Here is a 72,089-nt window from a genome sequence, read left to right as displayed (position 1 = left end):
ACTGGCTTACTCGGCTTCTGTTGCATTTCTGTTTTGCTCGGCATTGTCTGTGACTCGACACTTAAATATCACTCGGCACGTGTATCATGCTCAGCACTTGAAGTCACTCGACACTTGATCTTCACTCGGCACTTGAAGGCTGCTCGACACCTGAAGATCACTCAGGACCTGTTAGATTTTCTGACTCAGCTCATGTTGTGGCTCGAATCCAATGTAGAGAGTGGTTAAGTGTGTTGGCACTCAAATGTCAAAACCATTCTGAGACTAACAATTTATACCTCATTTTTTGTACCCCATCTTTGTGCACATACCCCAAGATTCCAAACTTGTGCACTCCTATTTGCAGTTGTATTGGCTATAATCTAAAAATCTCCTTCAAGGTGTAATCAATCTACATGAAGTTTTATCACCCAATCTGTTGTAAGAAATGTCGATTGTACCTCAATATTATTGTTTCTTTGTATAAACAACTTTGTGGTCTCAATTACCAACATGTTTCCCTCAACATCATAGGCAATGCATCTAGTGAATGAGGGATCCAAGTTCCCTAATGATACCTTATCAACATTAATCTAAAATGAACTTGAATCTAGTTTACTCCATTGAATCATGTCCTTGACCCTAGAAGAAGGATGAACCTTGAAAGACCCATTAACATGTAGTAGATATAATAATAGTACCGTCAAGTTGAACCTTCACTTTTGAAGTCTTGGGAGAGGGATGTAATCTCATTTTCTTTGGTATATATGGATGAATGAATCATGTTTTGTATTTACTATAATGGTGAATAAGATTGTTGTGTTCTTACTTTCCTTGTAAAGGAGGAGGGGAATATAAGTTATTACTTAATTCTTTATAGTTCCCTTAAAAGATATTGAAGAGGCTTCATTCACTCCTCATTTATTCCTTTCAATCTCTCTTAAGTCTTTTTGTGTTGTTTCATTTGGTATAATTAATCAATCATATTTTTTTATTCACAAATATCTTCAATATGGTTTTCTTTACCTTTATATTTGAACAAAATATTTCTCTAAGAGTTTTAATATAATTTTCAAGTGTGAATGGTTTGAATTAAAGATAGCTATATACACATTTCTCTTTGTTTTCAAACGTTATTCTCCATTAATATATTATAAACATTAATGTTATTAAAAAGGATGGGATTAGTGGTCACTAGTCTAACCATGTAAACTAGTAAGCATTTATAATACCATCAAATTCATTGGAGAATGATCAATTGGACCCAAGTATAGTCCCTTAGGAGTTGGGCATTGTAATTGATGATTCTATTTTTGAGTAACATGATTAGATATAATAAAGATAATAAATGGTGCAAGAGCTAGGTAGAGTGATAGGAAATTGACGTTAATTGACATAAATAAAAAATTACATAACAAAAAGACAACCTAGAACCACATATCTAAAATGAAGATGAAAAAATTGCCTATCGTTGAAATATGAGGTTGAAAGTGTCATTCTATGGAACCAAGTGCCAAAGATCTAAGGTAGCATTTGTCAACTAGGAACTATGGAATTTGGATCATGATGCATAACAGATTATTCTCAAAAAATTTAGTGAAAAAATGTCATCTTGTTGAGTGAAACATTTTAGACTAGGGATTTCAACCTATTTAAAAATCTAGAATTGACCATCTCAATTTACTTTGTATGAACCTACAACTCTCTACCATTGTATCTAGAACCTACATATCTAAAGAGGTAAAAGGTATTGTGTTTTATCGAGGTTTGCGCAAGTCAAACCCTGAGTAGGGATTAACCTCTTGTAAAATAATGGTGATTAGAAAATAGAGCTTGTAAGGAGTAAGATAAAGCTAAATTAAAAATTACATATTAAATTGAAATGTTACTACCTCAAGATTAATAATGTTGGTAATGTAATGCTCTTTAGATACAAGGGTTGATACAAAAAGATGATATGACAAACATGTAATGATCCCATCTTTTAGCTCTCACGTTCTCCAAAGTCTAAGTGGAGGATAAGAAGAAATTAAATTAATTTCTTATAAATTCATTCAATTAAAAATTAAAAGGTGACTTTGTATTTAATTAATTTAATTATTATTTACAAGGGAGTAGTTTCTAGGGTATGTATTAATTATTGGAAGGACGGAAGCCTCTCGTGATTTAATTAATTATTCCTAGGGAGGAATTTTTGGGGTATGCATTAATTATTGGAAGGAGAAGCTTCTAGCTCTTGCAATTAATTAATGTTTAGTTCCTTCCAAAAGGATGAAGAAAAGGATAAATAGGGCTGAAAGTTTCATTGTTGATCATCGGATGATGCTGACTTGCATTTGATAAGAGCTTGGATGTGTGAATCACACTCCCTTCTTTTGGCAATAGAGGACATTCATTCTCTGTTGTAACATTCTAGACATCATTCCCTTAGGGTTTGGCCTTTGGAATACATCTCTTTGTAATTGATTGCAGCATTTTCAGCATTAATATAATTTCAGCCTTGGTTCAACTTTTGGGCATTCTTGGGTGTCCATTATAGTTTGTAATGATCCCATCTTTTAGCTCTCACGTTCTCCAAAGTCTAAGTGGAGGATAAGAAGAAATTAAATTAAATTCTTATAAAGTCATTCAATTAAAAATTAAAAGGTGACTTTGTATTTAATTAATTTAATTATTATTTACAAGGGAGTAGTTTCTAGGGTATGTATTAATTATTGAAAGGACGAAAGCCTCTCGTGATTTAATTAATTATTGCCAGAGAGGAATTTTTGGGGTATGCATTAATTATTGGAAGGAGAAGCTTATAGCTCTTGCAATTAATTAATGTTTAGTTCCTTCCAGAAGGATGAAGAAAAGGATAAGTAGGGCTAAAAGTTTCATTGCTGATCATCGGATGATGATGACTTGCATTTGATAAGAGCTTGGATGTGTGAATCACACTCCCTTCTTTTGGCAATAGAGTACATTCATTCTCTGTTGTAACATTCTAGATGTCATTCCCTTAGGGTTTGGCCTTTGGAATACATCTCTTTGTAATTCATTGCAGCATTTTCAGCTTTTGGGCATTCTTGGGTGTCCATTACAGTGGTATCAGAGCTATTACTCCTACCATCCTGTGGAGTTCTTTTAGGGAATTTGGAACAATGAGATAAAGGGAAAAGAGTTTGACAAAATGTATACCAGTCCAGATCAAGAAAGTGTAATGTTCAAGATACTAAATACATTACAGGAGGGGCAACGGATGCAACAGGAGCATAATAGGCAAATGGATATGATGTTGCAGCTTATGGCTAGACAGATGGGCATCAATATTGACAATCTATATGTTGTTCCAGTGTAGAAAGAAGTTATTTCCTCGGGTGGGATTGAGACACATATAGAGCCACCTAGCTATGATGCTAGTGATATGGAGTCCATTGATGTGGGATTAGAAGAATGCAAGGATACTATCATATCAGCAGCCACTTCTATGTCAGTTAAACCATCCAACGAGGAGTTTGGCAGTATGCATGCGGTTGTAGATGTGTGCTCTAATGATAGTACACTTGTGATTGCTAATGAGGTGAGCAATATAGTGACAGAGTCTTATTATACTATCGATCAACAAAGTGTTAATGTTCACTCTTGGGATAGTACTATGTTCAACATGGATGCAACATTGTCTTATGACAATCTGATGTTTGAGGCTGATGTTGATCATTCACCTGAGTGGAGTTGGGCTCATTTTTCACCATCTACGAAGATTCAGTTTTGTGTTGCAGCAGTTGGGAGGAAGAGGTTTCTAGATCTTCTATGGAGCCACCTTCTGGTGACATCCAGACTTATACTTCATCAACACAAGTTTTGGGAGCTAACTTGTAGGACATGTGGTTGGTCTTAATGATGTTCATTTGCAATTTTTTTAATGTCTATATGGATATCACATATTACTTCAATTGGGATCCAGGTGGAGGTTGGAGTTCATTATGTTACTTAATTGCTTGAGGACAAGCAATTTCAAGGAGGGCGGATTTGTAATGATCCCATCTTTTAGCTCTCATGTTCTCCAAAGTCTAAGTGGAGGATAAGAAGAAATTAAATTAATTTCTTATAAAATCATTCAATTAAAAATTAAAAGGTGACTTTGTATTTAATTAATTTAATTATTATTTACAAGGGAGTAGTTTCTAGGGTATGTATTAAGTATTGGAAGGATGGAAGCCTCTCGTGATTTAATTAATTATTGCCAAGGAGGAATTTCTAGGGTATGCATTAATTATTGGAAGGAGAAGCTTCTAGCTCTTGCAATTAATTAATGTTTAGTTCCTTCCAAAAGGATGAAGAAAAGGATAAATAGGGCTGAAAGTTTCATTGTTGATCATCGGATGATGATGACTTGCATTTGATAAGAGCTTGGATGTGTGAATCACTCCCTTCTTTTGGCAATAGTGGACGTTCATTCTCTGTTGTAACATTCTAGATGTCATTCCCTTAGGGTTTGGCCTTTGGAATACATATCTTTGTAATTGATTGCAACATTTTCAGCATTAATATAATTTCAGCCTTGGTTCAGCTTTTGGGCATTCTTGGGTGTCCATTACAAAACATGTAAGTTTTTGTATCTTATTGCTCTGTAATCTCATATTTGAAGATGCTCAATAATGTTTTCCATGGAATTATCTCAATAATACTTAATTGAAAATTAATTAGAGATGATTCCTTTATAAAGGCATTACATGATATTTCCTATTTTTGGTTAACTTCCAATGGTTCTGTTTTATTTTTATTTTGGGTCTTTTAGGAGGGATTTTGGTGCTAGGTGTCCTAGTCCACCTAGAAAAGGGTGAACTCAAGACAAATACATAAGATCTCGTCACCAAATAACACCTAGAAAAGGGTGAACTCAGGACAAATACATAAGATCTTGTCACCAAATAAGTATATAACCACAACTTGGTGGTGACAAGGTCCAAGATAGTTTGAAAATGATATATGAAAGGGGATACTAAAACAAGGGTCCAAAAATGAGTGAATTTATAAAAGGTTACAATCTATGACATTACAATACCATAGTGGATAACACCTTTAGTTGCTATGACCAAGTGATTTTTTAGGAATTGTGTGTTGTGTACATTGCATAAATTTTATAATGTTTAATTCATTTTTAAAGTGTGTGGTGCATCATTAGAAATTAGAATTCTTGTGGCCACTTTATGTGTTGTATGCAACATTGAAAATTGTGTTTAATGTGCAGTCTCATATGGTATTTGTGTTTTGTTTAATAGTCTTTTTCTCCATAACTACTTCATACCCTCCACAAGATAGCCTTGTTTTTCTATGTAAAGTAGAATACCACATAACACCACAAATCAAGTAACATCAAGTGAGAAGAGGCCCAACAAAATAGATCAAAATAATTGAAACTAAAATATGAATTGTAGAAAACTAACACATATAAATGTCAATTTAGAGAACCTTCAATTACATATCTTCCCCATCTTTAAGAGATTTGTTCCTTCAAGTTTGAAATAACTAAATATCATCACCAATATTGAGAGAATGACTATCAACAATCATGTCAATAAGGTAATCTCTTGGGATTGTTTGACACAATTTTGGGGCTTTATCAAAATTTTCAACCCTAGTCTTCCTAGAGGAGTTCAATTCTTATTCCAACATTCATCTAGGCCAATAAAACTATACAAAAGCTTTCAAAATTTTGTTCCTTCTAGTTCAAAATAACTAGACAACACTATCATTGATATGAGGGAATGGGATTGTCACTAAACATATCAACAAGGTAATCTCTTAATATTGCTTGACACAATTTTGGGACATTGCCAAAATTTTCAACCATAATCTTTCTGGAGTTAGGAGTTCAATGCTTATTCCAACATTTAGCTTATTCCCGTCATCCCATCCACACTTCACACCATCACTCCAAATCTAAGTTAGGCATTTTTACCAAAACAATTAACACATCCATGGAAGATATTTTATGATTGTCACCATCTTTCTACAATTCAAAATTTTCTTCAACCCAAGTATAGTTATATAAAATTCAACATGTACCTTTTGATGTTTACATATAACCTTATTTATTGAACCTCATAGCATATCCTCGTCAAATTTTGATTGTACCTCCCTCTTCAAATCATTTCTCTTTTCCTCAAATAAAAATTATTTCTTTCCTAATTAGAATTCCATTTTTCTATTCAATCTCAAACATAGCTTTGCTAAAGGAAACAAAGATAGTGCTTTAAATGCTTCTTCCTCTCTTCATGATTTTAAGATCCTTTTCCTTATGTAGAACATCCTATGTAATGTCTATACCTCAATGGATTGCATTTCAAACATATTGCCAAGGCGTACCTAACAACAAATGACATACATCCATCAATACACATCATAGAACACTTCATCCTATATTGACTTATCTTCAAAACAATAAGACAGTTTATCCACAAGCACATTGATTTTTTTAAGCCAAGAAATCTTGTAAGGATTAGCTTCTGGAATGTCAACAAGAAATAACTTATCAACAATTTCTATATTGACCAAATTTTGAAGAAAGCGAAGATCGTTGATCACCTTTCTCACCTTGTCCTTGCATTTAAACATTTTGTTCAAAAGACATTCTGAAGGCTCATTTTGAACTTGAATAGTTGTGTCTGAGTAGCGAGTAATAAAAACACAAAAAAATTGTTGGAGCCATGAATAACAAAGGAATTGCTTCCAAACTGCTCAATTTGGCGAATGTCATGGATTTTATGTGGTCATTGCAGCGCATGAGATATTTTCTCCTTTTTGAAATTGTATCAGACGAGTTCATAAACAATGTTTAGAGCTTCTATTTGAACGCAGGTGGGAGATAACTGGAAAATATTGTGAAATTTGGCTCTTAAAATGTGATATTTACATTTCCTAGAATTTTCTTAAAGAAAACCATTTTTGGGCATATTCTGCATTTGGCTCATCTTGGCTCAATTTACTTCCAATTTGGTTGTAACTGATTTATTAATTTTATGCATTCTGTATGCAACCTTGGCAATTTGAAATAGGGCATCGTAATTCATTGAGGGCTCCAAATCTGGGTCCAAAATAAACCTTGTTTGGGCCAATTTGATCAGCGAAATGGCCCAGTCCACTGTATTATCATTTTCCCCTTTGTATTTCATGTTGATTGCCATCTGAAAAAATTGTCTCTAATCCTCAACAACTCATAACACTGGGGGTCTTCAGATGAGAGGATTTGATGGCAGGATTCCACTAAAGCGAAAGCCCTCTTTTCTCCTTATTATTCAAAATTAATCACACTAATAGAAAATGGGGAAATAAAATATGATGCAATCAACATGCCTACTCCCAAAGACATATTGCTACCTATTTCTGAGAGCCAGGTCGCTCCATTACTTTGCTTGCATGTCCTCAAGCTATTTGTCATAGCTTCATCCCACACAAACCAATGAAACAACCACCTCTCAAATAGGAGAAAGCGCCTCAAAACTTTTTCTTAGTGTTTAGACTTTTTTTAACCCTCTTTCACCCTTTCCTCTGTGGAAGATGAGTTTGTTAGCATCTTTGTTACAACAGTTATTAATGGGCAATACCCAATAAATTTGTTATGAAATATCACAATGACAAGAAGCTAATAAATTTCAAACTGGACAAATCAACAAATAAAAACATAAAAATAAATTATTGAACTTTTTTTTACTTTGTATCATATTTTTGTTTTTTTTCTTGTAAATGTTTGGTGACGTAATTGACACCTTTTATTAAGTTGTAAGCTTGGGTCATAACCAAATTCATATTATGACTAGTATATCTATATGATTTTTATTTTAAGCTTGGGTCATAACCAAATCCATATTATGTTAGCACATGTTCTATTATGTCAAGTTCATCGTTTTAAATTTTATGCACTGCAAAAATTGAAGCTCTTTAAATACTTCTCTTGTATCTCCTACTTCCACTCCCCTTCGTTTCTTCTCCCATTAGAGTAGAGGTCACTCCATCCTGGTCCTATGGGCAGGTGGGAATAGTATTCGCGTAAGGACATGACTGGTTCATGTGACCTGGTATTTTTTGTATTCACCTTAGGTCCTTGCAAGAGTTCCTTAATGTGGCAAGAAGATTGGGAAAGTTAAAGCATTCAAGTCATTCTATGCAATTTCTTGTTGTTTGCAGATGTTTTGTATGCTTAAAATGATTTATCAGTTATTCTTTGCATTTTCTATATACTATTTTTCGTGTTCAGAATATTCTTAAGTATTTAAGATTATAGGAATATATTGATTCATTATGTATTTTAGCATTTTATTACTGCCTTGCCTTTTGCATAATCTATATTTTCTCCTTCTTTATATTTGTATGTTTTAAAAAGTTAAACAAGTGTCATATAGTGGCTTAATACTTATCGTTAGTATTAGTATAAATTTAGTTTTCATTTAATAAATTTATTCTAGTATATAGAATATTTAAATTAATAAAAATATTGTATAGTATTTTTAGAATAATAATATATTTAATAATATTATTAAAAGATTGTATAATATAAGTATATATTATATTTTTAATTAAATGAGAAAAATTAATTTGTACAATATTATGAATCTTAAAAAGTATAAAAGTATCACATTAATTAAAATATAACTCTTAAGAACTATCACGTTTTACAATCCAATCTAACCCATATAAGAGTTCAAATGATTCATCTAATCAAATCATAGAAAAGCATTTTATAGAAATTATTAAGTTAAAAATCATGCATATGCACAATATATTGATTTTATAATTAAGTTTTAAAATGATAAATTTAAACTATTTGAAAGAGAACTTTTAATCACACATGAAATGAAAAAAGTATCACAATAAAAATTTTGAATCATGTCATCCAGGCAAGAATGGCGACCTTCGAGACAGAAGCTAGGGTTTGGTGGAGATGCCCTAACGGCGCCCTACTCACGAAGAGATGGCAGAGTCAAAGGGAATAGGTTGTTTTAGTCAAGGGCACAAGGGAAGACTGGGTTTGATGGCAGGGTGTATGGTGGCTCAAAGGCAATCTTTTAACATCCCACGGGCTACACATGATAATGATAGGATGCCTTCACGGTGGAGTGGTAAACAATGGGGTTGGGTTTTTCATAGTGATCAAAGGCCTAAGAAGAAGTGGAATGAGGCTTCTCAGCATTTTAACAAAGATCTTTCAATACCTCATCACTTTGATTTTGAGCAAACTGAATGAAAGTTTTGGCGACTGAAACATGTGCAACAAGAGAACACGGCAACAACGGGTATGTCGTCTGATGCCCTAAACAAAAATATATGTAGGGTTTCCACTCTCACAGTGTAAAATCCTTCCTGGAGTGAATCTATTAAATGTATTCAATGTAGGGCTTTGTTTATGAAGTGATTAGGACCTTGGCCTTCTATAAGGAAAATCCAAAAATGGTTGAATGCTAACTGGGGTGAAAATATTATGCTTAAGCCTTTAGCTAATGATTTTTTCTTGGTGATTTGTCCTACACCTGATGATAAGAGGGTCATCTTAAATGGAGGCTCATATAGATTGGATGGGAAAGGTTTCTATGTTTGTGGCTAGTGGCCAACTTTTAACCTGGAGATTGAAAAGGTGAAGGAAGTTTTGATCTAGGTTAACCTAAAAAATTTACCATGGGAATACAAGGACGAGGAAACCCTGCATATGATTGGGAATAATTTAGGGGTTTTCATTAAATTGAAAGAATTGTTGGAAAAGAATCATATGTATCAGTAGTCTAGGATTCTAGTTAAGATGCAGGACTGTTATTCTATGCTTGACCAAATAGCTATTCAAACTCTAGAAGGGGAATTTGTAGTCATCATTGATGCTGATTGTGCTGACCATGTTATTCTTTAGGAGAATATTGGTAAAGGGAAAGGACAAGTGGAGAATTTTTGTTTGGATTTGACGAAGTATATTGAGAGGTAGAAGGAAAATATTCCCCCACGGTCTATTTCTTTTGAGGAGGAAATAATCTACAAAGCTGAAACAAAAGTGGATTTTAATGATGGCTTGGAGAGTGGTTCTAGTGATGGAGGTCGCAGTCTAGGTGCAGATTTAAGTTGTTGGAATGCTACCCAGTCTATACAGGCTATGACAGAGACCTCTTACTCCCAGTTGTATAATATCCAGGGGGGCCTAAAGATTGTTTCTACCCCTCAAGGTTAGAATTTGTATGTCTCGTATACCTTTGACAAGAATGTTGGTGAGGGTGGAAAACAAGTTTTGGATGAGAGAGAGTTAGTGCCACAGAGGGAGGAGCGTGTCAATGAGGTGGTGGGGGAGGTTTCAACACCAGTGGGCAAGGATTGGGTGAAAGATGAAATCTTTAAAGATATACAAATCTCCCCAATCAGAACTCTGGATTCTTTTTTTGATAGTGAGAAGGAACGAAGGAGGGATGCCCTAGATTCTGAATCTGAGCTTTCTTGTGATGATGATATTGGGGCAAATGAGAGTGGGGTTACGGATTCATTGGTGATTGAACAAGAGCGTTCAGTTTGAATGACACCATCAGTAATTAGTAAACCTAAGGTCTCTAAGAAGAAAAAAGGGGCCCTAAATTGATGAGTGTCAAACTTGCCATTGCTAGTAGCACAATAGACCAAGCTAAACTGCTAAAATCGAGAAGAGGATACACTGCTTCCTAGAAGCCATGAAGTTTCTTTCGTGGAATGTCAAGGGTTGTAATGCCCATAAAAAAATTTGCTTGATCAAATGTGTGGTTGATCAAGCTAATTATGATGTTGTCTTTTTACAAGAAACAACGTTAAGTGGTGAAGGTAGTGTTTTTCTCTCTAAGAAACTTTCGTCTTGGCAGTGTATGTCAGTGGACACTGATGGTGCATTTGGTGGTTTAGGTGTCTTCTGGAAAGAGGCTTCAATTTGTGTTTTTTTGGTGGATTCTGGTTCTTATTGGCAACTGGTGAATATTTCCTCTTTTCAACTACATATGAGTTTTTTGGCTTTTAACATATATGGTCCATGTCAACAGACCCTTAAATCACAGTTGTGGTCACTCTTGACAGATAAATTGAGACATTGGGATGGAAAGCTGGTGGTTCTAGGTGGTGGCTTTAATGCAATTTTGTCTCCGAGCGAGAAACTAGGTGGGTTGGTTAAATTAAATAGAAGTCATCAAGAGTTTGTTGAATTCATTCTAATGAACAATTTACAAGATTTACCATTCTCTAATGGAGATTTTACATGGACTAATTGGAGGAAAGGATTCACCAATATTGCTGAGAAGATTGTTCATTTTTTATTAGGTGGTGATTGGAGCAGCATAGAGTGGTTGTGCCAAGTTGACATCTTGCCCCTTACAGGTTCTTATCACTTTGCTATTTGTTTAAAGATAAGGAATGATTCAACATTGGAGCATGCTTCTTTTAGGTTTGAAAAGATGTGGATGCATGAAAATGGTTTCTTTGATATGATTAAAGGATGGTGGAATTTGGCTCCTAAACATAAATGCACATTTGCTTTTAAGTTTTTTAAGAAACTGCAGTTTGTGAAGGAACAACTGAAAGTGTGGAATAGGGTAGTGTTAAAGAATATCTTTGATGAAAAGTTTAAGTTAGAGAAGTAGTTGGTGGAAGTGAAAGAGGTGGTGATGGCTGGTGGTATGGACGATGCTTTATATCAAAGAGAGTTGAATTTGAGGAAAGAATATGATGTAGTTTTACAGAAGGAGGAAATTTTTTGGAGGTAGAAGTTTCAAGAGTTGTGGCTTAAGGAGGGTGATTGAAATACTGAATACTTTCATAATTCAGTTAAGGAAAGGAGAATAGTCAATAAGATTTTCTCTGTTAAGAACTTGGATGGGGTTACTCTTACAGACCAAGCACAGATTAATGGTGAGGCAATAAGGTTTTTCAAGATTTGCTAGGTGTCCCACAAAATGAAGCCTTGGTGGAGGATTGTCAAGGTTTGTTGGGTGGTATTAATAAGTTGATTTTAGATGCCCAGAATAACATGATAACTCAATCAGTGTCTTTGGAGGAAGTTTAAAAACTGCCCTTTTTAGTATGGGAAGGGATAAAATGCTTAGTCTGGATGGGTTTCCAACTCTTTTCTTTCAAGAAGCCTGGGATTTTGTTGGGTAGGAACTCTGGGAGGTTGTGGAGGAATCTAGAAGGAAGGAATTTGTGTTTAAAGATCTGAATAATACCTTTATCTCACTAATACCCAAAAAAAGGGATAGAGAAACTTTTAACGACTTTAGGCCTATTTCCTTATGTAACACAGTTTATAAGGTGATTTCTAAGGTAATTGTGAATAGGCTTAAGTTGGATTTGCCCACAATCATTTCCTTAGAACAGAGTGGTTTTCCTCTTGGAAAGTCTATCTTTGAAGGAATTATTATAGTCCATGAAGCCATACATTCGTTGAGATTGAACAAGGATGTTGGGATGATGATAAAATTGGATATCCAGAAGGCTTATGACAATGTAAACAGGCTTTTTTTTTTAAGGTTCTTGATAAGTTTGGTTTCAGCAGTTGCTATTGTAAATGGATCTTCTCTTGTATTGATTTCCCCTACATCTCGATGTTAGTTAATGGCAGCCCTCAAGTTTTCTTTGGAATGGAGAGAGGTATTCGTCAAGGAGATCCTTTATCTCCTTTTCTTTTTATTATTCTGGTAGAAGTGTTGGGGAGAGCAATTTCAAAAGCAAAAAAGGACAGAAGGTGGAAAGGCTTGTAGGATGCTAGAGGTATTGATTTGGTTACACATTTATAGTTCATGGATGACATTTTTTAATGGGTGAGACTAATGTTAGGGAGGCTTGGTGTATTAAAAATGTTATAGATGAGTATGGCAAAGTGTTGGGGTAGTTCATAAATTGGCAAAAATCTGAGATCTTCTTTTTCAATACTACAAGCAAGATTTAGGCTAAGATATGTCAAATTTTTGGGGTGAGGCATGGAAAGCTACCTAATAAGTACTTAGGAATATCGTTGTTTCAGGGTAGAAAAAACTCTAATTTATTGGAAAGGATTGATTGATAGTTGAATTAAGCACTTGGATGGTTGGAAAGGGAGGTGGTTGTCCTTTGTAGGAAGAATTTTATTTCTACAGACAATGATTTCAGCTATTCCAACTTTTTCCATGAGCTGTTTGAAAATCTCGGTGGAGGTGTTAAGGTATATTAAACAGAGGATGAGGAAATTCCTATGGAACGAGACTCAAAATGAGGAGAAAATTCATTTGGTTGCATTGGAGTCTTTGTGCAAGTTGAAGAAATAGGGGGGAGTGGGTCTATGTAGATGGCAAGATGTCAATAAGGCATTGGGAGCAAAATTGATTTGGGATATGTATGAGCATCTAGAACAATTATGGGTCAAAATACTACATGCTAAATATTTAGACTCTAGGGACCCTTTGAGGATTCTTACTGTTAGGAACCCTCCAAAAAGATCAATTGTTTGGAATTTCATGTTGGATTGCAAGCATATCATCACTAAACATATCTCATGGCACATTGGAAATGGAGAAAAGGCCTCCTTTTGGCATGACTCTTGGAACAGATTGAGTAGGTCGACTGATCTATAGGGAGTTGAAGATCATATTCCAATAATGGAGGTTGCATGGGGCGACATAGTGGATTGTTATGTGGAGGAGAGGCAATTGGAGGTGGGCTCTTGCTAGTTTTGGAAGGACTTCTCCAATTTGCAATTGTCAAAGGAACATAAATTGAGATTAAAAGGTATTTCAGGAAAGGAAAATTAATTTGAGTAATAAGGAGGATAGGATTATCTAGTGTGCTTCCAAGAGTGGATGTTATTCAACAAAGTTGGGTTATCAACTTAGTGAAAAGGTGACTGTTTCTGATGGGTGGTCCCATAAGTTGTGTTGGAATAAATTATGTTTGCCCAAGGCTAGAGCATTTGCATGGTTAGCTTTGAAGGGCAGGATTCTTACGGATGATAAGAGGTATAAGTTCAGGTTTGTGGGCCCGTCTCATTGCACTCTCTATCTGAATGCGATGGAAACTGTGAATCATCTTTTGATACAATGTGATTTTGCTCAACAATGTTGGATGCGTTTCAAGATGCATCTATGTTGGTCTACTCCCCTACCAAATTCTCTTCAAGGCATTTTTCAAAGTTGGCCTGGAGATCTCAAAAAATCTATTTACTCAAATATTTGGGTTGTTAGTCGAGCTTTAGTCATTTGGGAAGTGTGGAAGGAGAGAAATAGACATATCTTTCAAGATAGATTGGAAAGCTTGGATCAGATTTGGGAAAGAATCCACCAAGCTATTGAAGAGTGTATGAATGCCAATGGAATGTTACAGTACCCGAGGAGAATTTTTAATTGCTGGGACAATAGGGTACAAAATTTTTGGCCCGAGATCAAAATAAAATGGGCTAATGATGGAGGATTGGAAGGCAAGCTGAAAGTTCATAGGAAGGAGGTAAGATGGAACCCACCAAAAGGGGACTGGATTAAAATTAACTTCGATGGTGCTTCAAAAGGGAATAAAGGCTTATTGGGTGCAAGGGTAGTGGCAAAAAATGGACAAGGGGATATTATTGGTTTTGTGGCTAAACGGCTAGTGGATGGTACTAATAATGCCACCAAGATAGAGGCTACACTTCTAGCAGTAGTATTAGCCAAAAAATTAGGTGTAAATTATCTTCACCTTGAAGGGGATTCAAAAATTGTGGTAGATGGTATTGCTAAAGGTTCTATGCAGGCATGGTTTTACTAGAATCTGATACAGACGATTAGAGTGGAGCTTGAAACTTTTAATAATTTTAAGGTGAGTCACGTGTATAAGGAGGGTAATGTGGAGGCAAACAAGCTGGCAAATTGGGCAACAACATTCCCCCAAATTAATACAACTGCATTTGATGACTTTCGAATGGTACAATTGGATGGTTGAATTGGAGGTGGCGATTGCTTGTTATACTGTTGTCAGTTATTTATTGTTGGCTGGTGAAGTTTTGATGGATTTGATGGGGTTGCACGTGAGAAGAACAGTAAGAGTGAAGTTTTGTAAATTTTTTTTGGCTTTTAGATTTGTGTCAGTAGCTAGTATCATTTTGACGATGGCAGCCTATGGGACTCGATTTTGAATGGACGCTTTAAGGGTGCAAAGCAAGTGTTTTTATGTGCAATGAAGTTTGGTTGTTTCATTTAAGAAACGTGGTGTAGGTAGTTGTTTGTCTCTGGTTCTCTTATTGGTGCATGGAGAAGATGACTATAATGGAGCCTCTTTAGCCATGGACTCAAACAAGAAGCTAAAAGCATTTAAAGGGCCCGTTAGTAAGGAGAGATTGAAGGGCTTACTTAGGATAAAAACCAAAGGGGTGATTGAAGTGGTTTTGGGTGTAATTGGTGCCCAGTTTCAGGAGTGAATGGTGAAACGTCACTCAAATCTAGATGTCATTACGATGGTAGTGGCGTGGGGGCTAGAGTTAAACAACACCATGGAGGAAGTCAACTATGTTGCCAGATCACTATTTGAGGAGGACATGTTGGGAGGCCTAGATTCTATCCTTGAGTGGTATGTTCCAGGCATTGGGTTGGACTTTTTTGAGTGTTTCAAAGACGAGGATGAAGGAAGGCGTTATAGTTACATCCCCTTTCTGCGATAGAAGGCGAAGGCAGATAAGCCTTCTATGTATAAGGCAACCAAGGATGCCTAGGAGAAGCTACGAGAGGAGTTAAGCTGCGTGGAAGGTGGGGAGGATTAGCTAGAAAATGAGTGGGTAAATTTCCCACATCGAAGGCACAGTCCACAAGGCTGGAGAGCTATTTCTAAAAGTCAAGGTTAGGCGTTTAAGGATTGTTGGTATGCTATGGGTTTGTTTTTTGTTGGGATAGTATGTTGTGGTTAAAGTTTTTTTTTTGTTATCAGGTGACAATTATTTATGTAGATTTTTGTTGCTATGAAATAGTGTAGAGAGTTAGGCCTAAGGGTGGGATGGTTGGGGGTATTTTTGGTTATGGCTACTGTAATATATCAAAATTCTGGTAGGCAGTCGTAGGTTGGTTTTTAACGCTGGAGGGCTTTTTGTTAATGGTGTTTCAATGCTTTTTGAAGGACTTATATGTAACTATTATGTTTATTTTTGCATTTAATATATATAAACCTTACTGATAAAAAAAAAAGTATCACAATACTTAGCCTACAACAAATACTAATAATATCACTAACAATATTATTATTATTAAATTACTAATTTGCATTCTAAATAGATATATCAAAAAATAATCATATAAATATTATTATAATTTAAATATTATTAATTTGTTAATTTGTTATTTGACTAACAAAAAAAGAAGTTTAGATTCTAATTTTATTATTATTTTTGCTTAATAAATCTATTTCAACTCAAAGAGCTCTTGTTTAAGATGATACCACACAAGTAGCTCTTTAAGAATAAAGTCTTGTAAAAGTGTCTAATCTAAAGTGCTTGGTAAGTAGATGATACTCGAACCTAAGCTTGTAGATGCTATGGTTACCATGCTTGAAAACACTCCTTCACATATTCATTTCTTTGGATTCTTTTGGGGTTAAAGATGCCTCCACTTGACAACATTTTAGAGAACGATTATGGCAACATTATTTTTAAAGCAAACATTTCTATTTAGATAAATACAAAATACTTTTTTGTGATTATTGAATACATATAGAACAATCAACATCACCTAAAATATTTTTCAATTTGTTTATCTCAATTTTTGGTATGTTTCCACACTTTTTTAGGACAATGCAAGCTCTTGAAAGGCTTGTTTTTCAAAGCACAACTAAAGAAGTTTCCAACTTAATTCAATGTTGTTATAGTTTTTGTTGTCGAAGTGCTACTTTGAAAGGTCATATGCTGACACTAGAATAGAATATCTTCATGGAATGTATAAACTTTCAATGCAAAATGAATTGAAAGAAAGAAAATGTGGAAGCAAAGACATAGCACATGGAATTGTTTGACACAATGCCTTCAATGTAATATGATGGTTGCAGTCTTTGAAGAAATGGAATAGGTGAAAAGGCTTTATAAACTTCCAGCTAACAAGTAGCAGATACAAGCCAATGACCAAGAGTTGTGCTAAGAGCCAAAAAAGAAAACAAAAGGAAGAGAGAATTTTTGCAAAATATAATACTTAATAAGCATTTGTAAAATATATTTAAAAACTTTGAATAAATATTACTTGATTTATATATTTTGGTTCTCTCTATTGGAGCAAAATGCTTTAGTTTTCTATGCCTGGAAACAGTCTTTCAACATGTGCAACATTGAACAGGTTTGTGACCATAAACAAGGGAAGAGAATAATTTTTGTTACACAAATGCAAATGTATTGTTGAGCAAATTTATTAATGGTTAATGCAGATGTATTGTTAAGAAAATTTATTAATGGTTTCTCTAATAGCTTTCAAAATTCATGTTAATAATCTTTGATGTGAAGAAGATAAATGTTGCTTTTACATTAATATTCTTTGTGATGGTTGAAAATACTTTGGCAATACTTTTCTAATGCTCTAATAAATATGAATTTCAATGTTGTCTCATAGATACAGAGGTGTTAGTAAAGATCTAAATTCTTAACAAGTCATTTGCTATTGTTACAATATACTTCTGCATGTAGAAAAATTATGAAAAATCAAAGCATATATGTATGCAATAATCACAAAAAAGTATTTTTTATTTATCTAAATAGAAATGTTTGCTTAAAAAATAATGTTGCCATAATCATTCTCTAAAATGTTGTCAAGTGGAGGTATCTTTAACCCCAAAAGAATCCAAAGAAATCAATACGTGAAGGAGTGTTTTCAAGCATGGTAACCATAGCATCTACAAGCTTAGCTTTGAGTATCATTTGCTTACCAAGCACTTCATATTAGACACTTTTACAAGATTTTATTCTTAAAGAGCTACCTGTGTGGTATCATGTTAAACAAGAGCTCTTTGAGTTGAAATAGATTTATTAAGCAAAAATAATAATAAAATTATAATCTAAACGTTTTTTTTCGTTAGTCAAATAACAAATTAACATATTAATATCAACAATCAACAATTAACATCACATGAGACAACATTGAAATCCATATTTATTAGAGCAATAGAAAAGTATTGCCAAAGTATTTTCAACCATCGCAAAGAATATTAATGTAAAAGCAACATTTATCTTCTTCACATCAAGGATTATTAACCAGAATTCTAAAAGCTATTAGAGAAACCATTAATAAATTTGCTCAACAATACATCTGCATTAACCATTAATAAATTTGTTGAACAATACATTTGCATTGTGTAACAAAAATTATTCTCTCCCCCTATTTATGGTCACAAACCTGTTCAATGTTGTACATGTTGAAAGAATGTTTGTGGGCATAGAAAACTAAAGCATTTTGCTCCCATAGACATAACCAAAATATATAAAAGAAGTAATATTTATTCAAAGTTTTTAAATATATTTTACAAATGCTTATTAAGTATTATATTTTGCAAAAATTCTCCCTTCCTTTTGTTTCCTTTTTTTGGCTCTTAGCACAACTCTTGGGCATTGGCTTGTATCTGCTACTTGTTAGTTGGAAGTTTATAAAGCCTTTTCACCTATTCCATTTCTTCAAAGACTGCAACCATCATATTCCATTGAAGGCATTGTGTCAAACAGTTCCATGTGCTCTGCCTTTGCTTCCACATTTTCTTTCTTTCAATTCATTTCCCATTGAAAGTTTATACATTCCATGAAGATATTCTATTCTAGTGTCGGCATATGACCTTTCAAAGTAGCACTTCAACAACAAAAACTATAACAGCATTGAATTAAGTTGAAAACTTCTTTAGTTGTGCTTTGAAACACAAGCCTTTCGAGAGCTTGCATTGTCCTAAAAAAGTGTGGAAACATACCAAAAATTGAGATAAACAAATTGAAAAATATTTTAGGTGATGTTGATTGTTCTAGACTCAAGATGCTCATGCATCAAACGTCCTAAACTATCTTATAGAAAACTAACTTCCAACTAATTATCCCCTTCATAACAATATGTAAATTGTCCTAAAAAAGTGTGGAAACATACCAAAAATTGAGATAAACAAATTGAAAAATATTTTAGGTGATGTTGATTGTTCTAGACTCAAGATGCTCATGCATCAAACGTCCTAAACTATCTTATAGAAAACTAACTTCCAACTAATTATCCCCTTCATAACAATATGTAAACCTTCATTTTCCAACATCCCCCTAAGATTTACATTAAAAAATAACAAGAAAAAAATAGAAACTCTACAATATGGACTTATCCTATCCCATCTTCAAATCTATTAAAGTGACTTCACCAATCTCCTTATAACCCCTCAAATGTTTCTCTAGGGAAATGTCCTTACTAATAACCAGATTTACATAAAACATCAAGCTACTCATGTCTAGGCAAATTTCCAGGCAAATGTCCAAGTTGTCCAATGATACATGTGAATAGAGACATACTTGACTATTCACAAGTACACTGACCTTTTTTGTGAATCAAGATAGCTATTTATCAAGATCCATAAAGACACTAATTTTTTGGGTCAGGACATGCTCAATCATCTACAAATCATAAATTTGTTGGACTCCCCGTTGTTCCATTAAGGGACACACAAAAAATGGTATTTCGCATGCAAGACATAGTGAGAAGCTAACTCAAGACAATAATATTCCTCCAACCTTAGTGCATCCAACATCCAATATGACCTACTTAGCTTACTTTGTAATTTTGAATAAAATAAAGACCCCAATCCTAACCAAAAATGCACCCAATACATGAATAGTTCTTTTTACTTCATTTAAAATTTAAAAAAACACCTCATATGAATATTATGAAAAGAAATATATATATTATAAACTCGTTACATTTGAACCTCAAGTCTTCTACCTACTATTGAAATTATTTTTAAAAAAAATTAGAGTTTTTTTCCAAATAAATATTTTTTCAGCATCTAAACATCTTCACTGACACATGTTTCGAATACCTCTAATGCCTTTTTTAAGATGAAATGTATTTGTATTATCCAAACATCTCTTTCAGAGCATTTTTAGTCTTACATGTTATCAAATGCCTTTAATGCCATTTTCAACCTTAATAGTTTTCCATACATTGAAATGGTGAAAAAATCCTTTTAAAGAGTGAAAAGTATCTTGGTACTTTTTAATTCACATATTTGTCACCCTTACAAATACATCTCAATTGTTTAGAATATCAATACTAATTATCTTTCTTCTAATGAAAACATTTCAGCAACCCAATCATAGAGAAAGTAGGGGAAAAAACTAATAAATATTTTCCCTTCTACCAATACCACAATCTTTATAAATGTCTTACATCATCTAGTGTAGCCATACAGATCAGTTGTCAACATTGTGATTGTTGAAAAACCATTGTTGATACAACAATTGAAATAATAAGGTTGTATTTCTTTAAATAAAACATCAAATTTTATATCATGTTAAAAATGATTGCAGAAATAAATATTGTAAAAGCTAAACCATTTTGCTCATGAAGCGAGCACCCATATATTAAAAAAATTTGATGTTTTATCTAGTTTTAAAAGATATTGTGCAATGGCTTAACAAGTATTGAATTCCCAAAATAGTTTCCCAACTGTGTTACCACGGACACGTCCCCAAGCTAAAAATCCCTATCTCTGTAAGGGAAATATTTCGAGGACTTGGTGACGACTAGGGGGTGTCACCATCTCGTCCCCCTTTTTCTGAAAATTCCCAAGAAACGTCTTTGAAACTTGAGGACTTCAATTTTTTTGAGGGGGTACATTCGTACATTCGGTGATGGTTAGAGACACCTTGTAAGTCCCAAGGACACATGGGTGTCCCTAATTTTATAGATAACATTAGCACTTTTAAACATTTTTTTAAAAAAATTAAATTGAGCCCCTCCTTCCAAGTTCACCCTAACATGCTTATTACTGTTTGAGAGTTAATTCGTGTTATTTGGGGCCTTTTGATTATTATTTAACAACATTACATTAAGAATCATGGAGTTAATATTGTTATTATAGTCACACACTACTCTCAAAATTATATAGCAAACTACAAGGTGTTGGGAAAGTCTGAAAAGTGCATTATAGGCCTAAAACATTCATCCTTATGTCATTTTTTGGCAATACATCAGTGCTTGGTTGGTCTTGGATTGATCTTGGTCCTTTGTAGAAGATATGGTGAATATTGGGAGTTGCATCAAGATACCATCTTATTGTAACAAACCTATCAAAACTATATAGATGACTTTTTTGTATTAATATTAGTCTACTTCCAATGAATTGAAAGTGTAGTTTCAAAATCAAATGATAGCTGTGTGTTTTAATTTGGAAGGTGGTTATTGTTCGTGTTGCTATTGAAAGTGAATTCTAAATCATGTTCTTACATATATTTCAAATTTTTGTGTTATTATTTTAATATCACATGCACATTGACAATAATTCCAAACTATGAATGCAGTACAGCATATTGAGTATTGAGTTTGATTATTGAAATGTTGTATGTTAACTTTCTATGATGTTTAAATGACATAGTTTATCCATGTCTTCGTATGAATGTAATGTATATATGCAAATTTCTCTATATATTTTATATTTTTCCTCTATTTATATGATGTCCTAAAAAAAAAAAATTGAAAATTTTTTACCATCCCAAAAATCCATCCCCTGTCATCCCTGTCCTGGAAACTTGAGGGAACATAGTTTCCCAACAATTCCTTAAACTACCTTGCAGGAAGCTATCTCTTAACTATTTGTTAATTAAATCTAGCACAAAATATCTTTTTATTAAGACATACAAACTTTAACTTTCTTAACATAATCTGTTTCTTCTTTTTTGAGGGGGGCTGTGGGGGGCGGGCAGTAATAATGATGATTTTGTTTAGTTATGCATCGTGATTAGAATTGGCTGGAACCATGGGTAGATACATCAAAAGGACTCCACCTCCCAAAGTAAGGCACTATTAACAGACCAGATTCAAGATTGACACACAGCTCTGAAACACCTTCATTTTTTTTTAACATAATCTATTTCTTTGTAATGAGTGACTGCAGTTGTGAATATCAGTATCTTCCTCATATATGGCCCCATAGCAAGTCTTTTAGAGGAAGAACCAGCATGCTTTCCCATATAAGGTACTTAGAGGTAAGAACCCTAAGGCGTGTGACCGTTGCACCCAACGATTGTGAAAATTTTAGTGATACCTGAGGCTTAGATACTCATTTATATGGATTTCATGTACTGCATCGTCATCACTGAAAAGAAAATTACTGTTAACTCAAACCCATCAACTATATTTCCCAATTACAGCAATAAAACTCCAGCAGCAGTTTTGAATTTACAAGACTAAATAACAAAACTTTATCAGTAATCCATAGTCATAATGACATCAAAGCAAAATAGATAATTGAGAGTATGGTTATATGATACTAATTATCATCAATATCAGTAAGTTCTAGACTCGTAAGCAAAGAAAGATAACTAAACTCAAGGTTAATAGCAAAAAAAACTGAATTCCTCTCTACATTATACAAATACTCTTGTGGCATTTAATATCTGCAATCTATACATTCAACTTTATACAGCTCGATAGCCTGCTGAAAGATGCAGACATAAACACAATTCCAACTATTCGATGCTTATAATGTTCTCTAGTTCCAGAAATTCTTGATCTTCTCGAAGAAACTCTGATGTATAATAAATATCATTTATTCATCTCCATGAAAATGTGAGTATGTTCAGATTTACAATATCTGTTTTTTCTAAGTCCCCTGATAGGAATTTTAATTTTTCTAATACTTTTCACCTGAGGATAATTTGCAAAACTAATCTATACATTTGAAGACTGAATTAGGCAGTTGAATCCAAACAGAAAGTATCCATGTCACTTCTAGATTTTGAAAAGGGATATGGCCGGGTGGAGTGGTAACTATACTCATGATGCTACAAGGGTTGGGTTTATCTCCACAGTTTTGTAATATGGTTGTAACACTATGAGGGATGCCCATGCAATGGTAGAGGTAAATGGGATGCAATCTTAAGCCTTTACCTTATCCAGATGGTTAAGGCAGGGCTGTTGTTGCATCCCAATTTTTGACTTAGCTTGAAATATAACCGTTGAAGTCCGCATGAAGTCAGTTGGCAATTTAATTTGACATAATTTGGCAAAATGGTAAGATAGTCATCATGATTTCTAGTAAAGATGACATGTTAGTTGATCGTTAATTGCGAATTCATGGAATTACGAGGAAAGGTTAATTGTTATGATTATTTATGATTATATAATTTATATTTTAATTATAGAGAAATTCCTTGCAGGGAGCATGTCGAAAGGGTGGAAACATTGTCAGAAAAAAATTAGGCAAAGCATCACCATCATTGGGTAGACGGGTAAAGGATCCAACGATTTGAAATAGAATATATTTGCGGGACTTGCATGAGTTATTTAATAATTTAATTAAAATAATTGAGTTAAAATATAAAACGTATCTTAAAGGATTTTAATTTATCGTTCATTATATTGTTTTTAATAATTATTTATTACATACATTTTAAATATAAAATCATTTAGTACCATTATAATTTATAATCAATTAAGTGATGTATATATTAGGTTTTAATGATTATAATAACCTTTAAAACTTTTCATCTTCTTTCTTTCTTTCTTTTTCTTCCTTTCTTTCTTTATTTTCTCTTAAGTCGATTTGAGGGTATTTGAATTGAATCTTGTAACCGATGGTAGCCGAAAGGTCTGGCCCCATTCTATATTATGGATTTCTTATGGTCTTTCGACATTCTTTTTCATATACTTCATCAGCTTTTCTATTTTCTCTAGTAGTTGAGTTTCCCTGAAAACAATAGAGACAGAACCAATTCTGATATTAACATTTTTGCCTTACATCAGTACCAACTCCTGCGGGTTACTGAAAGAGATAGGCAGGTTAAACAAGTGAGGCCTTCTCAACAATCAATGACAGAGATTGGGTCACGTAAGGAATTTAAATTCAATATGTATGGTCATTTGTACTTCCCTTTTCATATTACAAATGCAGAGTTTAATCCATGTGCCCGCAGATCATTTCTTAGTTTCATATTAATAAAACTCGACTTGTATTTAAGGCTGCTGATTTCTAATACAGAGAAAATTGTTTTTCATTTATGGTTTATGACTGTGATCAAAGCTTGAATCCTGTCATCATCCTTTTTAAGTTCTCATGATCTTTGAAAGCTTGCCGTATTTCCATTGCAAAGTAGTTGTTTCCTTATGTGGTTCTCTAACAACAATAAATGCTTGAAGTCTGTTGAAAACCATTGACAGTTGATGTCTTTTCTTTTGTTATAACATTACAATGATATAATGCCTGTTGGCAGTCGGCTGAGATTGAAACAAATATGTTATTAAGGGCATAACTCCTTTCAAAATTCGAATTGAGTATCCATCCTTAGCCGGTTATTCCTATAGACTGAGATAGGTTTATGGTATTACATTACTTGATTTACTCCATGCATACTATAGAGGTATCTTTTGTTCCTTATTATGGCTGCACATAAGCTTAAGCGTTGAATAGTCTGAAATAAATGAGAATATTGATACCATAATAGAATATAGAATTTCTATCAAATCTTTGTTAAAAAGAAGTCATATCAGAGCAAGCCTATACAAAGTATTTTCCATATGTCTATGAGATAAGGGATAGTGCCCTCAAGAAGAGCCAGTAAATAATTTAGAAAAGCAATTGTATTCTTTGCTAAGCCATAGACCCGGGTCGGACACACTATAGCTGTGAATATAAAATGTATCTGTGTTCTTATGAAAAACAAGTGTTATGAATCTTAGATTGAAGCCAAGAAAAACATTGTACAGATCTATAACCATTACATCATTTGGATATTAGACTTAAACAATCAAAATTCTGGAATCTTAAAAGAACATGTTTATATAATCATAGATTATGAATTGCTGGATGCATGTAATCTTCTTGTATAGTTGATAGAGTCATTTGCTCTGAGAATTCCGATTACCTGAACTCACTCAACTGTGTAGCCAAGAAGATGGGTGATGAGGTGTGAGAAAGGAATCACCAATAATTGGAATCAGTATCAGTTATGGCATTTCAATAGTTATCATTAAAATGAATTAATTAATAGAGCATGCATATTCTTGTTATGGTGATCTCCTGCTGCCAAGTTGTATGGTGTTATATATCATGATGCACAGTGGATGGTAAGATGTTTCCTGTCAATTCTAAGTAGGGAGGGCCTTTCTCGTTAGAGATCATGTGGGGATATGTTGTGGTCCAAGGTTGGGTGGTTAAGCTCCTAGCAATGTTCACCTATTCTCCAGATGTCAGACATGCGTCAAACGGAGATAAGCTATCCATTCATTTGATTATCGGAATCAGGTAATATCATTTTTATTTATGAGGAGGTAAGATTAAAATGAGTTAATTTATTGTTACCGTTATTTTACACCTAGATGCAAGATATAGAACCGTGGATTGTTTTTCATTTATATGGATATCAAATATAAGTATAATTCTAACCTTGAGTTACTATCACAATTAAGCAATCGGAAGGAAGGGAATCTGAAGCCCTAATTGAATCCGTGATCGCAGAAGCCCTAAATTGAATCCGTGGTCGTGAAAGCCCTAAATTGAATCCATCGTCACGAAAGCCCTAAAATGAATCCATGGTTGTGGAAGCCCTAAAATGAATCCATGGTATTGGAAGCCCTAAGTGAGATAGCAGTATCGAAAGCCCTAGTTGAATCCGTGGTAGCGGAAGCCCTAAGTGTGACAGCGGTATCAAAAGCCCTAAATGAACCGAAGGTAAATGATGCCCTAATTGATACGGTGATATGTGATGCCCTAATTTAAAATATATAGTGGTATTTAATTGTAATTATCATTTGATTTTAAGGTAGCGGTTTGTAGATGATAGTCACTATATGAAATTGTTATAGTGTATTTGTGGACTAACCTGGGTGGTTGCAGAAGCATCACTAGTTTGATTTCGGTCTCAGTTTTTCGAGGTATGTGGTTTTCAACTTTTGTAGTGATTTCAATTGATGGCATTTCAAGTTTTTAGTTAAGAAAATTTTGTCTAACTGCTTTTAACGGTAAATTCTATTCACACGAACAAGAATGATATAATTGTCTTCCTATCAAACGAAGTAATAACTATATTCTTTGAGTTGATAGTTGTTAATTTAGACCCTGGAAATCTGGATGTTACAATTGTCAACTCACCCTAGCCACCTTTGTATTCGAAAAAGACGCTTTGCTTTACTTGCTGAAAGACGAGCAACTATAATCTAAAAACAAAGGAGTGATCCTTCCAAGATCCAATTAGTGCTAAGTGTTCCATTCATTATCATGGGAGATGGATTCATGTTGAATCACTACTCATGAAATATGGGTCAATGAGTTAGCCTCAAAAACTACAAAATTAAATCTTGATAGCAATATCACAATTTGACTTGCTGTGGAAATTATCTCCTATCAATTGATGAGCTTAAGGGGCTTTCCAATGAATGGTTCATAAGGCACAACACTTGGTGAAGGTTTTGCAAATGGGGTTGCAAGCAGAGTGGGTTTAACCATGGAGGAAACTCCGTAGTTAAGCACACTCAATCTGGAGTAGTACTAGGATGGGTGACCTCCCGAGAAGTTCCGGTGCTTCACCTCTGTGAGCATCAGCTAGATCCAATGAGTGCCAAGTGTTCCATTTATTATCATGAGAGATGGATTCATCTTGAATCACTTACTCATGAAATATGGATCAACGAGTTTGACTCAAAAACTACACGGTTAAATCCTGATAGCAATATCACAAGAAATATCGAATGTTCATGCTTCAGACACGGCAATACTGATCCAATTAGAGGAAGCCAATTTTGAGATCTTAATGACTAAGTTGAACCTATTTTGTTCAGCATCTGGTAGCAAGATTCCTTGTCCAAATTTTTTTTACTAGGTTGAGATTATAGACCTAAATGATTCAGCAGATACTCTATTGACTGGGGTGGACTTAGTCATCAGGTGATATATCTGGCATCCCTTTTGCCGTTCACCCATATCTTAAGGGTACGTGGAATTGGATCAAGGAGAAGATTGAAAGGAAACTCAAAAGATGGAATAAGAACTATCTCTCACTATGGCAGGTAGAATCAACATATGTCAAAACAAAATGTCTTCATACAATATCTATTATTCCTCTGTCTGGTTGTTTAGTCAATATCAATTCAAAATTTCAATCTCATCCAAAAACAAACCAAGTATGTCTTATGGTCTGATGGGAAGGGTAACAAGAAGAGACATGCTGTCAGATGGGTATGGTTTGCTATGAGAGAAAAATAATGGAGGTTTGGCTCTTGACTCTTAAAGACCTTAAGGTTACAGGGCATTGCAATACCTGCTAAAAGGATTTTCAAGACTCCGGAAGGAGAAGAGTCTTGGAAGGTTCTTAGCAAACACAATATATAGATCTGTCCCCAAAAATAATCAGCACTAGAAAGACATCCCTTTTGGTCATTTTCCAGTCAAAGCAGCAGGGTCTATTGTTTTCAAATCCATTTGGAAGGCTTGGGAGGCTGTTAGGGGTCATATAATGCAAAATGAGGTTGTGGATAAGGATGGCAGTATCAATGTATTCAAAGATACAATCAGAGATGGACAGCTGATAACCTAAGATGAGATTAGCACCAGTTTTGACATTCCCCTTACCAATTGAAGACCCTATACTATTCTGAGAACAGCCTGTGCATCCTTGTCCCTTCGTAGCCTTGTTTTGATGATCTCCAGCCCCTCTACCTTTAAGTGGACTAATGACACTCCTCTTCCCCATATGAAAGCAAAGTTCATATATACTGTGCTTGCTGATTTTGATGACATTGCCTAGAATATCTACTCTACTTGGAACACCAAGATTGACAATATTGTATGGCATATTTTCTTTGAGAACTTTGAGTCCACACCTATTAACCCAAGATTAAGTATTCTACTTGGAGTTTGCTTCTGCAGAAACTCCCCATTACTGCTGCTAATGGAGAACTCGATATTTTCCTCTTTATAGGCTGCCTGAAAACACCATGCATATCATTTTTCATGCTTGTTTGGTAAGGAAATCTGGAGCATTTTAGGCCTTAAAATTAGTGTCCATATTAGTCCCTAGGAGGAAGGAAGCTACTGTTTTTTGGTCTATTCTTTCAAGTGAGATTTCTTTGGTTTATATGGAAAGCTACAAATGATGATATTGTTAAAGATTGTGTTAGATTGCTTACTGAGTCTCTCAAGAGACTCATTTTTGGATAATATTTCTTGGCAGGTAACAGTGACTATGAGACTATCTAAGGAGATATTTGAAAAACTTCCCAAAGACGAACAGGTGAGGGTGTACAAAAACGAGATTTGCTGAGGCCATACTTGGTCTCGAAGAACTGCAGACAGGACCCCCTTTAGATAGGACTACAAAACTTTGTGGCAGAGATAGAAAAGCAAAGGCACAGGTAACAGAAGAGGTTGTCCCACTTGTTGTTGCTGTCCCGGAAGGTGTTGTACTTCAACAGAATGCTAATGCACAGATCCTAATCTACAAAAGCTCAGATGGCCCTCTTCCTTAGGCTGCATGGTTCAAGGAGAGGTGGGATGTTTAACTGTTCAGTAATTTTGAATATGTTCACACGATAGTTTGAAAACTTGCCATAACCAAAAACTTGCTACGGCCTGAAAAAATATTTGTGAAAAGCTTGGCCAGTTTCCAGAAAAAACACTTGGGAACTTTAAAAATTGCTTAAATTTAATTATAAGTACATTGTTTTATTGCAAAACACAATAAGAAGATGCACCAAATGAGTCAATAACTGAGAACACAAAAGAAACAAGCTTAGTCTAGATATATTTAAACATGAAGTGGGTACAAAATTGCATTCTCATGAGGATTGCTGATGGCTGGAAGCAAAATAATAAATCATTTATGAAAAACCTAAAAACTAAGTTACCGGATTGGGTTTGGGTAAGAGAACCCGGATCATGGGTTTGTGAAAAAAATCATTATGGTTTGTAGAGGTCGGTGTGTGCGTGTGTATACAAAAAAAAGAGAAATAAACATAATTGTAAAACTAAATCATTTCATTTATGAATCTATGATGCTTGACCATTGATGAATTCCAAATGGGAAAGATAAACATTAAAAATTTGAATAATTGATCCACAAGTCCGAAAACAGACTGTGTGAATCCAGGACTGACCGATCTGTGAATCCGAATCCAATTTGTACCCGGCCTGGTTCGAGGGTCCAGGGTGTTAACCTGGTGAAGTATACTAAAAGTAAATACATCATTACAATTAGATCTTCCTCTTCACCTCTGGTAAAATTTAAGGAGAGGTAGAACTAGAGGGACTAGTCCTAGAAGTCTACATGGGCATGATTGTGCCTCCTTGCTCGATATGTCTGACTTCAGCCTGTGGTTCATCCTCCATCAAGGAAGTAGCTCTGCCTCTAGTTTCTCCTAGCACTAGCAATGACTACTCATTCAACTCAATGCCATCCAATGTGAAAACAAATCCACCCCCCTCCTCCATAGCCTGCCTCTTCAAATCATTGATGTCATTCTCTTCAAAAAAATCTGCCTCAAGTCCACTTCAAATCGATAGAAATCAATTTGCAAGTGTTTGGAATACAAGTGTTTGAAAGACTATTTTTCCCTTTTCAGCAAAATACAAATTAATTTGGGTCATTTTCTGCCTTTAAGTTATGTTATAAAACTATGATCAAGATTTTGGCAAAATTTTGACTAGGAGTTGGCAAGTTTTTGCCAAAAATTCATGAGATTTTGGTGCCAATAAAAGTCCTTAAAACTCGCCAGGCTACAAAATTCAACCAATTTTTGCAACTCGGCAAGTACTCTGCCAGTAGTACATCTATGGTGCATATTGCTGACAGGTGCATTATGATGTACAAAACACTTGATATATGATGTAAAAATACATATGTCTGGATATAAGTGGGACTGTAGTACTGCACTTCAGTCATATCTGGGCATGATCAGTCAGCCAGAATTGTAATGGGATCGCTTTATATTTAATAAAAAAAAAACTTAAGTGTCAACTATCTTTTCTAAATGCTCCCTTTTTCCCTGTGGCAATTGATAGTTCAAATCTCCCAGCATGTCCTCATCTTGAACATCTCCATTATCTGAATGATGAGGGTAAAGATTGCGAACTGCTATCAAATTCTTCCAATAAGTCTTATCAGATAGGTATTCTTGTATCTTGTAAGGAACATCTCGACTTCAATTTGTTCTTCTTCTTGGCTTACCATTGTCCTCTGGAGGTTGTTAGGGTATTCTATGGTCTGATAGACTTGATCAAAAATGAAAAATCTAAAGGTCTTCCAATCTCCCTGTCGTCGTCCTCCAAATCCAACTCCACATTTTCTTCCAGCTCTTCTTCTTCAAATCTAGATGAACTTCTCTTTCCTTTGTTCTAGTTGCCATCACCCCTTTTACTCACCATTTTTCTTTATCACTTCAATATCTCCTTTGCCTTTAAGGCATATTCACATACTTCATCTATGGTCCATACCTTCACCATGGAGATCCCATCTTGAAGTTGAATCTTAAAGCCATTGACATGCCTAGCTAATGTTTTTCCTTTTCTGACCTTTTATATCAATTTAGATTTGAAGCCTTGTAACTTGCTCAGTACATGCTTGCACCTACTGATTTCTTTATTTTAACTTTCTTTTAATACTTTTTGTTTGTAATCAAAAGTAAAAATTGAGTCAATAGATGTTTTAGTATCTTAGACCATACCCTAGTTTATCCTTTCCATTCCTTCTTCAAGAAATCTGCAAGTTCTCTCACTATATAGCGGCATGAGACTTCAATTTGGATGCTGCAATTTTTAATATTTTAGGTTCATACTAGTAATGTCTTCCATCTCAAATACTTCTCCAACTCTTGGACCTGGTCTAGAAATAAATCTGGGCTGAGTTCAGCTTTAATGTCTAACATATCAACCTATATCAAAGCCTGCCCACAGCTTCAATTAGTCCCTCTATAGCATATACTGCTCTACTGGACTACTCGCATTTCTCATATTCTCATGTTCCTCGTTGGACCCACTAGCTCGATGGTTTCTATCCTCTGATGCAATTCATTACCATTCTTTGAGGTCCTTTTTTCCTGCCTACCCTTCTCAGTTCATGCAGAGTTCCCTCTAGGCTATCTCACAAATTACCTGATACGGAAACTAATTAAGATAAATCTCTGTTCGTATAGATTTTAACATATCCAATTATTTAAATCTGCGACTCCTAATTTCAGACTGGAAACCACAACAAACAAAATAGAACAAAAGATTCTTATTCATTATCTTATTTAGGTGACAAAATATTAAAATTCAAACTCAGAACTAGAAATCAACTTCTTAAAAAAGGCTACAATTTTCTTAATGCAAATATCGAGTACACAGGCAAATCTAAAAACAGCTTACTCTCTATTTAAAGGACTATAGAAATCTCTTTGCATTGAATTAAATATTTACCAGTCTAAAAAAACCTTCAACCCAGCGCACACCCACTAAAAATGAAACGGAAAATCTTTAAAAAATTGCCCTAAATGACGACTAAAGAAGCCACGAAATGTAGATACAACCAGAATTAAAAAACAGCTAAGCGTGAAGAAAACTGAAACTAGCATAGAAATGTTGCTAAAAAAATGTCTGCGATCACATTTTACAAAATATAAGCTCTTTCAACATGAATTGAACCCGGGACTTGCACTTAAATTTTTCATTTTAGCACTTTGCAGTGTTAAAATTCAAATATACCAAATGTATCATGTACCATTTATCAAGTTGAAGAGGGGATTAATTGTGTAGAAGAGAATATAATATACAGGCATTTTTTTAACATAATCTTCTCAAACATGCATGTACAATTCTTTAAAACACCATGTTTTGGATTTGACCCTATGAATGGGTGTTTAATATTTATCTAGTTGATGCCCATGAATACAGATGACACTCTTTAAACATCCTTGAACTACACCAAGACACTTGATGTCACGGCAAAATTGTTTGATTTACATTTTATCTTTTTTTAAGTAATTTAGTCACTGATGAAGGGATAAAAAATTGAATTGAATTGTCGAGTTCTAAAGATCATTATATTAGTGCATATCATATACATGCTGCTAATGGAAAAGAATAAAAACTGATCAGGCTACAGAATGTGTCCAACAAATTATAATATTTTGAATGTCATGTCAGAATTGTCATATGGAGCAAGAGGCACACTGTGACATGGCTGACAGAATGGGATAAGTTTAGTTTATAATTTATTTTCCCATATTCGAAGATGGTCATTCATTCTAAAAGCAAAATCAAGACTCCAGTGAATCTTGAAATCCTCCATAAGAGCATGCTCAACACACTTAATAGATCTCTCCCGTGCCCGGGGCTAAGAGGAGCGGACAATTCTGCATTTTGTTTTAGAAAACTATTAAGATCATCAGAATGCATGCCAATGGAAAAAAAATGAAACATCGACACATTTGATATCGTCAACAAATATTTGTTATGTTTTAGCACAACAAACTACTAAGACTCAACAAATGGTCATAATGGGTTCTGACTATTACCAAACTATTAAGATGCTCATACTGCATTGTGACTGTCACCAAAATATTAAGATTCGGCAATTTCATTTTGGGTTGTGACAATTACCAATTATCAAACTACCAGATTTTCAGCAAGCTCATCTAAGCTTATGGCAATTACCAGAGCTCAACAAGCTCATTACCAAACTACCAAGATGCTCATATTGCATTGTGATGCAGGAGCATCCAGAGGTATAAGGGCAATCCTGTGTCACCCAAAAAAAAATGTACTTAGACTTAGTTTCTGTTTCAGGTGTTTTCATTTTTGGATACCCATTTGGGTCAAATAAAGGTTCCAACTCTCACAATTTCACTATCAGTGTGTTAGAAAATCCCGAAAAAATAGGAGCATGTAATTGAGCCATCATTTTGGTAAACTAGAAGGTGTGAATTGGCCAGATGAATGTAATTGTGATTTAGAGCATTCCAGAAAAAGAATCAAGTCAAAAGGCCCCATGGTTTGAAAGTTATTGCAGTTTTTCGAGTTTTGGAGACCTCCTAAGAATGCTTCAAAGTCAAGTTAGGGGCATTAAATGACCTCGAAAAGGGCCGAAAACTGGGGGACGAGCGAAGCTTGTCCATAGGGCTATAGAGCGCTTCAAGAGCTTTCCGAAAATGTAAACAGTTCGTCAATCGGAGCTACGGTTCAAAAGTTATGCCTCCCAGAAGTTCGGTTACCGTTTCTGGATTCTTCTAGATTTGCGCCGACTTCTAATGCAGCTTCTGAAACCTTCTATTTGGTCGGTGGATGCCTACTAGCACTTTCTAGAATGTACTCCTAGTCCTTAACCCTCCGGGGTCTATTTAAGGAGATTTTTGGCATTGTAAAAGGCAGTTCGGAATGGAGTTTGAGAGGAGGTATTGAAAGGAGAAATTATCTCCAGATTTATGCTATTGTAAGCCCTTAGGGCATGTTTTGAAGTTTATTTTCTCTATACTGAATGTATTAGCTTATTTTTCAGTCAATACAATTTCCCTTTTTCTGTTGTGTCCATTCTGTTCTTGGGTTGTGTCCCCATCAAGTGGTATCAGAGCTGGTTTTCCTGAGTGTGTAGACAGAGCGCCGACTGTGAGGCAGTTTGCACCAGGACTATGTGGTTGTGGGTTTGGGTTAAGAAGATGCCTCCACAAAGAGAGCGTGGCGGAAGGGCCAGAGTTATTAATCCTGAGGAGGTTAGAGCCCTCCAAAGGCAGGTACAAGCATTGCAGGAGGAGCTCCGTAAGGGGCAACTGTGGCCGCAGGTGATGAAAGTGAAGATGACAACGAAGAAAATGAAATTGGACCAGAAGGGGAATTTGAAGGGGAAGTTCTGAATCATGCAGAAGAAAGGCTTTTTAGGGCCATTACTAAGTTTGGGAAAAGACCTACAATTGAAGTGGGTGTATTTTCAGGAAATCTGAAACTAGATGAATTGATCGATTGGATCAATGAACTGGAAGAATACTTTGAGTATGAGGATATCAGATACCCAGATAGGGTTAAGTTTGCAAAGGCCATGCCAAAATCTGGTGGCAAGAGGTCCAATTGGAAAGAAACAAAAGAGGAAAGGAGAAGATCACAAGATGGGATCGCATGGTGGACAAATTGAAGAAGCAGTTCATTCCTGTGGACTATGAGCTTGATTTGTTTAAGAAGATGCATGGGTTAAAGCAAGCAGGAAGATCAATCCAAGAATATACAGAGGAATTTTACCGACTCTTGAGTAGAGCGGGGCATGCAGAAGCAAATAAGGAGAAGGTTGCTCGTTATATCAGTGGGTTGCGACCTAGCATCCAGGAGGAATTAAGTCTGGTAAGAATGACCAGCGTTGAAGAGGCATACCAGTTTGCCCTACGAGTTGAAGAGAAGCTGAATAAAAGGTTTGAAGGAAGACAAAGAGGACGCGGTCAAGGAGGAAGGGGAAGCGGTAGATCATCTGGAGGCCGCAATGAAACCCAAAAGAAAAATGAAGATGTGGGTACTAGCAGGAACCAGAGGAATGAGGGTTTCAACCGCTCCCATGATCAAGACTTTGGAAATCAGAGAGGAAGAGGTAGAGGACGTGGACAAGGAAGAGGAGGCTTCCGTGGTACCTGTTTCCATTGCAATGAAGAAGGTCATCGTGCCTTTGAATGCCCTCAACGACAAGGAAGGACAGATAAGAGAGTTGAGGGCCAAGCTAGGGTTGCTCATGTGGATGAGGATGCACAATCATCACATTCAGAGGATGCAGAAAGAGGAGAGACCTTGGTAAATGAAAGAGTCCTACTAAGTGGTGAGATTGAACCAGGACAACGGAGGAGTTTGTTTCGTACCAGATGCAAGTGTGAGGATAAATGTTGTGACGTGATCATTGATGGTGGTAGCACTGATAACTTGGTATCAGAAGAGATGGTCTCTAAGCTGAAGCTCAAGAGGGAGAAACATCCCCAGCCCTATCGGATTGCTTGGGTAAAAGATGATCATAAGGTCCTGGTAAGTGAACAATGTTTAGTGAAATTCAAAATTGGGAGTTACCATGATGAAGTTCTCTGTGATGTTATTTCGATGGATGTTTGCCATCTATTGTTGGGTAGACCATGGCAGTTTGATAGACATGCAGTACATGATGGACATGCAAACACATACTCTCTGACAAAGGATGGAGTTCGCCACAAATTGAAGCCCATGAAAAAAGAAGGTGAAAAGGTATGTAGCAGTGCTAGGATTTGTCTTGTTGATGAAAGGAAGTTTTTAGATGGCATGAAACATCAGCATATGTGCTATGCTTTGATTCTTAGGAAAGATAAAGAAGGTAGTAGTGAAATACCACTTGAAGTTTTAGATTTACTAGGGGAGTTTGGAGTTATTATCTCTGATAATGTTCCAGATGGATTGCCACCAGTAAGGCAAATCAGTCATCAAATAGATCTGATTCCAGGAGCTAGTTTGCCTAACAAGGTTGCTCACAGGATGACTCCTACTGAAACAGAGGAGCTAAATAGACAGGTTCAAGAGCTGTTGAGGAAGGGCTTGATTCGAGAGAGCCTGAGTCCATGTGCAGTACCTGCAGTACTCGCACCAAAGAAGGATGGAGAGTGGAGGATGTGTACAGATTCTCGAGCTATAAATAGGATAACCTTCAAGTACCGATTTCCTTTGCCAAGGATGGATGATCTTATGGACTACTTGAGTGGAGCTCAGTACTTCACAAAGATAGATTTGAAGAGTGGTTATCACCAGATACGGATTCGAGAAGGAGATGAGTGGAAAACAGCTTTCAAGACCAAGGAGGGTCTTTATGAGTGGTTGGTCATGCCCTTTGGATTGACGAACGCCCCAAGCACCTTCATGCGGCTCATGAATGAGGTACTTAAGAAGTTCTTGGAAAAATTTGTTATTGTTTATTTGGATGATATTTTAATTTTCAGCAAGACTTTGGAAGAACATTTATTGCATATTCGTAGTGTCCTTGAAAGGCTAAGGGAAGAGAAACTGTTAATTAATCTGAAGAAGTGTATCTTTGCAAAAAGGGAGTTAGTCTATTTGGGGTTTGTTATATCACCTGAAGGTCTCAAAATGGATCCAGAGAAAGTAAAAGCCATCTTGGAATGGCCTACTCCAAGGTCTGCTACTGAGGTAAGATCATTTCATGGTCTAGTTAGTTTTTACAGAAAGTTTATTAAGAATTTCAGTGGCATATGTGCACCCCTAACTGATACAATAAGAGGGGATAGAAAAGAGTTCAAATGGACTGCAGCAACTGCGAGAAGTTTTGAATTGCTGAAGAAGAAGGTGACAGAACAACCTGTGTTGGCACTTCCAGATTTTAGAAAAGTGTTCTAGGTGGATTGTGATGCTAGTGGCAGTGCTATTGGAGCTGTATTAAGCCAAGAAGGTAAGCCTATTGCATATTTTAGTGAAAAATTGAATGATGCAAAGAAGAAGTATTCTGTTTATGATCAAGAGTTCTATGCAATAGTTCAGGCCTTAAAGAAATAGAGGCATTATTTATTGCCAAAGGAATTTGTTTTGTATACTAATCATCAGGCATTACAGTACTTAAATAGCCAAGGTAAATTGAATCAGAGGCATATGAAGTGGGTAGAGTTCTTACAGAGCTATACATTTGTGTCGAAGCATAGAAGTGAAAAATCTAACAGGGTTGCAGATGCACTAAGTAGGAGACAGTTGTTGCTTACAATAATGCAAGTTGAAGTAGTTGGGTTTGATGAACTCAAGAATTTGTACCCTGAGGATCTTGATTTTGCTGAAGCATGGAAAGCTTGTAAAGAACCTGTTGTTGTAGATAGAACCAAATGGTTAGACTATTTGATTCAGGATGGCATATTGTTCAAGGGTAGTCAATTGTGCATTCCAAGGAGTTCCATGAGGGAAAATCTGATTAAGGAGAAACACAGTGGAGGGATGGCAGGACATTTTGGTCAAGATAAGACCATTGCCATTCTTAGAGAACATTATTTTTGGCCTCAAATTTCACAGGATGTGAAGAAGTTTGTACAGAGTTGCCAAGTTTGTCAAGTTGACAAGGGGTTTAGTCACAATACTGGCCTATATCAGCCATTGCCTGTTCCATCAAGGCCATGGGAGGACATAAGTATGGATTTTGTTCTTGGATTGCCAAGGACACAAAGGGGTAATGACTCAGTATTTGTGGTGGTTGATTGGTTCTCCAAAATGGCACATTTCATTCCATGCCACAAAACTCATGATGTTGTCCATATTGCAGACTTGTTTTTCAAAGAGGTGGTAAGACTACATGGTCTTCCAAGGAGTATAGTTTTTGACAGAGATACTAAATTTGTGGGGTATTTTTGGAGGACATTGTGGAAGAAGTTGAGAACAAACCTAAAATTCAGTTCCACGCATCACCCATAGACTGACAGCCAAACAGAAGTGGTAAATAGAAGTCTGGGCAATTTGCTGAGATGTTTAGTTGGGGATAAGCCCAAGGGATGGGATTTGATCCTACCACAAACAGAGTTTACTTACAATAACTCTATAAATAGGAGTATTGGAAAATCACCATTCCAAATTGTATATGGGAATAGCCCAAGGACTGCACCAGAATTGAGGAAGATAGAACAAGGGGAGAGGACAAGTGCTGAAGCTGAGGAATTTGCTGAACATATCAAGCGTCTACATGAGGAGGTTCAAGCACACATTACCAAGATGAATAAAGAGTATAAAGCTAGGGCTGATCAAAGGAGAAGACATAAGGAATTCCAAGTAGGGGATCTAGTCATGGTGCACTTATGAAAAGAAAGATTTACAGCTGGTACTTACAACAAGTTGAAAATGAAGAAATTTGGCCCCTACAAAATTTTGAAGAAACATGACTCAGGAAATGCATATGAAGTGGAGCTGCCAGATGGTATTAACATTTCTCCCATTTTCAACGTTGCAGATTTAACAGAGTATCATGATGATGGTGCAGATGAACAGCTGGTGTTAGAGCCATGTCCAATTCCTACTTCTAAGAAGGAGATAGAAGACATTCTAGATCATCGTGTGGGTAGGAGTACCAGAAACAGGCAGTATGAAGAGTATTTGGTCAAATGGAAAGGACGACCGATCGAGGACTCAACTTGGATTTCAGCAGCTGAGGTTTCCCATTTGGGATTCCCCCTACCATTTATAAAGTGACAGGGTCACTTTTCAATCTACCCTGGGTGTCTGATGCAGGAGCATCCAGAGGTATAAGGGCAATCCTGTGTCACCCAAAAAAAAATGTACTTAGACTTAGTTTCTGTTTCAGGTGTTTTCATTTTTGGATACCCATTTGGGTCAAATAAAGGTTCCAACTCTCACAGTTCCACTATTAGTGTGTTAGAAAATCCCGAAAAAATAGGAGCATGTAATTGGGCCATCATTTTGGTAAACTAGAAGGTGTGAATTGGCCAGATGAATGTAATTGTGATTTAGAGCATTCCAGAAAAAGAATCAGGTCAAAATGCCCCACGGTTTGAAAGTTATTGCAGTTTTTCGAGTTTTGGAGACCTCCTAAGAATGCTTCAAAGTTAGGTTAGGGGCATTAAATGACTTCGAAAAGGGCCAAAAAATGGGGGACGAGCAAAGCTGATCCATAGGGCTATAGAGCGCTTCAAGAGCTTTCTGAAAATATAAACAATTCGTCAATCGGAGCTACGGTTCAAAAGTTATGCCTCCTGGAAGTTCAGTTACCGTTTCTAGATTCTTCTAGATTTGCTCCGACGTCTAACACAGCTTCTGGAACCTTCTATTTGGTCGGTGGATGCCTACTAGCACTTTCTAGAATGTACTCCTAGTCCTTAACCTTCCGAGGTCTATTTAAAGAGATTTTTGGCATTATAAAAGGCAGTTCGGAGTGGAGTTTGAGAGGAGGTATTGAAAGGAGAAATTATCTCCAGATTTATGCTATTGTAAGCCCTTAGGGCATGTTTTGAAGTTTATTTTCTATATACTGAATGTACCAGCTTATTTTTCAGTCAATACAATTTCCCTTTTTCTGTTGTGTCCATTCTGTTCTTGGGTTGTGTCCCCATCACATTGTGGCTATAACCAAATTATTAAGATTTGGTAACTTCATTTTGGGTAGTGACAATTACAAATTATCAAACTACCAGATTTTCAGCAAGCTCATCTAAGCTTATGGCAATTATCAGAGCTCAACAAGCTCAACTTGAGTTGCAAAAATTGTCAGACTGCTAAAATGTAGGTCAAGTTGTGTAGAATAGAGCATCTAACAAGATCACCCAATAAACTTCATCTATAAGAAAATGTAAGAACAGAGATCTGCCTCTTCCGACACCATCCTGGATATAGCTAGCTTGATCGCATGGAGAAAACTCTTTTGTAACCACATCTTTGAAGAGTTTAGTTTGTCCAGAAGATAAACTGGTTTAAGCATATTATTCTCTCACTGTAATCACAGAGCTTATCACGCTCAACTGGAGTTGCAACAACTCTCAGTCCGCTAAGATGTCAGGTAAGTCATCTAACTGGTCAACCCAATCAAATTCATCTATAATTAAGTGTAAGGGCATAGAGCTGCCTCTTCCAACACCATCCTAGTATATCTAGTTTCATTGTATATAAAAAACTCTTTTGTAACTACATCTTTGAAGAGGTTAGTTGGAGAAGATAAACAACCTTTGGTGCATGTTAGTGCACGCTTGTCTAATTGTAATCACAACACGTAATTCACGATTGTATTTAAACTTCACAAATCTTTATGTCAGTGCTTACTCTTATTTTTCTTTTGACATCCCTTCATTTTGGAATCTCTCCATCTCAGTAGCTTGGGCTGAAGATTTTGCTTTTCTTTTTTCAATCTCTAATGCTTCACAGACTCATGTAACTTGGGCTGAAAATTTTGCTTTCTTTTTTTCAATCTCTAATGTTTCAAATCAGTAACTTGGGTTGAAATCCATTTTTTCAATCTCTAATGCTTCACATCAGTAACTTGCGCGGAAATTCATTTTTTCAATTTCTAATGCTTTACATAAGTAACTTGGATCGAAAAGTTTGGTTGAAAATTTTGCTTTCCTTTTTTCAATCTCTGATGCTTGACAGACTCATCAGCTTATCATGACAGCTAAAAAAATTGTTTTTTTCTTTCAATCTCTAATGCGTCACAGACTCATCCGCTTATCACGACAGCTGAAAATTGGAAAAAAAAAAAAACGGTACTTCAATCGCATAGAATTTCTGCAAACACTTTTAACAGAGGAAAAAAGGTCTTGACAAATGTTGCACTGTAATCTAAGATGATCTATCCAAATGCCTAGATTAATAATTCCCGCTGCTAGGGCGTTTACAAACTCTTAAAAACGTATCTAATATGATAAATCCAGAGCACAAAGTATCGACTTACTGATGGTATGTCCGTTGAGCTTGTAGCCAAGAGCACACTGAGGGCTTCTTTCCACTCTACAAGTTTGTTGGTCGGAATGCCCTTCTTCAAATATTGCCTCAAGGCATCTACATAAATTCCACAGTTCAGATCGGATGGCGTCACATCATAAAACATAACAATACTCCTGAACTTTGTTTTCAACATAGAATCTAGCTCAGATGAACGCCAAGGGGACTCTGCGTCTCTTCTTGAGAAGATGACAAGCTGAACTGGAAAGACACCAGAAAATGAAAACAAATACGAATCAAAAAAGGCCTTCAAACCCATACCAAAAAAATTGTGAAGCAGGGTATTGTGCAGGAACAAGGATGACAAAGTGAACTGGAAAGACACCAGAAAATGAAAACAAATACGAGTCACAAAAGGCATTCAATCCCATATGAAAAAAATTGTTAAGCAGTGTATTGTGCAGGGACAAGATGAAATTGAAGATTGTTGCCGTCTAGGGTTTCAATTTCTAAGTTTTATGCTTTCACGTGCGTGTAGAAAAGGAAGAAATTAGCGTGGTTAATTGAGTTTGATTTATTTGCGACTTTCATTTCATCTCCGGTTGCTTGTAACATTGCCTAGGTATAGAGCTCACTTCATTTTTTTTTTTTTCTCAAAGTGTATTTTTATTTATTTTTATTATTAATATTATGTGTTCGTAAGTGCTTAGTAATATTATAAATAATTTTTAGTTTACTGTTAGAAAAAAATGGAGGAGCGATGAAGGCGAGGAACTTAGAGAGGGTTTCTAGCAAACAACAAGAATTCTGGATGGTTTGGAAGGTCAAGAATGTTGGAAATATTCAGGATAAGATATATTACTTAGAGGGGAGGGGTGAATTAGTAACATATAAAAATTTTAAGCAATTCAGCATTTCTAACCATTCATCATTCATTCATCTAATCTACTGCATAAATGAAAGATCAATCATTCATAACACATGAACACAATGATTTGGTGACCTAGAAACCTTCCAATTAGAAAGTAAAACTGGGGTGGGGATGATGCCCACAAAATTTCGTTACTGCAGTATGAAGTTGGCCGGTTAAGGCTTACAATGATCACTTCTGGTGATCTGCCCTGTTAGGAGCAAGTAGGACTGCTAGATCCACCTTGTTAGAGGATTTACAAACATACAATGAAGTATGCACTCTGTTAGGAGATTTACAAAAAAATTGTTAAGTCTACCCTGTTAAAGGATTTATAAATTGATTCACCTATTAGGATGAAGCAGTGGATCTACTTACAACTATTGTTGATAAGATCCTTTTTGCATTGATCACCTAATGTGATAGATATAACTTTTCTGCTCCTATGTTGACCTTGTTGTATTTCTTTTACTCTACTGCTGATAGCAATACCTTCTTCACATGCGAACATCACTATCTTTTTTTTCTTTTTTCTTTTTTTTCCATACATCCATACTATAGTGCAAATGATATCATAAATTACATATATACCATTCCAATATTTACAACTGCAAGGTTGGCCAAAACACAAGTGAGCAAAACATTATTGAGTCGGCCCAATAGTAAATAACTTGAGTTCACTGAACTAACTTGGTGACCTTCTAATGCTCGGCATCCACTATATTACTCAACATCGTCATGCACTCGGTAGGAGTAGAGGCTCGGTTCATACTAGCCACACAACATTGCTTGGAACTCGGTAACCATTGGTGACTCGGTAGACATAGTGTCACTTGGTAGAAACTAACTTCTTCATTTACCTTGCTTTACTCGATAAACACTAAGTCCTTTTTTTACCTTTTTCACTCGGTAAACACTGTTGAACTTCTCATTCACTTGGTGTCTTCTGGAATGCTCGGCAAGAACTATTTACCTGCTAAACTTATAAGGTAACCACTGAATGCTCGGTATATACTTGAGACTAAGTGATGAGCTAGATAAGCATTTAGAATTGAATAAGTGTTTGCACTAATGACAAATATATCATAATTCCAACAATCTCCCCCTTTGGCATTAGTGACAAAAACACTTACGAGTCAAAACTTATGTGCAAAATTTGATGTACTGATTTACATATGTCTCCCCCATACAATATGCACAAAGTATTTACAAATATCTCTATCTCTTCTCTATTCTACTCTATCTCCCCCTTTTTTACAATAATGCCAAATTAAGCAATATGTATTTACATAGAGACACCAAAATGGGAGATAAACTCAGAGTGTACCTTGAGAATAAGAGCCAAAGTCTTATCCCAATTTTCTTGTAAAATTTTGCAGGTGGAGAGTGCTATTTGAACTTCAACTGAAAGTTCAACCATATGATCTGCAACTGAGAAATTGTTGTCATGGATCAATGCTTTGGAGTAGACAATGTGTTTTTGCATTATATCCATGATAAGAAGGATCATGTTCTGAATGTCAATTAAGGTAGACCTGATCCTTGCTTCCTCTCTCAACAATTCTGCTTACTTTTCTGACAAAAATCTGATTCTGAAATGATGGGATGAACTTGAATTTGGGTCAAGTTGCAGCATTTGGGCACTGACCTTCATATCCTCATCAATTTTATTCAAAAAAAATTTGATCTCCTTGGTGTACTCGGTAACATCAAAAAGTTTGGCAAAAAGTGAAGTTACATTGTTAAAAGAGTTTTCAAGATTAGCCAAAATTGTGGACAATTCTACTTGTTTTATTGCAATGTGTTGAGCAATGTGCTCAAGCACCTTATTATCAAATTTTCTTTCAGCCTTTTCAATCAATTTTTCTTGACTAGAGGTGTCCTCATTGAATTTATTTACAACTTCTTCTAATTGAATCAAAATGTGTTGAGTAGAATCTACTTCAACACCTATAGCATCTGTAATAATATTCTTGGCGTTCTCAATTATTCTGTATTCCTTATCCCTTTCAGACCTTAACTGCTTCTGCGTAGCTTTCATCTCTATTAATTGACTAGCATACCTCATCTCTTCAATGGTAGCATTTTCATAGTCAATTTTTGGAATTACTATCTCTGTTTCTAAGTCAATATCTTTTGGAATTTCCTTTCCAATGATCAGAAGTCTTAATGGATGCTTTTGTTTGACTTCTGTGATGATTGGTTTGATCTTAGGAATAGACACAATAGTAGAGATGGAAGGACTAGCAGTAAAAACTAGGATAGGACTTGAGGATTGAGTGTCAATAGAGATATTTACCGGATCAAAAACTGGAATACTACCCAAAAATGATGATACACTCGTTATAGCAGTATCTGAGCTAATTGGATTTGAAGTAGATGCAGATAATGCTGACAAAATTGTAGAATAGGCTAGAACTGACAAAATTGTGGAACTTATTGTTATACTGATTGATGATGATGGAGCTGAGGAGGCTGGCTCAATAGTTGAAGAAGAGGGCTGCAGTTCGGTAGGTGAAGTGGTACACAGTTCCATTGATGATACCTGGAGCTGTGATGTGGCAAGTGCAGATGATAAATCTGATGTAGATGCTATCAAACCTGCTAAAGCTAACTCCAACCTTGATGATGTGATGGTTTTAGGTGGAGAGTGAGGAAGGGATGCAATAACTACTGCTGCAATTTTTACTGGATCATCTTCCTCCTTATTTTCCTCTTCAACTTCTTCCTCCATTTCTTTTTCTTCCTTGTCTTCTTCCATTAATGCATGCAGCTTTCCTGGTGAGACTATGATGGATGGAGTGTCATTAATATCATCATTATCACTGTTGTCATCATCCTTGATTTCTACTGGGTCTTCACTGGGCTTATGCAGATGATAGATGTTTTTTCACATGTTTTTTGCATCATTTACAACTCTCTCAATGTCTTTGATTAAAATCAAACAAGTGTGAAATATGATCATCATTTTACCTTCATGATTTTTCATTGCAGTTTTTATTTCTGCTCCAGTGAGACTCGATTGAAGATTCTTTAGAGATTGCTCATAGATATCTTTTACCATTTGGGTGGCTGTCTCCCATCTCGGTTGCAATCTTTTCAGTAGTTCCTTGGAGATTTGAGAGGCAAGCTGGTCTGGGGAGTATTTCCATTTTCCCATCTTGGAGAGTGTCAGTTCCTCAATCTGCATTTTCTCAGCATCTGTTCTTGTTTTGAATTTCAATGCCTTGAAATTTGTGATGCCTGCTCCTTCTAGTTGTTTGAGCCTTTCCTCAAATGTGGGTGGAGGCCTGACCAGTACAGGTTCCTGTTTCCCTTTTCTAGTTCTTCTTGTGAATATTGTGGTAGGCTTCTTCTTAGGTTTGGTAATGATTGCCTTACCTTTCTTCTTTGGAGGTTCTTCTTCAGACTCTTGTTCTTCTTTTTCTTCTTCTCCCCCTTCTTCTTCATCATCTTCTTCATCCTCACATTTTCCTTCTGTTAGCATGAGAGAACCGATTGTAGCTTTCATTTTGGCTATCTTCCTCTTACCTTTGCTTATGGCCTGTGGTAGCTTGATTTCAAGCTCAATTTTGGCCTTTGCTTCATCATAAGTTCCAAAGGCAGGGATGTTAGGGATAGCTGGTTCATTCACCAGTGACTCAATGATGTCTCTTGCTTCATCAATTATATTTAATTCATAAGGCAATAGTTTTACCCATGCCACTCGGGTTATGACTGCCTATATGTACACATGATCACAGTCAACCATGAAACATATATCATCTTTATAATCCTCAACAAGCTTAGGAGGAATTCTGAACCTGTTATTCATCCTTTCCTTGAAGTCTTCAAAATAGTTATCCATGACTTTGTCAAAATTTTCACCCATTTCTACTATAAACTCATTAATCTGATATAGAATTAGAGTGTCTTTTCTCCATACTACAAATCCTTTGGATAGAAAAAACTTTTGTACATAAAGAATAAGCAAATTATCAAAGAACCAAATTTACAAGGGTTATTTTTTGAAGTCCTTATGCTTTCCATATTTTTATTCAGCTGTCTTAATAATAATTCTGACAGATCAAATTCAAGATTTTTCTTTACAATTTTAAATGCTAAATCCACAGCCTCACACGGTACACTATTCAATCTATTGGAATTGTATAGTTTATATGCAATTACATAAATGCCAAATATGAGTTCCATGTAAGATATATTGTTAAGTTTTAGTCCTCTACTATCCCATTCTGCTAGGGTTTTCTTTTGCAACTCATCCCAACCTAGGGTTTTAGTGGTTTTGGCTTTATTAAGCATAGGCAAACCCGTGATCTTATGAATCATCTTTTTGGTTATCAATACGAGTTGCTCCAACCATAATTGACCATTGTGTACATGACTCAAAAGATATCTTATCCATTTAATTTGGAAATTCCTTGGTAGGTGCGGAATGTGGGTCAAACCTTTTTCTTCTACGTGCTTATGCTCAGGTTTTAGGGCTCCATCAACACATAATTGTCCTAGGGCATTTTCCATATCTAATGTACCAATTTCTTGAACAGTGCATTTAAAATGAGCACAAATATCATTAACAAGAAGTACCTTAGGTGGAATTTGTGATTGAGCTCTGTGTGGGTCAAGTGATTCAACAACTGCAGGAACTAGTTTAAATTTTGGGGCTTTCCATTCAACTCCTTTCACTAGTATTTCAGAACCCCTCTTTGCCTTGCTACTACTGGTGCTTGTGGATGCCATTGCTGCTCGGTGGATGATAAATTCTTCAAACAAATTCTTTGCAGGAATCTTGCTTCAAATCGCTTGGCATGCAACTGGAAATCTTTTGGCTCGAAGTATTCTTAAGTTGTGGTGAAAAATGAAATCAAATTCTACCCTTTTGATGAAATACTGTCATTAAAGCTTGGTACGAAGATAGATGAGATGACATAGTGCATGCTAGTCTGTCATTGATTTACTCGGTAAAACCTATCAACTCGGTGGTCTAACAAAATCTTTGATACTCCTGACCTAGCTCAGTAAGGTCTTTAGCCAACCTTGCTTGATAAATGCAACATGGTGAATGATAACTTTTCTTTGATCCTTGTATCTGAAATACTAATTTGATCATTTGCACTCTTTCATTCTGGAACTGTTTAAGATATGGCTAGAAGATGCAGTTCCTTAATCTTCTTAAATCTAATTGGAAATGGCGGAGTCACCCACTTCTTGAGTGACATGACCTTTATTTGAACTGTCTTGCTCGGTAGATTTAGGAATCCACTATTGTCTCATCTGCTTCCAAATGTTATCAGCTTTAGCTTTCTTTTCATCTTCAATTCTTCCAATATTCATGCAATTCTTAGCTATATGACCAAGTTTAGTACATGTGTAACATCTTATGGTTGTATCCTTCTTTCTTAGGTGATGTCTTGCACAGTTTATCCCAATGTGTCCATATTCTCCACAATAGTGACACCTGCACCAAGTATTGTAGTCCCAACCAAATATTTCTTTGATAATTTGTTCTACTGGATTGAATGTTTTTTATTTGCATTCAAATGCCTTGTGACCTTGTTTCTTGCATTTGTGACATTTGCCTTCAAATTTTGGTTTTTCTTTGCATTCATTAGCTTTGTGACCATGTTGATTGAAATTGTAGCATTTACCATTGAATTTACCTTTTCCATTGCTCCAACACTTGTTTGATGTATGACCGATCTTGCCACAGTGATTACAAGTAGGCCTTTGATTTCTTTGTGCATCTTGTTTGGAAGTTTCACCTTCTTCCTTGTAACCAAGTCCAGCTTTGTCTTTTTGTCTATGAAGATTTTGCTTACCTAGCTGATTTAATTGAGTCATGTTTGCTTGTGATTTCATCATTCTCTCATTGATTTGCTTTCAGTGTTTAGGTCATTTTCCAAACTTTCATTGATTTGTCTTTCAGATCTCAAGTCGCTTTTTAAGCTTTCATTGATTTGTCTTTCAATGATCAGATCATTCATCAGGTCTTCATTTTCAGATCTCAGATTCATAATTACTTCATTTGCATTGGATAGTTGATTTATAAGATCTTGATGCTGAAGGGATTGACTATTTCTTACCTCTAAGTCTTCATTTGCCTTGTTTCTTTGTTCCAAGATTTCACATAGCCTGGTTGATTGGATTTCTTGTTCTCTTTTAAGTTTTCTTACTTCTTCCTGTAGGAAACCATTCTTTGCTAAGAGTTCCTCGATTGCCTCATCAGCTTCATTTGAACTGCTTGATGGTAAAAAGATCTTCAATCTTTTCTTCAACATACTAATGATCATTCATTTGTCTTGCAAGTTCTTTCCTTCTTTTCAAGGATTGAGAAAGATGCTCCTTAGCTTCTTTGAGTTGAGCCATGACCATTTCCAGATCTAACTTTTCATTTTCAATAGCTTTGTCAAGTTTGAATATCTCCATTGTCCTTGATCTTTGCTCAAGCTGTCAAACTTTTTCCTAAGAACCAAAAAGCTCTGATACCAATTGTTGGAAATATTCAGGATAAGATATGTTACTGAGAGGGGAGGGGTGAATCAGTAACATATAATTTTTTTAAGCAATTCAACATTCTAACCATTCATCATTCATTCATCTAATCTACTGCATAAATGAAAGATCAATCATTCATAACACATGAACACAATGATTTGGTGACCCAAAAACCTTCCAATTAGAAAGTAAAACTGGAGTGGGGATGATGCCCACAAAACTTTGTTACAGCAATATGAAGTTGGCCGGTTAAGGCTTACAATGATCACTTCTGGTGATTTGCCCTATTAGGAGCAAGTAGGACTGCTAGATCCACCTTGTTAGAGGATTTACAAACATACAATGAAGTATGCACTCTGTTAGGAGATTTACAAAAAGACTGTTAAGTCTACCCTGTTAAAGGATTTATAAATTGATTCACTTGTTAGGATGAAGTAGTGGATCTACTTACAACTATTGTTGATAAGATCCTTTTTGCATTGATCACCTGATGTGATAGATATAACTTTTCTGCTCCTATGTTGACCTTGTTGTATTCCTTTTACTCTGCTGCTGATAGCAATGCCTTCTTCACATGCGAACATCACTATCTTTTATTTTTATTTTTCATACATGCATACTATATTGCAAATGATATCATACATTACATATATACCATTCCAATATTTACAACTACAAGGTCGACCAAAACACAAGTGAACAAAATATTATTGAGTTGGCCCAATAGTAAATAACTCGGGTTCACTGAACTAACTCGGTGACCTTCTGATACTCAGCATCCACTATATTACTCGGTATTGTCATGCACTCGGTAGGAGTAGAGGCTCGGTTCATACTAGCCACACAACATTGCTTGGAACTCGGTAACCATTGGTGACCCGGTAGACATAGTGTCACTCGATAGAAACTAACTTCTTCATTTACCTTGCTTTACTCAGTAAACATTGAGTCCTTTGTTTACCTTTTTCACTTGGTAAACACTACTGAACTTCTAATTCACTCGATATCTTTTGGAATGCTCGGTGAGAACTGTTTACTTGCTAAACTTATAAGGTAACCACTAAATGCTTGGTGAGAACTGTTTACCTATTGAATTTATAAGGTAACCACTGAATGCTCGGTATATACTTGAGACTAAGTGATGAGCTAGATAAGCATTCAAAATTGAATAAGTGTTTGCACTAATGACAAATATATCATAATTCCAACAAGGAAATGGCTGGGAACCATTTAGGAAACATGAAGGAAGGCTTTGTTAGGAGAATAAGAATGGGAGAGGGAAAAATGGGAATAGAACTTTTAGAGAAAGCTTTCAATGGAAGAAAGTGGGACAGAACAATGAAGACAAATGGCAAAATGGGAGAGCAAGACAGAATGAAAATGGTTGGGTAACACACTCGATGCAAAGATTTACATCAGTGAATTTGGGCAGGAAGGTGGTTTTTGAAAATATAGCAAAAAAACCTAAGAAAACCATAAGCAGTAGAAAACCTAGAGAAGCAAATAGTTGAGGATCAACAATGGACGTGTTGTGCAGTAGAGAAAGTAGTGCTAGATAGGTTTTTGATAAATGAGAGATGTGACTTTTTGGAGAAAAATGTTTTTTTTCTAAAGTGGGGAGGGCCAAAGTTTGCAATAGAGAAGGTCAAAAAGTGGTGTGATGAGAAATGGGGGGAAGTGAAAGATTTCAAAACTCTTGAAAATGGTTTCTGCATGGTGACAGTGGATATAGCACAGGATAGGGATTGGATTATAAACAATGGCCATTATTTTATGGATGGATATGGGTTCTATTTAAAGAAATGGACCATAAATTTTGATCCAACATGTAATGAAGGAACTCCCTATATGGATGGGGTTAAGAAATTCGCCCCAAGAATATTGACAGGAGCAGTGTTACAGAGTGATAGGTAACAAACTGGGAACATATATAAAGGCAGTAGAAATGGTGGACAGAGAAACTCTGCAAATGTTCTCAAGAATATGCATAATGTGGAAGGACTACCATCTAATCCAGAAAATGGTTGAGATCTTTATTGATGGGGTTGTGTGGAGACAGTCGGTGTTTATGGAGTACGGGCTAAGGTCTGTGAATTCTACCTATGTGAGGAACATGACTCTAAAGAGTGCAAACAAGATGGATGTAATAAAGAAAAGGAAAAGGAAAGGCTACTCAAAAGGGCAATAGAGATAGAAAGGATATTGGAAGTGCAAGGATGTTAGTGAAAACAAGTGGAAGAGGGATAATGCAGAAATAGAAAATGTTATGATGGCAAAAATGAGAGCAAACAACTGTTAGGAAAATGGTTGTAGGGAATGTTAGTTCTTAAAAGGAGGTCAGGTTTTAGGTGAGGATATGGGAAATGGTGTAGGAGGCAAAAACTTACAGCAAGAAAAACAAAAGGGAGATGTAGGAAAGCAAGGGAGGGAGGATTGGAGACTGGTGACATGGGGAAGGATGCAAGGTCCAGAGTAGAGGGAGAGGAAAGGTTGACAGGTAGAAATATAGAAGGAAAGGAAACAAGGGTTAACAGGGTAGGTGAAGAAACTCTAGAACCTTAGGAGTGTGATTGTCAATTAGCATTGGTGTCTGAGAAACTAGCAGAAGCACATGGAGAATGAGAGGAAAATGAAGAGCATATAACTAGGCAAGAAGGTGATATGGAAGGGGGGACTCAGGATTTTTTTAAAGGATATTGAAATTTCTCCAATCACAAACTTGAAAGGTAGATCAGGGGAATCAAGTTTGGAGGAGAATCTAAATGGAGAGGAAGGAGATGGAGATGTAGAAGAGGATGAAGATTTTTTTGGGATGGAGGAAAATTTGATCCTTAGAGAAAATAGAACCATTGAGAAATCTGAGAGCAAAAATTATAAAGTAACAGTTGGGGAGAGTTAGAAAAGGGGAAGAAGAACAATCAATACATTGATTAAGATAGTAAGAAGTACCAGAGGTTAGAGTAAACTAAAATTGGGGGGTAAGAACCCTTTTGGAAGGGATGAAGATCCTCTTGTGGAATGTCAAGGGATGCAATGCCCCTGACAAAATCCGCTTGGTCAAGAGAGGCCTTGATCAAGCAAAACTTGATATAATGTTCATGCAAGAAACTAAGGTAAAGATGAAAGATGTGGAAGGATTGAGAAGAAAGTTATGTAGATGGGAAAGTGTATGGATAGTTGCTGAGGGAGACTCTACGGGTTTATGTGTCCTTTGGAACAAGGAAATAGTAAAGGGAATTGAAATGTAGTCCAAAAGGAATTGGCAGTGGTTAAATGTTTCCTCAAAACAATTGGGATGTGACTTAAATGTCATTAATGTATATGGCCCAACTCAGAGTAGAGAGAAGAGAGAACTTTGAGAAGAACCTCCTTATAGCAATATCGTGAGAATGCTCGAAATAACAGAATACAAAGTGATAGCAGAACTCAGAATAAATCTACTGATCGCAGGCCACTTCGAGGGGGTAACCTCCTTTGAGCAAGCTCAATACAATAAATTCGTCCCTCCCATCAAGGGCCTCAACCTATTCTTATATACTGGGTACGATCTAGAAAAGTAATACTACCTATGCATGTGGGATAATAAAATAAACTCACGGGACGACTTACAAAGCATATGCGTCCAACAACTCTACTCTAACAAAATAAACAGAAGGAACACACAGGTTCCTAACATCCCCTCTCCCTTAGAAAAAAGCTTTGTCCTCAAAGCTTAAGGTGTGGAAATTGTTGTTGAATCTGAAGAAGGGGTTCCCAGGTAGCATCCTCTGGTTGCATGCCATGCCACTGAATCAAGACCTCAGAGATGGAGCGAGAGCGAAGCTGGCGAGTGCGCTGGTCAATGATTGCCACCGGCTCCAGGATAATGGATCCTTCCGTATCCATTTCAGGGAGAGTAGTTTGTGCTCTGACAGTGGTACCCAGAACTTTCTTTAGACAAGAAACATGAAAGACTGGATGAATGCGGGAAGAAGGAGGAAGTTCCAGTTTATAAGCAACTGAACCAATCTTCTGCAGAACCTGATAAGGCCCATAAAATTTTGGGGCCAGCTTATGACGCCCTTTCAGCTTTAGGGAGGATTGTTTGTATGGCTGTAGACGAAGAAAAACCATATCCCCAACTTGAAATGAGCGCTCAGAACGGTGTTGATCTGCTTGTTGTTTCATCCAATTACGGGCCATGTGAAGATTATCCTGTAAGGTACGAAGAATCTGATCCCTACTGCGGAGAACTATGTCAACTGCCTGGACTGGTGAGCTGTTGGGAGTGTAGGGAAGGAGCACTGGAGGTGCCTGACCATAGACTGCTTCATATGGAGTCATCTTAGAGGCAGTGTGGTAAGAGGTATTGTACCACCATTCAGCTAAAGGGAGCCACTTGGCCCACTGAGGTTGCTGTTCGGAAGTGAAGCAACGAAGATAAGTTTCCAAGCATTTATTGACAATTTTCGTTTGACCATCAGTTTGTGGGTGATAGCCCGAACTCATCTTCAGTTTGGTGCCAGTTTTCTGAAACAGTTCAGTCCAAAAATGACTGGTAAAAGTTGCATCACGATCAGAGACAATGGAAGAAGGGAGTCCATGAAGACGAAATATCTGGTCCATGAAGATTTGTGCAACAGAGGAGGCAGTATAGGGGTGGCTGAGGGCACAAAAATGACTATATTTCGAGAGACGATCAACCACAACCAAGATCACTGTCTTGCCACCGGAGTTAGGAAGCCCTTCAATGAAATCCATAGAAATATCAGTCCAAATCCGTGTAGGGATGGGCAATGGTTCGAGCAAGCCAGGAAGGAGGGTCGTTTCACCCTTGTGGCGTTGGCAAGTATCACATTCAGCCACCATCTGTTGAATCGTCTGTTTCATTCCTTTCCAAAAGAAGTTTCTCCTTGCTCGCTCATAAGTTTTGAGGAAGCCTGAGTGCCCTGCTGAAGGAGAAGCATGGAGTTCATAAAAAATAGCCTGATGTAGAGCTGGGTTCTGAGGAAGCACTAGCCGACCCTTGTATCGAAGAGAAGCACCATCCCAAGAGTAATGTGGTATAGCAGAAGGATTATTGGCTAGCTGGTGAATGATTTGAGATAAAGAAGAGTCACTGTCATAGCCCTGCTGAACAGACGCTAACCAATTGGGAATGGGCTTAGAAATAGCGGAAAGGGAAGCTTGATTATCAAATGTGCGAGAAAGAGCATCTGCCACAATATTCTCCTTACCCTTCTTGTAGGTGATCTCATAATCATACCCCATGAGTTTGCTGACCCATTTCTGTTGTGTAGGAGAGGATACCCGTTGTTCCAGGAAGTATTTCAGACTTTGGTGATCGGTTCTGATGCAAAAATGACTCCCTAAGAGGTATGGCCGCCACTTCTGTACAGCATGCAAAATAGCCATCATTTCTTTTTCATAAGTAGAGAGGGCTAGATTCTTACCAGAGAGGGCTTTGCTAGTGAACGCAATAGGATGGTCATCTTGCAGGAGAACAGCACCCAATCCATTGCCGCAAGCATCACTCTCAATAGTGAAGGGTTTGGAAAAATCGGGCATCGCGAGAACAGGTGTACTGCACATAGCCTGTTTCAGTTGTTCAAATGCAGTCTCAGCAACAGGGGTCCAGGAGAAGGCATCCTTTTTTAACAGAGCTGTCAATGGTGCTGCAATTTTCCCGTAATCTTTGACAAACTTGCGGTAGTAGCCAGTCAACCCCAAAAAACCCCGAAGGCTCTTGAGAGTTTTAGGATGCGGCCAAGTTTTCATGGCATCTATTTTTGTAGGATCCACCCGCACTCCATGGTGTGCAACAATATGCCCGAGATACTCCACTTCCTCCTGGCCAAACACACATTTAGATAGTTTTGCACAGAGTTGATGATCAGAGAGAAGTTGCAAGACAAGCTCCAGATGATGGAGATGCTCAGCCCAAGTTTTGCTATATATGAGGATATCATCAAAGAAGACTAGAATGAATTTCCGGAGGTATGGTCGAAATATGTTATTCATCACTGCCTGAAATGTTGAAGGAGCATTCGTGAGGCCAAAGGGCATGACTAAAAATTCATAGTGACCATCATGTGTGCGGAAGGCAGTTTTAGGTATATCCTCCTCATTAACCCGAATTTGATGATACCCAGAACGAAGATCTAACTTGGAGAAAAAATGAGCCCCATGAAGTTCATCAAGAAGTTCATCAACAACTTGCTTCAGTAAGTCACAGACAAGTATCTCGATTTCGGTCTTCTGATGAAATGGGTAGCGGTAGGGCCTGATGTTGGGCGGAACACTGCCAGGAAGGAGCTGAATACGGTGGTCCTCTGGACGAGAAGGAGGTAATCCCACAGGTTCAGCAAATATACCAGAATACTTGTCCAAAATGTGTTGGAGATCGGCAGGAGTGCTAGAGACTGCTGATGGCTGCATCTGAATGGAATGGAGCTGAGCGATGACACCATGTGAATTCTTCTTAAGAAGTTTTTCCATACGGTGTGAACTGATGATGCTGAGAGACCCTGGTTGTAAGCCTTTCAAAGTGTGTTGGTGCCCCTCGGCTGAAAACTGCATCCAAAGTTCAGCAAAATCCCAAAGAATGGGGCCAAGAGTGCGTAACCATTGGGCACCCAAAACCACATCACAGCCACCTAAGGGTAAGGCAAACATGTCAGAGCGCATGTTATAATCTCCAATAGAGAGACGCACATTGCGACATTTCCCTTTACAAGGTAAAGTGCCCCCATTGGCAATCATGACTTCAAAGCTAGAGCAGGGATGGATAAAGCAATCAGCCTGTTTGGCTATTCGTGGATCAATGAAGTTATGAGTGCTACCAGAATCAATGAGTATAGTAAGAGGGATCTTCTTGAAGAAACCCTGGACCCGCATGGTTTGTGGAGTAGTGACTCCTGCCAAAGCATGGACAGATATCTCTGGTGGAGCTTCTGGGGAAGGAGGTTCAGGCTGGTGAGGCTCAACCTCAGCATCCACTGATTCTTGAGCATCTACATATTCTTCCAGTTCCGGTGGAGAATCCACATCCAAGAGATAGAGCTTTTGCTGAACACATCTATGGCCCCGAGACCATTTCTCATCACAATTATAACAAAGCCCTTTTCTCGCCTAACTCGCATCTCTGTTTCAGACAAGTGCTTGATCGGAGTAGGTCTGGGAGCTGGTATGACTGGAGGGTTGTGAGAACCTGTATTTCTGAATGGAACAAAATTAGATCTGGAGCGTTGTAGAGCACTAATCTTGTCTTCCGCTAACTTAGCCAACCCAAGGGCTTCCATCATTGTAGTAGGTCGAAACATTTTGACTTCTGAGCGAAGTGCATCCTTCAGACCACTGACAAAACAACTACGGAAGAATTCATCAGACAAGCCCTCTGTGTGATTAGCTAATTTTTCAAACTCTGTCTGGTATTCTCTTACAGTGCCTGTTTGACGCAGTTTAGTGAGTGCTCCTGTGAAATCATCAAAGGAACTAGGGCCAAAGCGCTCCAAAATGAGGGTGCACAATTCGCTCCACGTTGGGCCTACATTAGCCTTGATGTACCAACGGAACCATTGAAGAGCTTCATGTTCCAAATGAAAAGATGCAAGGGAGACTTTGTGGTTATCCAAAGTATTATGCAAGCTGAAATACTGCTCTGCCCTATAGATCCATCCAGTCGGATCAGAACCATCGAAGCGTGGAAAATCAAGCTTTGGTCCACGGAAATTGCCAGAAGAGGACCCAGTATCTCCTGAATGGTTTCGGCTCATGGCTGACTGCTGAAAGTTAAGACCCAGAATTTTGTCATCCAGATCTTGAAGTCTGGTTTTGAGGGATGCAATTTCCTCTTCCATGATTTTTGCTCCTGTACGCGTAACAACCATAAAACAAGGTTGTTTTTTTTTTTTTTTTTTGAAATGGGTAGAAGATGAGAAACAAAAACTTTTTTAGTTACGGCAAACTTGGATTTGGGTAAAACTCATATAGGAAATGGGTGTTCGACGGGTGGTGGGAGACTATCTGGGGACAAGGGAAAAAGAAAAATGAGGGTTTCAAGGGTAGGGAGGCGAAATGAGGCGAACAGTCCAAGAGGGATAAGGGAGCAAAATGAGGAATTGAATCTTGTGGCTCAGTTTGGTGGCGATTGGATGAGAGGTGAAAAAGATAGGGCAAACCCTAAAATTAGATAAATGAGGGATTTAGGGCTTTGATATGTAAAATTTGGGGTTGGGTCGCCAAGGAAGGAAGTATGCGAAATGATATTGCAGACGTTCTGTGGAAGTATGAGCAGAAACAGAAAGCAAACAAGGAAGCTACGACTAAAAAACAGAAAAATTTTTACTCTTTTTTTTTTTTTTTTTTTTTTTTTTTTTTTCTGAACAGTCGACTTAGAAAAATTCACTCACAGACAGAACAACTGAAAAGAGTTATTGCAATAACAAGAGATATTAGAAGTGAGAGGAACCTGAAGGCCACGACAGAAAAAAATTTGATGTAATTTCCACCCAGCGAGCCCAAGAGAGTGCTCTGATACCAGATGAGAAGAACCTCCTTATAGCAATATCGTGAGAATGCTCGAAATAACAGAATACAAAGTGATAGCAGAACTCAGAATAAATCTACTGATCGCAGGCCACTTCGAGGGGGTAACCTCCTTTGAGCAAGCTCAATACAATAAATTCGTCCCTCCCATCAAGGGCCTCAACCTATTCTTATATACTGGGTACGATCTAGAAAAGTAATACTACCTATGCATGTGGGATAATAAAATAAACTCACGGGACGACTTACAAAGCATATGCGTCCAACAACTCTACTCTAACAAAATAAACAGAAGGAACACACATGTTCCTAACAAACTTTGGAAAACACTTATAGATTTGCTGGAAATCTTACAAGATGAAATCACCATAGTAGGAGGGTATTTCAATGCTATTTTATACCCAGATGAAAAAAATAGAGGTAAGGGTTGGAGATCAACCTCACAAGAGGACTTTTCATCCTTTGTTATGGATAATGGACTTATTAATATTCCCTTCAAACAAAGGGAATTTACATGGAACAATAGGAGGCAAGGGTTTCTAAATATTGTTGAAAAATTGGATAGGTTCCTTTTAGGGGGGGTGATTGGACTAAAGTTGATTGGTCTATGGAAGCTGAGATTCTGCCTATTGATGGGTCTAACCACTTTCCCATTAGTCTAAGATTACAAGAGGAACTAACCCCTAATTGGTACCTTTTCAAATTTGAAGCTATGTAGATGAGGGCAGATGGTTTCAGGGAGATGGTAGAAAGTTGGTGGGAAGAAGCTCCAAGGAGGGAAGGAAACATGGCTTTTAAGATATTAAAGAAGCTTCACTTTATAAAAGGAAAATTGAAGTTGTGGAACAGAGAATCTTTCCAAAACATCTTTAAAAGAAAAGAAGACTTGGAAGTAGAATTTAAAATCTTGAATGATAAGATAATTCAGGGAGGAATGAATGAGGAGGATTTTAAAAATAAAAAGAGGCTAAAAAAAGAGTATGATGAGACCCTGTTAAGAGAAGAAATATTTTGGAGGCAAAAGTCAACGGAAATGTGGCTGAAAGAAGGGGATAGGAACATTAATTTTTTCCATAATTTAGTAATGTTGGTGTAAATAAGTATTTACTTATTACACTTACTTAAGTTTTACTTAAGTTAATGCATTATTATTGTGCATTATTTTATTATTATTTTAGGTGAGACACTTAGGAGTTTGTGTACTCTCATTGAGTTATGCAACTCTAATTATGCACATGGTGTCTACAACACAGGAGTATGCATCATTCACTGAGTTGTCATGATGACAACATAGTTATCCGCACTCCTTATTTAGCACATGTTGTCTACACTACTGGTTTGCATGCTACACCATTGTAGGCTTATCCTCACATCATCACACTTAATCCCATGCTTAATGGAGGATAATCCATATCTGGTGGACATGTGCTTGGTTGTATGACATATCATGATGCTAACTTATATGCATTCTAGAAGCTCTCCTAAGGCTTTTATATTCAGGCACTCCGAGTGTACTCTCATCCAGTTATTGAATGAATATCATCATTCTGATCATACTCTATCTATTTTGGTCTACTGTGTGCTTGTGTTGAGTTCTTTAGTTCTTGGGTGAATTTTGGCCTAAGCCAAATTCTTACAAGTAAAAATCAAAAGAGCTCACAATCAAATCTTCTCAATTGAGAATGGAGAAGGTGAGGTAATAAATGACCCAATCTTGATTAAAAAAAAAGGTTGTAGTTAAGTTCTTCAAGGATAGAGTTGTATGCTAAAGAAAGTGACCTATTGGGAGTATGAATCAACAAACAAATATTAATTTAAATCACATATGCATCAAGTACTTATCAAAATAAAAGAACTGATCAATACTTGCTTGAGTTTTGCACCTCATAGCAACCAACAAACCAAATCCTCAAGCAACCTCAAACAACTGAACAAAGGCACCTATAAGAGGCCTTGTTGGTGTGTTAAGATTGGAGGTATGTTTGGTGTGCTCTACCAAACACAACTAAATTTTGAATCTTTTGAATGTGGAAGTGCAAATGTGAGTGATAATGAAACTATGAAACCTAAGCTATATGAAATGGAGAATACCTCAAACAATGGCTATGGAAGAAGCCATGTTTGAAGGCATTCAAGGATGAAGATGTGAAATGCAATTAAAGACACTAAATTGATGTGCAAGCTACACCAACATGCAAATGAAATGAAGATGCAAATGCATAAGCAAACTAGACTAAGAATGCAACTACAATCTAAAAACTAGCTACCAAGAGTTAGTATGCGATCTAGAAATCACTATAAAAGGCCTAGCATGAAAACTTAAAACTCAAAATGACATGATAACAATGTAATTATGGGAGATATGAAAATGCTTGAGACAAGGGCTCTATTTATAGGCTTGAGAGAGACCCTGGGTGAGGTGGCATCTATGTGCCATCTACATAGTGCCACAAGGGGACACATAAGCAAGCCATGCAAGTGGTCAACATTCAAAGTTTTCTCACACGTGTGAGAAAATTTGGAGAGAAGAGTGGGGCAAAAAGCTTCCAAGAGGGAGTGGTCTCACATGTGTGAGCACACACTTAGGCTTAAGGAGGGATTAGTAAGATGATTAAGGGTAATTAAGTGGGATTAAATGGTGGATAGGCTTAAGAGGATGAAATGATGGGTGTAGGCTAGGTTTAAGATTAAATTAAATAATATTTAATTTAATCATAGGTTTAGGGGAATTAATGAGGTGGAGGGATTTAAATAAATAGAATTTATTTAAAAGGGGATTTATGGAGGATCATGCATTAAATAAATTTAACACATTAAGGCTGGAGGTATTTAAATTAAATTTAAATACCTTAGGAAAATGAACCTATGTAATTAAATAATTAAATAGGTAAAAGAATATGACAAGTATAATTAATTAATAAATAATTAATTACAATATCAAGGGCAATATTAAATAAATTAATATAGTGTTTAAGACAATTTTAAGTGTCTACAGAGGTAGAATAGAGGATAGGGGGGAGGATTTAGATGAGGAGGTTCTGAAATGTATTAAAAATGCATTACTAATAAGCAAATCGCAAGGTTAAATGTTGTAGTCTTTGAAGAAGAAGTGAAAAAAGCACTATGGGGGTTAGGGAAAGACAAGAGTCCAAGGCCTGATGGATTTACAGGAAGTTTTTCTAGACTTATTTGGGAATGTATAAAAGATGAAATTTGAGAAATTGTGGAGGAATCAAGAAGAGGAGGGTTTGTTCTAAAAGATTTAAATAACACTTTTATTGCACTGGTTCCTAAAAAGGAGGAATGTAACTCTTTTGAGGACTTTAGACCTATCTCTTTATGTAATATTGTGTATAAAATCATATCAAAGGCTATGACTAATAGGCTAAAAGAGGTGCTAAATAATATAATCTCAGAGGAACAAAGTGGATTTGCTCCATGAAGTTCAATTTTCAAAGGGGTGATTATAGCTCATGAAATGATCCACTCAGTTAGAATAAACAAACTATGCAAAATGATGGTCAAGCTAGATATAAAAAGAGCATACGATGAGGTGAGGTAAATAGAGTTTTTTTAATTTAAAGTTTTGAAAAAATTTGGTTGCAAAGAGGATTGGATTAGTTGGGTAAAAGGTTGTCTAAATTCAGTTAGGTTCTCAGTGTTGGTTAATGGAAGTCCCCAAGGTTTTTTCAAATTAGAAAAAGGGATAAGACAGGGAGATCCTCTATCTCATTTTCTATTTATAATTTTGGCTGAAGTTTTGAGGAGGCTAATTACAGAAAGAAGGGTTAAGGGCCAATGGAAAGGGGGTTAAGGTTACAAGGGGAGTGGACCTAATTTCACATTTATAGTTTGTGGATGACACCTTTTTTACACGAGAAGCCTCAGAGAGGGAAGCTAGAGTTATAAAGAGAACTCTAGAAATTTATGGAAAAGTCTCAGGACAAAAGATAAATTGGGTAAAGTCCAAAATTTTCTTCTTCAACACCCCTCTTTCTAGAAGAAGAGATATAGGAAGAATTCTAAATATAAGACAGGGATCTCTCCCAAGTAAATATTTGGGAATCCTTTTATTCCAAGGGCAAAATAAAGATGAAGTTTGGAAGGGATTAGCTGAGAAATGTCTAAGGAGAATGGAAGGCTGGAAAGGTAAATGGCTAACTTTGACAAGTAGGATTTTGATGTTAAAATTTGTGGTTTCAGTAGTGTCGATTTTCTCAATGATGTGTTTAAAAATTCCAAAGAAGGTGATAAATTTAGTGGAAAGACAGATGAAGAAATTCTTCTAGACTGGGGTAGGGGAGGGAATAAGTGGCCTTTACTAAAATGGGAGAAAATTTGCAAGCCTAAGAAGTTTAGAGGGGCAAGTATTAGAGACTAGAATACAATGAATATAGCTTTAGGGGCTAAGTTGGTGTGGTAATTGGCAAATGATGTTGAGAAATTGTGGATAAGGATTCTAAAGGCAAAATATTTGGATTCTAATAAGAATTTACAAATTTTAATTATTAAAAATTTGGTAAGAGGCTCTGCAATATGGAATTTTATACTTTCATGCAGACATGTCATTACTGACCATATCTCTTGCATCATAAGAAATGGCAATAGGGCAAAATTTTGGGACTATTCATGGAATGAAAACAAATCTTTAGATGAGGAATGTGGTGATGTAGAAATGTCAGAAATTATATGGTGGAAAATGATGGGGTTTTTGGGAAAATATGGCAATGGAAAGATGGGCGAGTGGAGGGTCTTTCAAATGGACAACAAAATTCCGTCAGGGAGATCTTCAAGGGTAGAAAGGTTTGCATAGGTTTGCATATTAAATAAGGAAGATAAGATTAGTTGGTGTGTAACAACCTTAGGTAAATACTCAGTTAAGCTGCGATATGAAATTTTGGATTCTAGGATGGATGAATGTTTTGAGGTAGGGGATTTATGTTGGAGTAAAGAAATTCTCCCAAAGGTTGGCACATTTACATGGCTAGCAATTCAAGGAAGAATCTTAACAGGGGAGAGAAAATAAAATTTTGGTTTTCAGGGCCCTACAAAATGTTTTATGTATCAGAAGGTTGTGGAGAATGTGGATCACTTGTTGCTAAACTATGATATAGCAGCAAAATGTTGGAGTCACCTACAGGGAAAACTAGGTTGGATAGGACCATGGAACCCCTCTCTCAAGGCTTTTTTCATTTTATGGCTGAGGGGAGGAAATTTTTTTTATTTAGAATGCATTTGGAGGATTTTCCCCTCAATTGTGATATGGGAGGTTTGGAAGGAACGGAATAGGAGGATATTTCAAGAGAGATCAGAGACAATAGATCAACTTTTAAAATGAATAGATCATTCTATTGAAGAAGTGGTGAATGCAATAGTCTTTAGGAAAAAAATTCAAATTGTGTGTTCATGAACTCTAATAGGGTAATTCATAATAGGTGGCTAAGGATTAAAATTGGAAAGGCTGGAGATATAGGAATAGCAAATTCCAAAGCCAAGAAAAGGGAGGAGGCAAAATGGGTAGCTCCTGAATTGGGTCGGTTAAAAGTAATTTTTAATGGAGCCTCTAAAGGAATCCCCAGGAGCTTAGGTGCAAGATGCATTGCAAAGGACAATTTAGGGAATATAGTGGCTTATGTAGCATTAAAACTAAAAGATGGGACAAATAATGAAGTGGAGTTCCAAGCTACATTGTTAGCCTTAAAATGTATAAAAAGATGTGGAGGGAGAAAAATTATTTTCAAAGGAGACTCAATGGTGGTGGCGTAGGCGATGAGTAAGGATTCAACCCATGCATGACACCTAGATTTTTTTTTGGAATCTATTACAGAGGAGTTAAATGATTTTGGGGAGTTTATAATATGTCATGTTTTTAGAGAAGCAAATAGAGAGGCAGATGCTTTGTCAAAGTGGGCAGTAGGTTTAGCAGATGAAGGAAAGCCAATTTTTGAATTTTGTAACCGTTGGGTAATTCTAGAGGTAGTAGAAATTTAGATTTTGATTAAATGGTGACCTTTTTTAAGGCAGGTCGAAAGCTTTGGAGAAAGCAAGGAATGATGACTGACGTCATAAAGGACTATCAGTAAAAGGGAGGAAGAGATTTGGAAGATCAATGATTATGATCTTCATTATGACAAAAGATGGCAACCGACCTATTTGATGTGTGAAGGAATGATGGGATGTTGGCTTCAAGGGGAAGGCAGTCATAAAGAATTATAAATTGATGATAGGAAAGTAAGTCTAACCACCTAAGATAGTAAACTGAAAGAAGTGAAAGTGATGAATTTGATAGAAAATGAAGGTGACATTTACCTTTTGAACAAATCAACAACAAAAAGCCCTTTTGGATTGGTCTAGGACAAATGACTAAAATTGTTGTTAAAATGCCCAATGCTGCGAGTGATGGAAGTTGTGAAAGAGACAGTTGGAGAACTTTTTCAAAATTCCACATATCATTGGAAGATCAACGTGGACATTACGACAATTATAATGGCATGGGGATTGGAAATTGCAAGCCTAGTGGATGAGGTGGAGTGAGTGATGAATTTTTTTTTTCCTGTTGATTTAATTGTGGGAATGGAATCCCTTTTAGAATGGGCTTGGCTAGGGAAAGGCTTTGACTATAGTGAGTGCTACAAAGACTATGAAGAAGGAATGAGAAGAGGGAGGGTGGGTTTCTTGTGGTGGCCGACAGGAGTTGATAAGGAAGTTTATAAAGAAAAAACAAAGCAAGCATGGGCAAAATTGGTGGCAAAAATTGAATGCTTCCTGGAGGAGAGTAGGCAAAGGGTTAGAGTTTTTTCATAAACCACCCAAGGAAGAGGAGAAGTGCTAGTGCAAGAAGGATAAGGAGGATGGACAGGGTAAAATTCCTAGTGAGGGGGGAAGAATGATGAAGTAGAAGAGGAAGAATGGCAATTTTGTTTAACATTTTTGTTGGTAAAATCGACATATGTGTTTTAATTGACTAAGGAAGGGGGATTTTGAGGATGGCAAAGGAATTGGGTAGTGAAGTAGATCAACTAAAAGAGTTAAATGATAGTATAATGGCAAGCTATGGACAAATAAATTGAAGCAGAGAAGTGAAAGTAGGATGATGGTCATGACAAGGCAAGGGCCAAGAGATAGTAGGGAAAAGGCAAAAGTTGGGAAATCTCAGATGATGAACTTTTTGTTTTTGTTTCTTTTTTATGTATTCAATTTAAAAGCCAAATTATTAACGGCTAAGATGTATTTGGGGTGGTTTTATCATGATAAGAGGTTGAGAGGTAGAGGACAGGTTACTTGTAAATTATAAACATTTCTAGTAAAGTAGCAAGTATGTGAAAAGGCTGGCTTTTCTAAAGTTTATATGTAATTTTGTAATGTTGATATTTCAATACTATATATACATATATATAATATTACCAACCAAAAAAAAAATTAATTTTTTTTTAATTTAATTAAAATAATATTTCAAAATAAAAACAAATAGACAAATAATTTTTTTAAATTTATATTCAATTTATTATATATTAATAAAATAATCATTTAAAAAAATCTACTGTGAATAATTAGTAGGAGAAATACTAAAAAATGATCAGAAATGGAACACTTATTGAGATTTAGATAAGGAAATTAGAAGGAAAGAGGGTTATGCAACTTGCCAACCATAGAGCCCTCTTTACTTCATCGTATGGTCATTAATGGCCTATGTGTCTTATAGGGGTGGCATTAATTCCACTTTCTTGACTAAAAAAAATTCTCATCCAAAAAAAAATGGCATTGCTTCGACACTATTTTCAAACCCTTCCACTCCTACGTACATGTTGGAATTTACAAGTAGGAAGATTTACATCTTGGGGGGGGGGGGGGGGGGGCAAATCATAAGTAACTAATTTTAACCTTTTCAAAACCTTTTAATTGATATTGTATATGAGCAATGTTAGCATGCTAATAGAAACCAAATTTAAATAAAGCTTCTACAAACTAAACCAAATTCATAAACTTCAAGATAGACTAAGATGAGCTCTCAATTGAGAATATGAGCCATTAATGGGCTCTCTCAATGAGAAGCTCTCTTGTTGAGTAGCTTTGTCTAAATAGATAGGATGTATGCTCAAACTTTATGCTTCAAAAAGGGCTTCAAATGGAGTTGGAATTTGGGTGTGAGTGTATGGTTTTGATGTAAAATGGCTTCTTAAAATGACATTATGACTTTACTTCATGGATTGTGTTATTTTGCAAAGGGGAAGGATCCAATTTATAGGCAAGAGGCTTGAGGGATTGAGGGCTAAGATGCAAGGATGAGAAAAAGCTCATGGAGGGCTTAGATTGCATGAGAAGAGAGCACATGGATTGTGCTTCCTTACAGCCAATCAGGGAGTGACACATGTCACAAGGTGAGAGGATGAAGAAAAGGGGAAGGATGAGTCAACAAAGGAGGCTCAAGGGATAAAATCTTCATAAAGACCCTCACAATGGTTTGTAAGAGCAATAAAAGGGCTTGGAAGAGTCATTTATGGCCTAGTGGGCTTCATAAAGTTTTATGGTTGAGATATTTTGAGGGAGATGACAACAATTTTGACTTGGGCTTGATTAGGAAGGTTTTAAGCTTGCTTAGGATTGTGAAAATGATTAGAGGATGGATTAGGATGGTTTAGGATTAGCTTAGGGATAGGCAAGTGGATGGCATTTAATGAGGGTGGGTGAAGAAGGAGATATTTGTTAACTTTGTCTTGGGTTAGTAAGTCATAACCCATGTTTAGGGAATGTGACAAGGTTAGGAGGGGATTAGGATTAGGTTTAAAGACATATTCTAGAAGAGTCTAGACTTTGGATGAGGATAAAGACTTTCTAGAATAGTCTAGAATTTCCTAAGATGAGGATGAAGACTTTCTAGAAGAGTCTAGAACTTCTTAGGATGAGGATAAATTAGATTTTTAGGAAATAAATAAAGTTTTATTTATTTCAAGGGTTTGGGTTGAGGAGATATTTATTAAAACTTTTTAAATAAACATGAGGATTAATATTTAATCTTAATTAAATATTTTGAGTTGGGATTAGGGGTAGGAAATGATGGGATTAGCCTTTAATTAAAATTAAAGAAGGATTAGAAGATTTTGGAAGAGGTTAGTGGTCTTAAGGAAATTGGCCAAGTTTTGGGCAAAAATTTTTTTTTTTATTTATTTTGGATTTTTTGGTCAATTTATTAATTAAATAATTAATAAATAAGGAAATAATGTTTAAATAAGATTTAAACATTTTTGGGAGGGATTCCTTAATTAAATATTTTTAATTAAGATAAAGAGATTTTTTGGCATAAAAATAAATAAATAAATTAAATAATTAATTAATTAATAAATGATGATGTCATCAGGAAACCATTGAAGCTTTTTGAGCGGGGGGATACTTCAAAGAGAAATACCACCATGTAGTTGAGCACTAGATTTGCTATAGGACTATTGGTTAATTTCCAAGGTTACCAAGAACATCAAAGCCTTTTCACCAACTGTCTAGAGGACTGACGAACTGACTCAAAACAAACACACAAGGATTGCCCCAGTAACACACATGAATCCCAGAGGAAGTAGTGTGGAAACGACATTGGGTAACCCACAAGCAGAAAAGAAAACAAGCAAAAGACATGATCAAGACCTTATGCTCTGATTGCCCCATTTGCAGTTTACCATGATATGGAAGATCGTGGCAACCTTGAGGAGGGAACAAGGAGATTGCTTGGAAAAGATATTTCAAGACCCAACAGGGAAGAGTCCAAATCAAAAGAAAGTGAAAATCCAAAAGAGAACCATTTGCCAACGAGATGGGTAGGATGAGGTACTAACGGACCAAGATCAGACTTGAGGAAAGCTATATCCTGCAAGGACCTATCGAAGAGCACCTAAGCTGGTGGATTTGGATGAGTGATGCATCTGGCAAGCTAAACTAATAAAGATAACACTTTGGTGACAGGAAATTTAGCTAAAGGATGCATTAGAATAGCTAACCAACATGTGTGATGGGTGCAAGATGCTAATCAAGGACGAATTGACACGAACGCTAGATAGATACAATGGTACTAAGCTAAAGAGGATGTACAAGCTGATGGACCAAGATATGTTACAAATGTACAAGTTTGTTCATGTTTTGGTTTTTGTGAGATGGAAATGTTTGTGAAGGATGAGATGTCTATAATAGGTGATAGGTGGATAGGTAGATGGTTTGCGAAAAGCTTAAGTGAAAATGGGGTTTTGTGTGTGCTTGTGATAGTATACAAGCTAGGATACAAGATTATTTACAGGCTGGAATATGGTACAAACTTTGGACAAGATTCAGATATACAAGGTATGGTAAAATATTTACAAGGTATAATAAAAGCTTTGGTACAAGATTTTACAAGCTGAGGTACAAGATTTTACAAGCTGTACAGGAGGTATTTACAAGCTCCATTAGATTTTGGATATTTGGTTGGAACACCAAGGGAACAAGCAGGTGTTTTATGGGATGGTGGGTGAATGGATGAGGGATAGGATAGTGATAGATAATGGATTAGTCTTAGTACACAAGGTGCCTGAATTACCAGGTTTTCACCAAGGTACCTATCCAAGGCGCTTGAATTGCCAAGTTTTCACCATTGGACGCTTATTTCTCTTTACTATTTTTTTTTTGTATTTTTCAAAAGCTGGCTATACCAAGGATCTTCAAGCATAGAACTTCTTGAGATGAATGATGTTAGTAGGATCATTCAAGAGTTCTCCTTCCGGTGTAGATAGCTGATAGGCTCCGGAGCCAAAGGAAGCAGTGACAACATAAGGACCAAGCCATGTAGGTTCAAACTTGCCTTTCTTTTCTCGATTTGCTTGGACTTTCATGTTTTCTTTGAGGACCATGTCACCTGGCTGAAAGTGTCATGGAAGCACCTTCTTGTTGAAATTCCTTTTGAGACGAGTTTGATAGACTGTGAGATGATCATAGGCTTGTTGTCGCTTCTCGTCTAAGAGATCTAGCTGGGTGAGCTGAGCTACTCTGTATTCTTCATCTAATATTTGCCCTTGCAAAGATATGCGCAAGGAGGGAAGTTCAACCTCTATAGGTAGTACCGCTTCAGCACCATAGACTAGGGAGTATGGAGTTGTGCCTGTGGATTTACGAAAGGAAGTTTGATAGGCCCGTAGGGCTGGATTTATTTGTAGGTGCCTATCATGGTTGGAATCATTGACAACTTTCTTTAGGATTTTGAGGAGGGTTTTGTTAGTTGCCTCTGTCTGGCCGTTACCTTGTGGGAAATATGGGCTAGAAAAGCGGTGATGGATGTGGAGGGAAGTGCATAATTCTTCCATGTTGAGATTTTCAAAGTTACCTCCGTGGTCGGTGAAGATGGTGGATGGGATGCCGAAGCGGCAAACAATGTGGTACAAGATGAACTTGGAGACTTGAACTCCTGTAGCTGAGACTAGGGGGACTGCTTCCACCCATTTAGTGAAATAGTCTGTAGCTGTTATTATCCATTTACATCCATCAGATGAGAGGGGTGTGATAGTTCCAACTAGATCAAGGCCCCAACAAGCGAAAGGCCAAGGTGGTGCAATAGGCTGTAGATCCTGTGCTGGAGCATGCACAAGATTTGCATGCTACTGACATGGGAGACACTTTCTAACAAAGTCACAGGATTCTTCTTCAATGGTAGGCCAATAGTAGCCTACTCTAAGGATTTGTCGTGCTAGGACAATACTACTCGTGTGGGCACCGCAATGTCCAAAGTGTACTTCCTTTAACACCATCACGGCCTCATTTTGGTCTAAACATCGAGAGAGAGTATCATGATAACCCCGACGATATAGGGTATTGGCTATGATAACTGTTACCTCTGGTTTTGCCACCAAAAGGTTCAAATTCAAATCCACGGCCTGTTCAACGGTTAGCCAAAGAATTGCTATTTTAATGCCCCGACTCGCCAAGGTTCTGCGACCATCAAATTTTAGATAGAGCAACGGTCGGCGCGATCTCATCATTGAAAGTTGCATGGGAGGTAGTGTTGGCGACATCACGCTCGAACGACACGTGTTGGTGGGCCCGGCAGGAGGCTACAACGAAGGGCGGGTCGGGAAAGTTTTTTGGCGCCGCAGGCGCTATAGCGCTATCACACGCCAACCGAAAAATCTCCATGGCGACATAGCGCCTGGCGGAGATACTCACGACGGTGGGCGGGACACGTGGCCGAAAATGTTGCGACGATCGGATAAAGTTTGGCGGGCCGGAGAAAATAAACGGCGAGAACTTCAGACAAATATTGGCCCCCATTGCGTACCTTATCTACCCAATAGGGGGACGCCACATGTTGGCGGGCCCAGCGAATCAATAGGAACGGAGGGTTACGAAAGGTCAAGTTATCCACCGTCAGATTTGAGGAGATCTACGGCTGGCGCTATCTCGCCATCAGGAGCTACTCGGACTTTAGCATCAGCGACATGGCGCCCGTGCGCCACGTGTCCTGGCGGGGCTGCGTTTCATGCCGTCAGAAGCAAATAGGGTGGGGTGACTGACAAACCAATAGGGGGATGCCACGTGTTGGCGGGCCTAGTGAATCAATAGGAACAGAGGGTTACGAAAGGTCAGGTTCTCCACCGTCAGATTTGAGGAGATCTACGGCTGGCGCTATCTCGCCATCAGGAGCTGCTCGGACTTTAGCATCAGCGACATGGTGCCCGTGCACCACGTGTCCTGGAAGGGCTGCGTTTCATGCCGTCAGAAGCAAATAGGGTGGGGTGACTGACGAACCAATAGGGGGATGCCACGTGTTGGCGGGCCCAGCGAATCAATAGGAACAGAGGGTTACGAAAGGTCAGGTTCTCCACCGTTAGATTTGAAGAGATCAACGGTAGGTGCCATGTCGCCTTAGTGAAGCTGCGAGATTTTTACCATGGCGACATCGCGCTCGACTGACACGTATCGGTGGGGTCAGGTCTCACCGGATGCATCATTGAGGTGGTGCCGATTTGGATGGGGCCTAGTCACAGGAAAGAGATTCCGCGGCGAATCAGAAACAACCAAGTGTGCCAAGTCAGAACACAGATGCGTCGTGGGGCCGAGTTTCTTAATGCGATCAACACATTGAGGGGTCGATTCTCCACCATCAGATCTGCAAGAATCTAGGGTCGGCGCTATCTCGCCATGGAGGAATTACGCAGATTTTACAATAGCGAGTTAGCGCTCGGAAGACACGTGTCCTCGCATTTCGGTTTTCAACGTGGCAATTAGCTGACGGCCAGCGGTTAGGTGATAAGGTGGTGCGGTTAGTTCGATGAAGGCAGTCAATCGCGGAAGGACTCTCCAGGTGGCAAGACAAAGGATTACAATTGGCCCGCGTGGCCTAGTCGGCTTATAGGGAGTCGTGTCGACTGATAGGCTTGGATGATTCATGAACCAAAATGCAGAGGCGATCGACGTATCTTGCGATCTGATCTTCGCGATCATTTCCGACCTACCAGGAATGAATGTAGGACATAAGGACACTCCACCCATCCGGTCGATCCATCTACCATGTCAGGGAATGTTGTGGCACCGTTTCTATCTTCTCCAAGCTCTTCTCAGAAGAAATGAGATTTCTTGGTACGCAGGCCAGGATTTCAATCCAGATCCCCGATTGGATTCTCATGACAGGAAGTTAATGCCAGTAGGTAAGAAGTGAATGTAACGCGAAAATCTTCAGTTGTGCCTGATCTATAAAGGCAGTTTCGTGATCTTCTCTAAGGGTCAATTCTTCCTGATTCCTCTGCTACTGCTTGCAGACTTGCAGTGTAAGACCCCTTTATCTCTGAGCCATGTAATAACCTGTATCATCTCTTTCAGCCATCAGTGTGAATGTGCATCACTTTGCCTCCCATTGGTGTATTGTTGAGATCAACGATCTGCATACTGTATCTATCTTTGGCCTATCGAATAATACATAAGTGAAATCTCCTTTTCCTAGTGTCATTCGATTGGTTCTCCTGATCTGTATGCGATTACTGATCGATATAAGTCTGGATGTGTATGACTTTTGTATGTTATTATGGTTTTGTAGCATATACATGGGCAGGAATGAGTCTGAACACTCTGTTTTGGTGCATCACCGCCTTAGATTAGACTAGGTAGATTTGCTTTGATGCTCTCTTTCTCCCTTTCCCTTCTGAGAATAGATAGGTGCGCCCTGACAGTAAGAGGAAGCCGACCTTCTCTGGAGACTCAACCTCGTAGTCCAAGTCCCACGAATTAGAGGTTGTTTTCATGTTTCACTAGGTTGTCCTCGCGCATAGGCCTTGGACAAGGTTGCAAACCTAAGTGACAACAGTTTTTGGCATGCCCGGTGGGACCTATATCAGAAGATTTCATGTCTACTGGTGTCAAAAGAAGAAAGAGTTTCTGAGATTAATGCTGAAGAAGTAGTGCTGGCTTCAGTATTCAAGCCTTCAAGAGGCTGATTCATCAAGTACTTGGCGACTCTGAGCATCAACAAATCTGGTTTCAGGCTAAAGTTGCAGAAATTCATGCCCAGAGCTAAAACAAGGGCATCTTCTAGAGGTAATTTTCAATATCAAGAACTCTCAGTTTCAAGTCCTAGAAGAAGGAGGGCTAGAGCTTCATTATCACCAGTTAGAGGTGGAGTAACAATCAACATACTTATGAGATGTGTCTCTACTCCTCCTTCTGTCCGAACTCAGCCTAGATTGCCATCAACACTCATCAATAGAACACTTGTTTATATGGCACAACCAAGAGTTCATCCTTTTGCCACCTTTAATGGTGGAAGTCCTCTGTTGTTAGCCCAAAGACATGATATACCAGTAGCTGCACTAAAAAGCATACCTGATTTTACTGGTGAAACTTCTATTTCCCCCTTAGAGCATATCCAAGAGGTAGCGAACGTCTGCAATATTCATGGTATTATGGAAGATGATGTTGCTGTCAGACTTCTAGCCTCATCTCTAAAAGGAAAAGCATTACAGTGGTATAGAGGCTTAGCTCATGGTTCCATAACTGATTGGGATGGACTAGGAGCAGGATTATGCAAACATTTTGAGGATAAAAGTGACCATTTGTCACTATTAGAGCAGCTGACTACAATAAAAAGAGCCCCCCATGAATGTATGACTGATTTTAATTATAGATTCCAAAAGACATGGGATAGAATACCTACTATAGTGAAACCTACCCCTGGTAATGCTTTCTTGCATTACCTTAGAGCTTTTAACAGTGATATTGCCACTACAATCCAAACTATGGGAGGAGATACATTACCTAATGCTTATGAGACAGCCATAAAAGCTGAGAACATTCTAATACAAGGAGGAAAGTTGGCCCCAAGGCCTCCTATGCCTTTCTTTCCTGATGTTCCCAACCACCAACCAGCAATAGCCCCTCTCCCTACAATCTCTGCATTGCAAGCCCTTACTCCAGTTCCCCAAGCTTCCACATCCTCAAACGGAATAGATGAACTCAAGGAAATGCTCCAAGGTCTAGTATTGAACGCAGATAAAAGAGAAAAGACCCTGGATAAAAAATTACAAGAGCAGGGGAGGGAGTTGAAGGACCAAGGGAAGAGACTAGAGGATAGTTTTTCTCTAATACAAAAGATGAGTAACAAGGTGGTGGCCCTAGAAAGACAGCAGGCCTAGGGTGGCAAGCCTCCCCAATTGCAATATCAGGCTCCAAGTGGTGGTAGGCCTCCTAA

General features: G+C 37.1%; 1 protein-coding gene and 1 long non-coding RNA gene across 4 annotated transcripts; one reads left to right on the top strand and one right to left on the bottom strand.

The window, feature by feature from the left end:
• The first annotated feature begins 10,658 nt into the window (after window positions 1-10,658).
• LOC149558992 (uncharacterized) lies at window positions 10,659-11,591 on the top strand. Its single transcript, XM_089831191.1, has one exon. The coding sequence runs from the start codon at window positions 10,659-10,661 to the stop codon at window positions 11,589-11,591; it is 933 nt and encodes a 310-aa protein (XP_089687317.1).
• A 6,800-nt stretch (window positions 11,592-18,391) lies between these two features.
• LOC149558991 (uncharacterized) lies at window positions 18,392-41,003 on the bottom strand. Of its 3 annotated transcripts, none has more exons than XR_016365095.1 (3): window positions 40,798-40,991; window positions 40,487-40,593; window positions 18,392-22,245 (listed from the first exon to the last, which is right to left on the bottom strand). It is a non-coding gene; the product is annotated as an uncharacterized LOC149558991 (long non-coding RNA). The 3 variants fall into 3 exon arrangements; XR_016365093.1 differs by lacking the exon at window positions 18,392-22,245 and adding an exon at window positions 29,098-32,471 and having other exon boundaries at window positions 40,798-41,003; XR_016365094.1 differs by lacking the exon at window positions 18,392-22,245 and adding an exon at window positions 39,158-40,272 and having other exon boundaries at window positions 40,798-41,003.
• Window positions 41,004-72,089: the final 31,086 nt, after the last annotated feature.

The sequence above is a fragment of the Cupressus sempervirens genome, chromosome 5 (assembly GCF_028749045.1).
Source record: "Cupressus sempervirens isolate cs-2001-9-10 chromosome 5, ASM2874904v1, whole genome shotgun sequence".
Taxonomy (NCBI): Eukaryota; Viridiplantae; Streptophyta; class Pinopsida; order Cupressales; family Cupressaceae; genus Cupressus; species Cupressus sempervirens.
Note: the sequence above shows the minus strand (reverse complement) of the source record. Positions and strands in the feature narration are given on the sequence as shown.

What these genes read in the sequence shown, in the direction of transcription:
- LOC149558992 (XM_089831191.1), top strand. Translation starts at nt 10,659, where the DNA reads ATGAAGTTTCTTTCGTGGAATGTCAAGGGTTGTAATGCCCATAAAAAA.